The following is a 52,066-nucleotide window of genomic DNA, read 5'->3' on the forward strand; positions in this document are numbered from 1 at the left end:
GGAGATTGCCCACTGAAGGATCTCAGGGCTCTCAGGTAAGTGTAGAAGCCAGTGTGGAGTCTGCTAGAATCCCAACTGTTGGCTCACTTCTGCTGAAAAAGTGGTGAGCTATTGGCATATATCATCAAGGAGATTTAGAAGGGAACGTATATACCTGGCATTCTAATTTCGATTTCTTTAACTTTAGGAGTGACTTCCTAAGCCTTCCATTTCAAGCAATAGAATGCAGTCTAGCACGGATTGCCCCCTCAGGTAACCTAGTCATGCCTCCTATTGACTTTACCTCCAAACAGAGTAACTTTCATACAGCCTGTAAGAAGAATTCTCACATTCCCAAGCTTTTTAGTTCTGGAGACTCAGGTGCATTTTCCTTATCAGCACTAGAAAGCAAGACAGAAACTTACTTGGCAGTCAGATCCAAACCCACCAGGTCAGAATATAAGTACATTCCTGGAATCCATCCTGGACAGGATGCATCCCTACTCTTACCAGCACTGACCTTCTCTTATCAGCTCTGAGGCTCAGCCCCTTCTTTCCCCTTATGATCTTCTTCCAGGTGAACAGTGGGAAGAGGAAGCTCTAGATGAGTTTGATAGACTCACTCACTGTGCTGACTGGAAGCCCCTGGTGGCCAAGATCTCCAGCTATGTCCAGACTGGAATCTCAACTTGGCCAAAAATCTATTTATATGATACCAGCAATGGGAAGGTAAGGGTGAAGTTCATACATTGCTTGCTGTATCATCTATATTTTCTTTCCCAGAAACTTTTGGTTTTTTTCCGAGACAGGTTTCTCTATGTAGCTTTGGTGCTTGTCCTGGATCTCTCTCTGTCTCCAACTCACAGAGATCCACCTGGCTCTGCCTCCCCAGTGCTGGGATTAAAGGCGTGCACCACCACCACCACCACCACCACCACCACCACCACCACCACCCGGCCCCAGAAACTTTTATCTGATATCACTTCTACTCTGAAAGATCTGCCGACCATCTCACCTAAGTTTGGTTGCAAATTTGCTCTCCCTTACAACAGAACATCATTGCTTTCTCATTATTCCTTTTCAGAAACTTGATATTGGGTTAGAATTAGTTCGTAAAGGATATGCAGTCCAACTTCCTGAAGACATGGAAGAAAACAGAACTGTCCCAGATATGTTGAAGGACATGGTGAGTCACTAGTCATTTCCAGGAAAATCTAGTGCCTGTAGGCACAATCAAATGTCTAGTCATAACACTTGTATCAATTTTATTTTTTAAGATTTTAATGTTTTTTTCATATGTATGTGTGTTTTAACTACATGTGTATCTTTATACCACATGCATATTGTGCCTGAGGAAGCCAGGAGAGGGTGTTGGTGCCCCTGGAACTGGAATTAAAGACAATTGTGAACTGCCATGTGGGAAGAGCAGCCAGTGGTCTTAACCTCTGTGCCATCTCTATAACCCCTAACAGTTATTTTTTTAATCATACGTATGTGTGTGTATCTAGTGTATGCCAGATGTGTGAGTGCCCAAGAAGGAAAAAGGCATTGGGTCTCCTGAAGATGAAGTAACAAGAGGTTGTGAGTCATGTAATATGGGTGCTGGGAATCCCACTTGGGTCCTCCAGAAAATTAATGTGTGCTCTAACCACTGAGTCATCTCTAGCCCCATTTCACCAACTTTAATGAAATAAACCTTAGGCCATCATGAGAACCTTTAGATTACTTCATTTTCCAGACTGATTAAAAATGTGATCAAAGACATTGTGTCTTTCTCAGTAGTCAAATTGAGCAACTGCCTTAACCAAACCTGTGATCAAAATGACAGGCTTCTCCCTTTGCACCAGTCAAGATACTTTCCTTTTCTCTTCCATGCCTAAGGACACAGAAACAGATGCTTCTCTTGCCAGCATACTCACTGAGACCAAAAAAAGCCCTGAAGAGATACCACATACCCTGTCCTGCCTCAGTTTATCAGGTACAAACAGCAATACTTTCATACAGCATCTGTGCAAGTTACCTTTTCTTAGTCTGTCCAGATTAGGGAGGTTAGTTAAAGTTTGGTTCTAGGACTGCGGAATGTGACTTGGTTGGTAGAGTACTTAACATGCACAAAGCCCTGGATTAGATCCCTCGGGCTTGATAAAACTGTGTGGAGACACATGTGCCTACAATTCCAGCATTGGTAAGTGGAAAAGGAGCATCACAAGGTCGGGGTCAATAGAGAGTTTGAGTCCAGCCTACACTGCATACAACCCTGTCTAAAAACAAAAACTACTTGACTCTTAGGACACCAACTGCCTGTTTTTCTACTGAGCTTCACTGGCAATGCCTGCTGGAATAAAGCAATCGCATGTTCTTGTTTCTGCTCACTAGAAGCTGCCTCTATGTCTGGTGATGATAACCTTGAAGACGACTTATTCTGAAGTCTGAGCTGCAGCTGCTGGACCAGCCATCTGCTTTGCTGTGAGTGGTGCTGTCATCTATCTGTAGCAACAGGAAAGTAAGGAGTCTGACAAGGGCCTTTATTCCCTCTTCCCTACTCTCTTACCTTTGTGTATTTCTCTACAGCATCTTTGGTGCAGCTTAACTTGCTCTGAGAGCCCATTTAAGCTTTTTATCTCTATGTCTTTGGCAGGATTTGGTGCCAGAAGAGAGGAGTCTGTGATGAGAGATCTATGAAGTCATTTATTTCACATGGTGTGGCTTGCTGTGGATCAAATCCATTTTCTGTTCCATTGAACATACCAGAAAGTGACTAATGAAGACAAATAGATTTCTCCACTGCCTTCTTCTGGTTCCTCCCCCATCTTTCCATGTTTGAATGCTGCTGTGTACTTCCCAGCCTCTTCACACCAGGTTCAGTCTCCTCTGCCAGTAATAGTTTGCATTACTGCTGGACTGCATTCTTTTTGTGGCTGGGGAACAGCCAGGGTTTGGGCATTGGAAGTGATGATTCTGCAGATTTCTGACTCACCTTATCAGGTGACTATAGTTATAGGAAGTATTTGGTGGACTCAGAAGATTGCAGTTGTCAGGAGACAAAGGGAAAAATTGGCATAAATATACGGGGAGGAGAGTACTACCTCTCACCCTCAATTGTTGAGGTTATTGAAGATAGTTTTTTTTTCAAACAGTCCTTCAAGCTATTTCTTTATAAAGTTTACTTAAAATACAAGTAGAAGAAATGGGAGGCAACTTAGGAAATGTTGTAAATTTCTAGCATGTGTCTATGTATGCACACACCTAGGGAGAGAAAAAGAATGTGTAGTTTTACTTAAATAATTTGGGGGATTGTTTGCTGAATAAAGTTCTCTAGAAAATTATCTAAAACCATATACTGTCACAACTTGGAAGTAGGTCTGTGGGTAAAGTCTCTTCTGAGTAGATCTTGGTGGTACTTGCCAGCTGTCACACACAGAGGCCTGTCTCGAAAGATGTGTCCTTCCCACGCAAACATTCCTAGTCTTCCCTCGGTCACTTCAGAAGTCAGCCACTCCCTCAGCACCATAACCAGTTTCAGCTGTGCACACAAAACCTACCTACACTGTAAGAGAAGGCCTGGACTGGGAGTCTAGAAACCTGGGTTCTAGGAGGAGGTCTTCACTGTAAACTTACTGAAAGACTTAGGTGCCCTGTTTCCTTCTAGCATCTCTTCATTGCTGATATTGTAAGACTCCACTGAGAATTGTGACAGTACTTAAAATTAAATATGAATGCACAGTGATATAACAAGGTGAGGTAAACTGGAAAACCTAAAATGAACACATGGGTCTTTTTAAACTCTAGGGTTAGTAGCTGTGCCTGGTAGCCCAGGCCTATAAACCCAGCTACTTGGAGACCAAGGCAGGAAAGTGAAAGTTAAAGGCATTGCCTGAGCAACTTAGTAAGATGCTGTCTCAAAAAGTGAGAGGAGGCAGGGTTGTAGCTCAGTGGTATTTGCCATGTCCTGAGTTCAAATTCTTGGACCCAATTAGCAGAAAGACATCAAGGAAGGAACAGTTTGAGCATATCTTAGAGTCTTGGAGGAACCTAGACAGACTATTAATGTTTTAGGTTCCAGCTGTGGTGAATCACTGACGTGTGCTGTCTGGCATTGGAGTTACTATACAACAGGCTCTGGAGCCATTCAGTCCTAGTTTCTCAGTACTTCTTTCCCTCAGGGATGGAGGTCATAGGACCTGCAGTTCATGATATAAAAGCTTATTAAAACCAATTGTGTGGGGCTGGAGAAATGCTCAGAGGTTAACACTGGCTGATCTCGCAGAAAACCCAAGTCCAGCTGCCAGCATCCACATGGTGGCTCACAACCATCTTGTAAGTCCAGTCCCAAGGGATCTAGTAATCTAACCTCTAGGGGCACCAGGCATGCACATAGTGTACATATATATGTACACACACACACACACACACACACACACACCATTCATACACATAAATCTAAAAATGAAAGAAAAACTAAACCCAATTATGGCACACACCTCTTCTCAGCACTTGGGAGGTAGAAGTGGCAAGATCAATGTGAAGCCCCTCTCTACTATATAGTATGTTTGAGGCCAGCCTGGCTACATGAGACCCTGTCTCAAAAAAAAAAATTCCTATTCCTTTAATGTACCCATTACCATTTTTCTGGTACACCCCAGTCCTTGCTGTCTGGAATGCTCTCTTCTGTTATCTGCTGTAACACTATCCCTTAGGATGCATATGCTTTCTCTGGTTTTCTCCACATCGAAAGAGAAGGAATTGGTACTCATTTCTAGTTAGAATTGAAATATATAAATGCATCTTAGCAAGGCTTAGTCCTTCTGAACTTTCTAGTTGACTGATCATTGATCTGTCCTGGTGCTCAGTAAATGGGAATGGAAAAATGGTTTAGGGATTAGGAGAAGGCAAAGGAGCCCTCCCATGTCTGACTCGGGTTACTCTGATCTTTTCAGTCATGTCCTTCAGTGAATTTGTCTCTATCAGGTTCATATTCCATTCCAACATTCCCTCCCCTCAAGAAATAGTGAACACTTTGATTGCACTATCTTTATTTCCTAGGATGGAAGTGTCTTAAGTCACATCCTGGGCCCCAGAGTCCCGTGTGTTGAGGTTTCTGGCCCCTCACAGAGATGGAACAAACATGTTCAGGGAGGCTTACTGGCCAGGCTGGCCAAGGTCCCTTTCAAGGGGATACACCATGAAGATGACATTGTCCCAGGGAGGGAGAGCAGGATGATCTGGTCTGACCACCTCAAAGCCCATGTAGCTAAAAGCTCGCAGCAGGGCACCTGTAGAGGAACAGAACAAATTATTAGAACATCCACTGAAGCTCAGCCCATGTAACTCCTCATAGATTTGTTTTCTTCAGGGAGTGACTCTGGAAAGCAGTGTAGTGCAGGCTTAGGGTGTGCTTTGGAGTGATAGAGACACAGGCCTACCCTGCCTTTAGTATTCCCTTTAACATTTGAGTTAACCTTTCAGATCTCCAGTTTACTCGGTTGTAAAATGAGAATGAGAACCTTCTTCACAAATTTTAAATGTGATTATTCAAGTGCTTATTGCAATGCCATTTTAAGCTCTAAAATAGTATCTACTATTGCTGGCAATTGACCAGCATCTGGTCTTTTTGGTTTTGATTTTGTTTTGAGATCTCACAATGTAACTAATCTGACCCTGAGTGCAGAATTCTCCTGTCCTAGGTTTCCAAATGCTAGAATCACAGGCTTGTACCATCATGCCCAGTTCATCTTGTCTTATATCCGACAAAGTATAAACTTCTTTGAAAGATGAGCAATAACATATTGCATCTGGTTAAATATGTTCCTGTCCCCCTGGCTTTTTATACATGTCCATTCCTGCTGTGCAGGCTTGATACATTTGCTTGACACCCTTTGTCAGTGCACCACATTCCTTAAGTGAATTCTGTGTGCTCCCAGCCTTGTGCCTAACACCGCCTGCAGGGGCTCCTTGTTAGTCTACTTGTCATGGACCAGACAGAATGCTGTGTGCCTTAATTTCCTTTGCAATAGAAGTGGGGACAGGGGCTGCTGAAATGCCAGGGAGGAGGGATTTATCCAAAGTCCTAAGAGCCTAAGCTCACCTCTGTCCTTCCGGTCTTTTTGGAAGTTCACAAACACAGAGTCCACATTGGTATTCTCTTCCATATACTCCAGTGTTGCTGTCAAACTAGAGGCCAGAGAGAACGTTAATACTCAGTTAACTTGGAATCTAGAAGTCAGAGCAGGAGAAATACTGATGAGTGTTTGCTCTCGACCTACCGAAACTGGAAAATTGAAAGTTGCTAAAGGAGTTTGGGTGGCTTTTCTCTGAAGCCAAGGATTCCACCTAAGTGAAGTGTATGTCACAGAAAGGGTCATGGAGGAAAGGACTGCTGAGCAACAAAGTATTCAACTATTTGGTTCCTCACTTTAGTGTTCCTGAGTCTGAGTCCAGGAAATGTCCCTCAACTAAAAGTATTCTCTGAACCCCAGGATCTTATCTGTATGCTGCTAGTGTGCTGTGTCTGGTCCAGCTCCTAAGTCACTGTGACATGATCAACAGTGGAACACCCCATCTCTTCCCTACACCCATCCAGCTCCTCACCCTTCTCGGTTGCCTTGATCCAAGGTCTGATGTGGGATATCCAGGAAGAGTCGGTGGTCACACAGAAGGCCGTGCCAGTGAGCAGAGGAATGGGGGGTGAGACGGAAGTGGAAGTCTAACTGAACTGGATCTTGGTGAAGCAGGGGGTCAGTTGATAGCACTGTCAGGTTCCCAGCCTGGAAAATACAATTGAAGTAATAATCTATGCTCTTAATCCCAGCACTTGGGAGGCAGAGCCAGGCGGATCTCCGTGAGTTCGAGGCCAGCCTGGGCTACCAAGTGAGTTCCAGGAAAGGCGCAAAACTACACAGAGAAACCCTGTCTCGAAAAACAAAATAATAATAATAATAATTAATAATAATAATAATAATAATCTATGCTCATTGAAGTCTTCAAATCACATCTAGGGCGAATTGGGATGCTTTTATAGAACCAAGGAGAGGCAGATGAGGGAAGCTGGAAAAAGTCAATCTTAAAAGATGAAACCATTCCTTAGTCCTAGGACTAGCTATCCGATACTGAGTTCTACTTGCTGTCACATACCTAGGATTACTTTCTAGTGCTGGGAAGCTCAGGGTGTCATCTTGCTCATGCTATATCCCCAGCCCCACTTTTACTTTTTTTGTGGGCCTGGGGAATAAAGTCTTGCTTACTTACTGAGGCTAGCTTTGTATTCACTCTGTATCCTAGGCAACCCTTTGAAGAAACTGGGATTACAGGCCTTTTACCGCCAGGCACATCTCTAAACTACTTTATGTCCCCAAGTCCCACTACAATCTGCTATACCTTTGTTCCTACTTCTTCCCCATCCTGCTGTTTGCTACCAGCTATATGGCCTTTAGATCTCTGGGCCAGATTCCTTCTAGAAAGCAAGTAGATTTTACACATGAGCTCAGGGCTCTACCTACCTCTAGTTTTTATGGTTATCAATGTTCCCCTCCTTGACAAAGTCATCACAGCCATCAGAGAGCTGTCCTGTCCCATCACCAGCTCAGTCTACTTACTGAATACAGTTCTTTAAGCTGGCCGTGGTCTTTTTCCTGCTCAGTGCTTCTGCCCACCTGGAGGCCTCCTGGGGACTCAGGAGCACTGGAGGCAGCACGGGACGCAGCACGGGAGGCAGCAGCGTTGGGGCCGCAGTGTCAGGTCCTCCTGTTCTTTATACGTGATGCTTGTTTGGGAAAGAGAGACCCACGTTAGTTACCTCAGAGCATGGGGTGAAGAAGTCAACTGTGATGGTAGCTTCCTGACTTCAGCTACACAGGACCAGTCTTCAACAGTTTCCTGTATCCTATGGACTAGCCTATTTTTCCAGGCCAAACAAATAGAAAAATTATACAAATCCATGCCAGGCTTCTACCCTGCCACTTAGGAAATTCTTTCCAATTGTTTTATTTTCCTTATATTTTATGTAACCACAGTTAAAGATGAAAACAAGTACCTTTTGTAACAACAAGGCAGCATCCTCTCCCGGAGGGTGATCCGGTATTTGTAACAGTAGAGGTAATAGGCGTATGGTGACCAGATGGGGTAGAGGTAGTTCCGTGTTTTTCCCCTCTTGATATAAGAAAGGGAGTAGAGAGAGGGGCGGGACCTGTTACAAGGCAGTTTCTCTGTTCAGTGCCTCCCTGCGGCAAAGTGAGCTTCAGAGGATGAGTGGCAGAATTTCAGGCAACCTTGTCATTGTGACCTGGCAGGCACTATGACATAGACAAGAGGTCAGTGCTTATGTCACTTCAGTTTTACCCCCTCCTGTCCCATCAACCAAGGCTCATATTTAACTAGTATACACTTTACAATTCCATTGATAGTTTCAAATGCTTTAAAACTTATGCCCTGGCCGGGTGGTGGTGGTGCACACCAGGCAGATCTCTGTGAGTTGGAGGCCAGCCTGGTCTACAGAGCAAGATCCAGGACAGGCACCAAAACTACACAGAGAACCCTGTCTCAGGAAAACAAACAAACAAAAAAAAAAAAAAAAACCCTTATGTCCTGGTTGACAAACAGCCCTGCCTGAGTTCTTACACCCACCACCCTGGCCTCCCTCTGGAACACTTTTAAATCCAGCAACCACAGAGTTGGTGTCTGACGCCACAGTAAGCTCCCAAGACCCTGCCCCAACACTTGGCCTGATTAGTAGCTGTTTTGCAGTTCTTTATTTTTACTATCTTCCCTCTCCATAGCACAGAAGCACTACAAACTACAGAACTTTCCCTGTTGTCTTTACAGGGTATAGTAATCCCAAATTAAACACCTCTAGGAAGTTGTAAGGCTATACCCTTAATCCCAGCAATCAAGAGGCAGGGATGGAGGATTGCTTAACAGCTAGAACCAGCCTGGTTTGATGTGGCAAGGCTCTGGCTGGACAGGGCTATACAGCAAAACCCTGTTACACACACACACACACACACACACACACACACACACACACCACAAACCCAGTGGGAATTAGTGGAGCTACGGAGTAGATATATTAAAATGTAGAAAGCTCACACCAACATAATTAGCAATAGGTTGCTGTGCCAGAACACAGAATCAGTGGTGCTATATCAGTTTTTCAACAGAAGCTAGAAATATGATAAATCACACACACACACACACACACACACACACACACACACACACACACACACACGAACATGGAAAGGAGAGGCTCTACCAAACTGGTTGTGCTGGTTAATTTTATGTCAACTGGATGCAAGCTAGAGTTGTTTGAGAAGAGGTAACCTCAACTGAGGTTTCCTGTGGACAAGCCCATGGGGCATTTTCTTAATTGATGGTTGATGTGGGAGGTCTCAGCTCACTATGTGCAGTGCACCCTGAGCTAGTCCTAGGTGCTATAAGAAAGCAGTCTAAGGCAGAGCAAGCCACAAGGAGCAAAGCAGTAGACAGCCTTCCTCCACGACCTTCTCTTCAGTTCCTGCCCTGACTTCCCTTGGTGACAAAGTGGGACCTGAAGGTTGTAAGATGAAATAAACCCTTTTCTTCCTAAGGCCATGGTGTTTTATCACAAAAATAGAAACACCAGTTAAAACAGTGATAACATTTAACATTAAGGGCGAAATTTGGTTCTAGAACCAACAGTTTGAGACCTCTTCAAATTTATTACCCATCACTGCAGACATTTATTGAAGGCCCACTATGAGCCAGGCACCACTATGGTGAACCACAGACCTTTGCTCTATGGAACTTTTCAAAGTGAGAGAAGAAAGTAGATAAGTATACAGAAAATAAGTACATCAGAAGAGAACTGGTATGCGGGGAAACAGGTTAAAAGAGGACCAAGCTGCGTGTGGTGGCAAACACCTTTAGTCTCAGTACTTGGGAAGCAGAGGCAGGCAGATCTTTTGAGTTTGAGGACAGCCTGGTCTATATAAGGAATTCCAGGCCAACCAGAGCTACCCTGTAAGACCCAATATCAAAATAAAAAAAAAAAATGTATTAGGAGTATGGGATATGCAGCAGGGTTTCAGCACAAGTGATTCAAGTAAGCCTCACTGAAAAGATGATCAATCAAAGATGTATAGAGTTAAGATTGTTAACCAGTCAAGCATGATGGGGCACATCTTTAATGCCAGCCCTTAGGAGGCAGAGGCAGACAGAGCTCTGAGTTCGAGGCCAGCCTGGTCTTTAGAGTGAGTCAGGACAGCCAGGCTACAGAAAACGTCTAAGCTATACTAGTAGTAAATATAAGCTCATCTGAGGCTACATGCAAGAGTGAGTAACCTGAAACCATGCAAAATAGAAAAACAATAATACATTAAATAAATAATAATAATAATAATAGACTTAAAAGAACATAACTAATGTCGTAGGAGATAACGAGTGATTCATTCCCTTTCAGAAGCACAACAGCCGAATGTCAAGAATAAAAAAAAAGACTAAGAACAATGTCTAGATAAGATATTTTCAGAAGCAAAGAGAAGCTAAGCATGTCTGCTGTTTTCAATGCAGGGTAGCTATTATAGGTGAATGGAGCAGTATATGCTACAGGGAATGAGAGTTAATGGGACCACATGATACAGGGCTACCTACACCATTCTGTGAAGTTTTTCTTTAGAGTAAAGGGGAAGTGGCTGAGCAGTGTTTTGCATGAAAAATTGACTAGATATGATATGCTTTAAAAATGATCCTTACCAGTGGTACACACCTATACTCCCAGCAGTTTGGAGGCTGGGGCAGGATAAGAATTTGAGGTTGAGGTTAATTTAGGTTATATGTCTCAAATGAAAAAAAGATTCTTTTTTAAGACAAGGTCTTATGCAGCCCAGAATAGTCTAGAGCTAACTACATAGGAGAAGATGACTTTGAACTTCTGATCCTCCTGCCTCTACCTCTAAAGTGCTGAGATTATAAGCATGTGCCAACATCTGGCTTTAGGAAAGAAAATCCTGTAAAACTGTGCAGTAGACATCTCTTGTTCAGTATTTCTACAGAAAAAGATAATGCATTCTCCACAGTGGGGCATTAGAGATAATGGTGAGGCATGCAAGCATGTGGATAGCTACACATCTTTCCCAAAAAAGCACTTAGCAACCTGGGACTCCCCATCTGCATCAAGCTATCCACACACCCCTCTTCAAACAAAGCAGTAACTCCAACAAATAGCTCCCTAGCAACCCTTAGTAATTCTTTTGTGGTCAAAAGCATGTCCTGAAACCAGAGTCAATGGCTAGTCCAACCTGGGCTGGTGTTGGGTGCACATGCAGGAATGAAAACTGTGTCTCTTGTTATAGAAAATACAGTATTTGCCATCTTATGCCTATGCATGATTGCTCATGTATATGGTTCAAACTAGATACCCCATGGAAAAGAACATGCACAATGAACAAAAGAGTACATAACCATTACCTGTCAATTAAAACAAGAAAGCTTCAGTCTGGGGAGGTGGCTCAGTGTGTAAGAACACTTGCTGCACAAGCATAAGGACCTGAGTTTGAATCCCCAACACCCAAGGAAGAAGCTGAAGGTGGTCACATGCCTGTAACTGCAGTACTGTTTGTTGGGAGTGGAAATAGGAAGGTAGTGGGGCTTCCAACTGCCAACCTAGTTCCAGGTTCACTGAAACACCCTGTTTCAAGGGGCTACAGCAAAGCAGGACAGCTGAAGTCCTTTGGCCTCTTCACACAGGTATATGTGCACAAACAAGCCCCCCCCTCCACTTTGTCTCTCTTTGTCTTTCCTCCACTCCTCTCTCTCCTTCCCACTCTCCCCCTCCCTTTTCATCTCTTCCTCTCTCCTCTCTCCCTCTCTCTCTGATACACACACACACACACACACACACACACACACACACACACACACCAAAAAGTTCCTTTCCCCTTAATAACCAACTGCTCTTCCTCTTGAACATAAAAGAAAGCCCTGAACAGTCGCCAGGCACTCTTGAGCTGCCTGCTTGCTCAGGACCCCAATTTCTTATAGCATATCTAACCTGTGCTTTTACTTTGCCTCTGAATAAGATCTCATGCTACTTTGTTCTTTGTGTGTGCTTTTTTTATTCTTTGAACAAAATGCCACAAATCTGGAAACACTGGGGCTCTAGAGCAACCCCTAATAACATACTTGGTGACCCCAACTAGAAGCTAAGAGAATAAATCCTTCTGTCTGATGGATGCACATTCCCTTGAACATTCTCCAGTCCCCTTCTACTCTGATGCCTGTGGCTGTGCATGGTAGCTGTAGAAAGCTTCCATCACTCCTCAGCCACGCCACTCGTCTGGCTGATGAGGAATAGGTGGGGTAGCTATGGCTAAATGACCTCTGGAAGCTGCTTCACCAGGACAGCAAAAAGGAGAAAGAAGTGGGTATGGCAGTTCCTTCCTAGCAGGGCTTTAAGCAGACTCACAGTTAACCCAGTAAATTCAGTATGATTTTGAGGCAGAATAGAGATGCAAAGAGGTAGAGTTCCCTGCTTCATACCAATATTGCTTTTGTTCCCTGGAGTGAACCCAAAATTTATTACCACTTGGACTTAATTATTTTTTTTTAAAGACTTGGTCTCACCATATAGCTCTGGCTGTCCTGGGACTCAGAGATCCTCCTGCCTCTGTCTTCTGAATGCTGGAATTAAAGGCATGCACCACCACACCTGGCCCACCACTTGGAATGTTTTAAATTATTTGTATGCCTGTGTGTGTGTGGAAGTCAAAGGACAGCTTTTCCAGGAGTCTGTTCTTTCTCCTTGTTTTTGAAATAGAATCTCTCTTGTTATTTCTGCTGCTACACTATGGACTTGAACTTCTGGTCAATTCTGTCTCTACCTCCCATCTCACCATAGGAATTCTGAGGCTGGAATTACAAACTCAGCAAACTGAAGTCATCTGGCTTTGGGGGGCTTTGTGTGCTGTGGGACTCTAACCCAGGTTATCAGGGTTGTACAACAAGCGCTTTACCTACTGAACTGTCGTCTTTCCAGCTCTGACACTTAGATTTAAAACCTTTCCTTTCTTCTTTCCTTTTGCTTTTTTCCCTCCCTCCTTTTAAAGCCTTTTCCTTTCCTTTCTTCTCACCCTTTCTTTGATCTCATTTCTTTCTGGGTTTCAGAGTATAGCATTCTTACAGGAACTGACCAAGGTAGTAGGGAGCTTTGATAATTGCTCTCATGGGGGAGGGGGAGTGAAGAGAGAGTTCTGCTGTTCCTGGGACTCAGTAACTGAAAACATAACTTCCAGGTGGACATCATTCCAAAAAAAAAAAAAAAAAAAAAAAAACACAACCATCAAAATGCAGAGTTGTGGAGTGTGGTCCCAACTGATACATCTATAACATAGCTTCACCTAAAGTTTAAGGATTGTTTTAGAACAGAAGTTCTCAACCTGGGGTTGGGGAACACAACTCCTTTGGGGGTCAAATGACCCTTTCACAGGGGTCACATATCAGTTATCCTGCATACCAGATATTTACATTATTATTCATAACAGTAGCAAAATTACAGTAGAAACAAAATAATTTTATGGTTGGGGGGTCACAACATGAGGAACTATATTAAAGGGTCACAGCATTGGGAAAGTTGAGAACCACTGTTGTAGAAGAAGATTGTAAGAGGCAAAGGGACAAAAGTTTTCTATGAGATAGTGTCTCCTACAAATGTTAGGAAAGCTACATCCATGAAGTCTCACCAACATGGCTGCCTAAACAAGACCTGAACAAGAGAACACTAATATACATGCTAATGAAAAGGGGAAGCTAACAAGGCCTCAACTCTAGACAACTACAGGCAACCAAGGAATGCTGAGAGCAGGAGAAAGTCTTCCCCAGGGAAGAGCATCAAGTGGTTATCCAGTACCAAATGGTTAGCTCTGAAAACATATATATACAAGTAACATTATACAGACTGAGCAGGTTGTATTTACATACTTAAGAATATAAACACATGTCGGGCGGCCATGGAGCACGACTTTAATCCCAGCACTCAGGAGGCAGAGCCAGGCTGATCTTTGTGAGTTCCAGGCCAGCCTGGTCTACAGCGCGAGATCCAGGACAGGCACCAAAACTATACAGAGAAACCTGGTCTCAAAAAACATATATATATATATATATATATATAATATATATATATATATATATATAGAGAGAGAGAGAGAGAGAGAGAGAGAGAGAGAGAGAATAAGATAACAAATAAGGGGAAGAAGCCTTGACTTAGAGCAAGGAAAGATACATGGGAGGGGTCAGAGGTAGGAAAGGGGAGGGAGAAATATCACCTCAAATAAAAAGTGTAAAAGTTTTAAAATAATAAAAATGTGTTCAAGAGGGCTGGAGAGATGGCTCAGAGGTTAAGAGCACCAACTGCTCTTCCAGAGGTCCTGAGTTCAATTCCCAGCACCCACATGGTGGCTCACAACCATCTGTAATGAGATCTGGCACCCTCTTCAGTATACATAATAAATAAATAAATATTTTTTTAAAAAAAGTGTTCAAGAACTGAAGAAACACAAAACCAACAACAAAATGGAGTTATCGACTGAAATAGGAAAACCTGCAGGTAGGGCAGCTTGGGAAGAATGGAGTATAAATTGGTTAACTTTAAAATGTCTGTTAGACATATAAGAAAATAATAAGATGTTGGGTATTTCAATGTGAAATTTGTGGGGAAGTCTAGAATAGAAATTCAAACACCACTGGCACATAAATAACAGCCATAAGATTAACCAAGAACATCAAGAGAATGGATACTAAGAAGAGTGCAGTCCATATACTGAGTGCAGGGTACAAAAGATGAAAAGAAGACTGTTTAAGACTATTGCCCTGGAAACCAAGGAGATGCATGGAGGAGGTCAGTCTACTTAAGAGCACATGCAATGATGCATAGTGTATCTTTTAACGCTCTTCTCTATAGACACTCTTTCAGCCCATTTTTATAATCCAGTACAAAGACTCCACAGAAGGAACTGTGTGTTTCTTGCAGTAGGGTTTTTTTCTCTATAGCTTATGTCTCCTGCAACTCTTTAAATATTAGTTTAAATACTATAATGTAACAATATCATGGAGAGTCAACAGAGCTTTTAGAGTATCCCACCCTTTGACTACTTTTAGATAGACTCAAAGGAAAATTGATAGTGGCATCCATAGTCTTTTAGTGTTCAGAAATTATAGCATGTCAAAATTAGAAATTATCTCAGCAATTAGGACTAAATCCACTTTTATTATCACTTTTATTATTATTATTATTATTATTATTATTATTATTATTATTAATTACTGATCTCGCTGGCCCAGAGCTTCTGGTGTAAATCAGGTTAGCCTGGAAACTGCCCTGTTGGAAGATTACAAGCATGAGCCACCACGCCCCCTCCGCCTCTTTTTAAAAGTAAAGCTAAAGAAAAGATTATCTTTTCCGTTGTCAGTCCGCTTAATGCTCCTTAAATTATCTGTGGAGAGGGGTGACGAAAATAAATAGCAGGTCTCCCCATTGTCCTATCTCCGGAGTGCAAGGTGCGGTGACGGCCGCTGTCCCACTCCGGGTCCCTGGGTCTCAGCAGAGCCTGCAGCCGCGCCAGTCAGGCGCGCCGCGGGCAGCCCAGAGGGCTCGGCTGCGCCTGCGCGGGACCTTCCTCCGTTTCTCCGCGCCGGGGTCATGGCCGCCTCCGTGGCTCCACGAAGCCGGGCTCTGCTGGGGGCTGGCGCTGCTTGGCTGCGGCAAGGAGGCGTCGGGGAGCTACTGCGGGCGCGAACTGAAGGGGGCCCCCCGGGGCGCGACTTCAGTCTCTCTCATTACCGGGTGAGGGCCGGCTGGGGCTGGGGGTCCTGGACCGTGACGGACAGGAGGGCCGTTCATGGCAGATTGAGCCCCGCGAGGGCCGCTCCGTGGGGTGGCGGGCTTTCCCTGGGATGCAGGGGACGGTGGCGGGGTGGCGGGTGTCCTGGACACGCGCTCACCCCAGTCCCCCTGGCCGCCAGAGCACGGTCATCGTGGAACGCTGGTGGAAGGTGCCGCTAGCCGGAGAGGGCCGGAAGCCGCGCCTGCACCGGCGACACCGCGTGTATAAGCTGGTGGAGGACACGAAACACCGACCCCAAGACCTCCTGGAGCTCATCCTCACGCAGTCCGTGGACGGTAAGGCCTGGCCCCGCATGCTGACCCCCCTGGGCTGCCGCTGTAGGACGTTAACGTCCTCCTGCCCCTCCTCATTTGTTTGCCTTGTGTTTACTACTTTGTGGCTCTGATGAAACAAGTCGTCACGAAGAGTACCGTGTGTGATTTAGATACTGGCCTCCAGCACGGAAAATTAAAACGTGTGTGCAGTACTGTTGACTGTGAAGAGAAAACCCAACAGTTTGCATCACGCATAATGAAATCCTTTGATTGAACAAGTCGGTCTACACCAGTTTTTAGACATGTGACAAGTGTAGTTCCTAATAAATATATGGTGTGTGTGTGTGTGTGTGTGTGTGTGTGTGTAGGTGTGTGTAGGTGTGTAGGTCAAAGGGCCACCTTATCACTTGATACAGGGCGTAGAGCCGAGCCCCAGGAATCTGCCCATTTCCTCCCCATGGTGCTAAAGTTATGGACCACATCCAAACTGTGCAGCAGGCACTTTAACGGTTGAGCCTAATAACCTACCCCCACAAACTGACATTTTTTTAAGGAAGAATAAAAACTGTGAGAAAATAAGGACTGTCTCTTTTTTATGCCCCCCTTCCCCTTGGTGGTGATGCTGGAGGTGGTCCCCAGGTTCTAAGTATGCCAAGGCAAGGCCTTTACCAGTGGACTGTACCCCAGGATGATCATCTTTTCTGAAGGGCTCCTACAGTTTTCATCTGTTCCTGTTCTCATTGGCAGAAATTGGAGTCCGGGGTGATCTGGTCTCCGTGAAAAAGTCTGTGGGTCGCAATAAACTCCTTCCTCAGGGGCTGGCTGTGTATGCATCTCCTGAAAATAAGAAGCTGTTTGAAGAGGAGAAATTGGTGAGCTCAAAGGGTTTGGAGGAATAAAACTTTTAAGATTCCTGCTGGGAATTTCGTTTGTTACTAAATTTGAAGATGAAGTAGGAACTAGAACAAGAACCCAGAAGCCCCGAATAGTTGGACTGTTACTGCCTAGTGTGGACTCCTTTCTTCTACTTAGTTTTATCTTTTCTAGCTGAGACAACAAGGAAAACTAGAGAAGATCCAGACGAAGGCAGGAGAGGCGGTGAGTAGGAAGTTTTTACTGATCCCTTATGGAGGTCACCAACCTCCTCCTGAGAGTCTCCCTGATGTCTTTCAAGTCTGCTTACTGTTACACACAAGGATGACAAGTAGTGTCGTGGCTGGTGCTCCCTGTAGCTGGTACGGAGTCCTCTGGAAATGCTGGGTTTCCCCGTGTGGCCCTGGCTGTCCTTGAACTCAGATCTGCCTGCCTCCACCTCCTGAGTCCTAGGATTAAAGGCACACATTTTTACTTTCTTTAGAAAATTGTGCCAAATTTGTTAATTTCTTGCATTTGAAGTACAAATTTTGAAGTACAACATTTGAAGACATCCTTGGCCTGGGATTCTTTGCCAGAAGTGCTCTAGCTTTTGAGGGACTCCCCAGTTTGGGAATCAGGACCTGTGGGAATATGTAAGATGAGGACTCTGCCTTTTGGGAGTATTTACAGACAAGTTGAAGAGAATGTAGACACATGAGAAGGTAAACAGTAAACTAAAGGCATTAAAGCAGGAGTTACGTGGTTTGGAGTTACTGGGGGGAGGGGGCTTTTTTTTAAATATAGTATTAAATTAGGCCTTTTCAAATTAGTAGATTTTGAACAAATTAGGAAGTATAAGTGAATTTTTTTTTTTTTTTAAGTTTTTTTAGACAGGGTTTCTCTGTATAGTTTTGGTGCCTGTCCTGGATCTCTCTCTGTAGCCCAGGCTGGCCTCGAACTCACAGATCCGCCTGCTCTGCCTCCTGAGTGCCTCCTGAGTTTGAGGCCAGCCTGGTCTACAGAGTGAGTTCCAGGACAGGCTCTAAAGCTACAGAGAAACCCTGTCTCGAAAAGTCAAAAAAAAAAAAAGTGTCTTCATCCTGAGATATACCAGGAACCTTCATAGATGACCCTCAGTTTATTATAGTTATGTATATGGGGGGCAGGGCACGTGTGCAGTCCAGGGGACAGCTTGCATGAGTCAGTTCTCTCCTTCCTCTGTGTGGGTCCTGGGGTCAGACTCAGGTCATCATGCTTGGCAGCAGGCACCTTTACCTACTGAGCCATTTTACCAGCCTAATCCTGAGTTTAATACAGACTATTTCTCTTTGCCCAGAAACAGCAAGGTATAGATGCAATTCCTTATGAAGTCTTGGAAAATATCTTTTTTCCATATCAGAGTTGAAAAAAAAATAATGTTCTCTTTTTCCCAGTAGTGTTTTGTTTTCACCTGTCTTAGCTCAGGGCAGAAATTGTTGCCTTTTCCTGAACTCCCAGGCCCTGTGACTCCAACTCCTGTTGACACAGCCCTTATTTCTAATTCTTTTTAGACAGTGAAGTTTCTGAGAAGCTGTCATCTAGAGGTGGGAATGAAGAACAACGTCAAGTGGGAACTAAACCCTGAAATTGTTGCCCGCCATTTCTTCAAGAATGTGAGCGTTCCCAAACATCAGTATCCCCTTATCATTCCCCTTATCTAGGAGACCCAGCATTGAACCCTTTACTATAAAATGGTTTTCCCAGCTGGCGTTGGCAATTACTTTTGGTGGGTTTGCAGGGAGAAAGGAGGAATATAGCTAGGACCTAAAGTAGTTGCAGATGTAAAGACTAATAGGAAAAAGCAATTTCATTTATCTTATCTGTAGCTAGGAAGAACCTGAAGATAGGTGACTTATTGGAGAATTGTTACTTCGGTGGATAAAGTAGTATTGGTCTTAAGACCTGTTCTGTTTGTAAACTTATCAGCTTTGCTGAGAAAGACTGAGTCTCTGTGCTGTCATCTGTGGACATCTGTGTCCTCCCCTGAGGTCAGCCAGAACCAGTTCCCCAGATATATTCATTCCTGCATAGGAAATTCTAGACCTGAGCTGTCTTTATGAGGTGGAGGCTGACATTGAAGGGTTTATCTCAGTGGTAACAGTAACCACAAAAATAATTTTATGGGGGGTGTCACCACAACATGAGGGACTGTATTAAAGGGTCACAGCATTGGGAAGCTTGAGGACCGCTGGTTAATCTGGCTGTTGGGTCTATTTTTCAGCTTGGTGTTGTGGTTGCCCCACATGCTCTGAAGTTACCTGAGGACCCCATCACGAGATGGGGCGAGTACTGGTGTGATGTGACTGTGAGTGTTTCAGGGATTTCTTCTTTTGATTGGGAGAAGACTCAATATGAAAAGCTGCATTGGGTGGTGCTGGTTCTGCCTGACTGATCTCTGACTGTTCCTGTTTTTAATGTGTGTACAGGTAAATGGACTCGACACTGTAAGGGTCCTATGTCCGTGGTGCTCTTTCAGAAGCCCAAGACCAAAAGATACAAGCGCTGGTTAGCTCAGCAAGCTGCCAAGACCACGGCCCCCACCAGCTCCCAGGCAGTCTGAATGTCCTCTGCTTCCAAGACAAAGCAGTCAGAAGAGCCTTGGGATAAAGCGGGCCAGCACTCGAAGCAAGTATGGACCGTAGAGAACATGTGAGCTCAACAGACTAAATAGCACACGTGTGTAAGGCTCACTGTGTTTGTCAAACAGTGTCCTCACAGCCAGCTGTATTAGAGCGTTCTGCGGCGGTAGATTTTATAAGCGGAATATCAGAGAACTGGAACAGTCTTCTTAGACCTTCCATTGGAGAGTGCATGGGAACAAGTGAAGGGCCAAGCCGTTGTTCTGACAATCGCTGTATTCTCATCCAGACTGTGTCTCGTGCAGAAATAAAGAGCTATTTAACTGGACTTCCATTGACTGTGAGCAGGATATCCAAGGAGGTGTCTTGAGCCATGGAGGAAAGTGTAGCAGTTCACTGTGTCCTACGGTTGCCATGAGCAGACTACTCTACTATAGCCAATTATGTCTGCTCTTAGAACTTTCTCTATCTCCTTGTGACTTAGGCAATGGATTCCACTAAGATCTGAATAAGGCCTAAGGATGATTGACAGAGAAAGTGAAGCTGGATTAGTGAAGCTTAAAAGGAGAAAGAACTTCTGAATTATTTCTTAACCAGTCCTGACATTCCATAAAGATACTTGACTTCCAGACCAAGGATAAGCCTGAGGTCATTCAAGAGTTGGTGTCTTAGGCTTGGCATGGCAGTGCACACCTTTAGTCTCAGCATTCTGGGAGACAGCCTTTGTTGAACTAGCTGGACCACAGCCTGTAAGCCTCTCTAATAAATCCCCTTTATGTATATATTCTTTTTATCAGTTCCATTCCTCTAGAGAATCCTGACTAATACAATGCTCTTCTGGAGACCTGAGTTTAGTTGCCAACACCCATGTGAAGCAGCTTACAACCACATATAACTCCACCTCCAGGGAGTTACATCCAATGCCACCTTCTCTCAGTGGACAACCATGCTTTGTGTCATACACACATAAAATTAATAAAAAATAAATCTTTCATTCATGGGTCTGGAGAGGTGGCTCGGTGGTTAAGAGCACTAGCTGCCCTTCCAGAGGACCTGGGTTCAGTTCCCAGCACCCACATGGCAGCTCACCACTGTCTAACTCCAACTCTGGGGGTTCCTACCCCTTCACACAGATACACATGCAGGCAAAACAGCAATGCACATAAAATAAAAATAATAAAACTCATTCATAGATAGTAAGAGTTACTCTGAACCCATCTGGCAAAGCTTGGAAGCATCTTCATCAAATTGATATGAAGTGTGTCAAAAAATCAAATCCAAACTCATTTAAAAAAATGTGGCAAGATCTACCACTGAACAAAAATTTCCTATTGTTTGACATCCAGTTAAATACCTCCTTAAGGGCTGGAAAGATGGCTCAGAGGTTAAGAGCACTGGCTATTCTTCCAGAGGTCCTGAGTTCAATTCCCAGCAACCACATGGTGGCTCACAACCATTCATAATGAGATCTGGTGCCCTCTTCTAGCATGCAGGCACACATGCAGACAGAACACTGTATACATAATAAATAAATAAATAAATCTTTTTTAAAAAATACCTCTTTAAAGAGAGAAGAAAATGTTAGCCCAGAACTGACAAGTGTGCATTTGGTACATTGTTAATATCCAAATAGGTAACTACTGTAACACTCTGGCAAGAACACAACCCAACTTTAAAAGGTCAAAGGGTGGAATGTAGACTTATACTTTTGAGAGACACAGGCAGTAGGAGAATTATGAATCCAAGGCCATCCTGGGCTACTCCAGGGCAGCTTGAGCTGTTTGGAGATGCCTACACACACTGACTCATACACAAAACCATCATCAGGACTGGAGAAATGGCTCAGTGGTTAAGAGCACTGGCCGCCCTTCCAGAGGACCTGGCTTCAATTCCCAGCACCCACATGGTGGCTCACAACCATCTGTAACTCCAGTTCCATGGAATCCTATGCCACCTTCTGGTCTCTGCTGCCACCAGGAGTTCCCATGGTACATAAGCATACATGCAGACAAAACACCCATACACTTTTTTTCCTGAGATGGTTTTTCTGTGTAGTCCTGGCTGACCTGGAACTCAGACGTTTCTGGGATTAATTAATTTCTCTATCTCTGTGTGAATGATGTAATGGATTCCACTAAGATCTGAATAAGGCTAAGGATGATTGACAAAGTAAAGCTGGATTAAAGAAGCTTAAAAAGAATTTCTGTATAATTTCTTAACCAGCTCCTGACATTCCATAAAGAAACCTGACTTCCAGACCAAGGATAAGCCTGAGATCATTAAAGAATAGAGATCATCTGCCTCTGCCTCTCAAGTGCTGAGATTAATGCCATGTGCCACCTCCGCTCAGCCCCATACACTTTTTGGGTTTTTGTTTTGTTTTGTTTTGTTTTTTCTGGTTTTTTGTTTGTTGGTTTGGTTTGGTTTTTTGAGACAGGGTTTCTCTGTGTAGCCCTGGCTGCCCTAGAACTGACTCTGTAGACCAGGCTGGCCTCGAACTCACAGAAATCTGTTTTGATATTTGTGTTGAAATGTGGAAATATTTTATTTAGCTTTAATAAATAAAGCTTGCCTGGAGATCAGAGAAAAAAAACAGCCACAACACAGAAGTTATGCAATGTTAGCACAGGCTTTTAATCCTATCATGTGGCAGGCAGGATCTCTGTGTGTTCAAGGTCACACTGGAAACAGGTGTGGTGGCGCACCTTAAATTCCAAAACTAGTTAACCTTGGAGGTCTGTACAGACAGGAAATGACAAAGCTGTGTAGAAAGAGGAAGTGATGTAGCTGGACAGAGCAAATCAGATGGCAGAACAGCAAGGCATATGTGCATGGGTAGACAGGAAGTAACTCGCATTTGGAAGCTGCAGAGTTGTCGAGGTAAGGTTGGCTGGTGGCTTTCCCTATTTTCCTGATCTCTCTAAGGCTTTCACCCCTATATTTGGCTCCATGTTTTTTATTTAATTCTTATTAATTTAGAAATTTGTCCACAGAGATCTGCCTATCTCTGCCTCCCCAGCTGGGATTAAAGGCATGTACCACCAGGCCCATACATGATTTTTTTTAAAGAGGACCTCTGAAGACTTTTTTTAAAATCATTTATTTGTATTTTGTGTACATTGGTGTTTTGCCTGCATGTATATTTGTGTGAGAGTGTTGAATCCCCTGGAACAGGAGTTATAGACAGTTGTGAACTACCATGTGGGTGCTGGGAATTGAACCCTGGTCCTCTAGAAGAGCAGCCAGTGCTCCTAACCACTGAGCCATCTCTCCAGCCCCAAAGTTTCTTTGTTTCTTTCTTTCTTTCTTCCTTCCTTCCTTCCTTCCTTCCTTCCTTCCTTTCTTTCTTTCTTTTTTTTGTTTTGTTTTTTTGAGACAGGGTTTCTCTGTGTAGTTTTGGTGCCTGTCCTGGATCTCACTCTGTAGCCCAGGCTGGCCTCGAACTCACAGAGATACACCTGGTTCTGCCTCCAGAGTGCTGGGATTAAAGGCGTGTGCCACCACAGCCCGGCTCCCATACACATTTTTAAAAAGCACTTATTTTCAGTTACTAGTCTCTGTATTAACCATTGCCCACAATAAAAAAAGTTTGGCCAAAGCTGAGAGCAGCCTTAGTTTAAGGACTTAATCATAAGTGTGAAATGATTGTTGAATGCTCAGCCCTGAATGGGGTATTTCTGTCACCTAAGACTAGGGAAGACCAAGGAATAGGACAGAATGATTGTAAGATTGGGGGTGGGGGAGGAATGCTAGAAACGCTACATTCTGGACATGACATAGCCATTGTTGTGAATAGCAATATTATTATTATCTGCACAAAACCTACACACAGAAAAAGAGAGTCAAGTTGGACACGATGGCACACACATTTAACTTCAGCACTCGAGGCAGATGCAGGGGATCTCCCTATGAGTTTGTGGCCAGCCTGATCTACATAGCCAGTTACAAATCAGCTAAACAATCTCAAAAACAAAAAAAAAAAAAACAAAACAAAACAAAAAAAAAAAAAAAAAGCCATGAGGGGCTAGAGAGATGGCTCACAGTTAAAAGTACTGCTCTTTCAAGGAATGACACCCTTTTCTGGCTTTTCAGGCCCTACACACACGGTAGACACATGCAAGCAAAACACCTAGACACGTAAAAATAACATTTTTTAAAAAATGGGGCTGGAGAGACGGCTTAGTGGTTAGAATACTTGTTCCTGCAGGGGACCCAGGTTCAGTTCCCAGCACCCACATGGCAGCTCACAACTGTCCATAAAGATCTGAATAAGGCCTAAGTTCCAGGGGAGCTGATGCCTTCTTCTATCTCTGGTCACACAAGGCATGCATATGGTGCCCATACATACATGTAAGCAAAATAGTCATATACATAAAATATTTTTTTAAACAGTTTCATGGTCATTTTCTTTAAAAAAGACATGAAAGTAGACATGATTCGTTGGAAAAAAAGAAGTGGTCAACAGTAGTGGGAAAGAGACGGGGTTAAAGATCACAATTTGTGGTATCCATGTATAAAATTGCCCAAAAGTTAAAATTTTTAAAAAAGCATGTTTTCAAGTGATCTCTCCACAGAATTTCTAAGCATGTGAAATAATACATAGTTAAAGCAGAAACAAGCAACCCGAAATGCCAGTGTGAGAGGAGCAGAGACCCAGCAAAGTAAACCACTCCCCTTTCTCCCCATTGGTGGAAAAGCTGAAGCTAATAAAACTGGCGGGAAGAGAAACATTTTCCAGTTTCTTTCCCACATGCTTGAGTTGAGGCTTCTCTTTCTTCCTGTTGAATTGAGACTTACACCATCAGCTCCCCTGAACCCAAGCCTTCAGACTCGCTGAATCATACACTGTCTTTCCAGGGGCTCAGCTGGCAGGTGGCAGGTGGTAGCACTTTGCAGCCTCTCCAATTTCAGGAACCAGTTCCTACACAGCTGGCCCCTGTATGTGCAGTTTCTAAACCAACAAATCCAAGTGTAGATCACACATTTGGAGTGGGGGAACACTAGAAATTTCCCATAAAAGAAAAAAATCGAATTTGCGTGCTCTACAATGAATCTGTACAAGTGAAGTGGTTTGTGGTGCACCCTGGTGCTGCCTCCACCTCTGACAGATCAGTCTCTTCAGCACTCCAGTTACTGTGTCTCCTCTATATACTATGTCAGGCTTACACAGGTTCATATATACTGAATGTACACTATATGGGCCATCTTCCTGTGATGTAAGACTTAATACACTGACAAGGGTCCTACTTGTAGGTGGAGTTTTCTCATCCTGGGAGCCGCTTCCAAATTACCACACAGAGCCTTATATTAGTTATAAATGATTGGCCAATAGCTCAGGCTTATTACTAGCTCTTAAATTTTAAGTTAACTCACATTCCCTATTTACCAACTCTGCCACAAAGCAGTACCTTTATTAGTATGGCACATTCATCTTCTACTCCCTCTGCATCTAACTGATGACTCCTGACTCTGCCCTTCCTCATCCCATCATTCTCAGTTTGGCTTTCCCGCCTAACTTTATTCTGTTCAGCTATTGGCCAGTCAGCTTGTTTATTAAACCAATCATAGCTACATATATTCACGCAGTGTACAAAACAATTATTCCACAGCACTCACTTGGTGTTATTTTCTATAGGAAGGCTCTGGGAAGCTTGGGGAAAGCCAGGGCTTGCATTACATGACATAGGAACGATGGGATTTCTGTGGCAGTATATGGTGGAAAAGGTGTGGAAGCAGCCACAAGAAGTGGGCCAGTTGTGGTGGACGCCTGTAAGCCTAGCACTCAGGAGACTAGAGCACGAGGGTTGGAAGTTTAAGGATAGCCTGGGCTACATATTGAGACCCTGTCTCAAAAAAAAAAAAAAGAAAAAGAAAAACAGGACTGGACATGGTGTTGCACACCTTTGATCCCAGCACTCAGAAGGCAGGCAGATCACAGGTAGATCTCTAAGTTTGAGGCCAGCCTGGTCTACAGAGCGAGTTCCAGGACAACCAGTGCTACACAGAGAAACCCTGACTTAAAAAAAAAATGGTAAATAAATATAAATAAATGTGGGCAGATGTACTAGTTAGCTTTAATCGTCAATTTAATACAGTTTAGAGTCATCTGAGAAGGGAGTCTCAGTTGAGGTACTGTCTAGATCAGATTGGCCTGTGGGGGATGTCTTGATTGTTAATGGCTGCAGAAGGGCCCAGCCCACTATGGGCAGCACCGTTCTCTGGGCAGGTGGTTCTGGGTTGTAGGGGAAAACTGTCTAAACACAAACCTGTAGATTCCCAGAGATTGCTGGCCAGCCAGTCTAGCTGACATGGTGAACCCTAGATTCAGTCAGAAACCCTGATCAAAAAATAAGGTGGAAGGGTTTGGAGAGATGGCTCAGTGGTTAAGAGCACTGCCTGCTCTTCCAGAGGATCTGGGTCCGATTCCCAGCACCTACATGGGAGCTCACAACTCTATGTAACTCCAGTTCCAGGGGATCTGACACCTTCACACAGCCAGAGATGCAGGTAAAACACCAATGCACAAAATGCAAATAATTAAATTTTTTAAAAAATCTTAAAAATAAGGTGGAGAGGAATGAGGAAAAACACACACATGCACACGCACACACGCACATGTGCACACACATACTTCTAAAGGAAAACTATAGAATGCAGGTCAAAGGTCTCAAAACCTAAATGGAAAGACATTTATCATACCAGTAAAGATATCTTTCGGGGGCTGGAGAGATGGCTAGCAGTCGAGAGCGCTGGCTGCTCTTCCAGAGGACCCAGGTCCAGTCCCCAGCACCCACAGGGCAGCTCACAACTGTCTGCAACTCCAGCTCCAGTGGACATGGTGCCTTCACACTGACATACGTGTGGGCAAAACACCAATGCACACAAACATAAAATCTTACGAAAAAGATGTCTCTGGGGATCTCTAGTGGAAAGTAATCACTTGGTGATGCTTCTGACTTCACATAACATACTCTCTGGCATGCTGGTCTAGTTCCTTTCTGTTGCTGACCAAAGACAATGTAGGGAGGAAATGACTTATGTGGCTCCCAGTTCCAGGTAAAGGTCCATCACTGAGGGATGTCAGGGAGTAACTCAAGCTGAAGCCACAGAGGAAGGCTGCTGGCTCACTAGTTACCAGATGTTATAACCCTGCTTTTCTCAATCCTGTATCCTCAGCATCCCAACCCAAATATCCTCTCCCATCCCCAGCCTGTACATGGTACATGCTGGCTAAGCTCTCTAGTATCTCTAAAGTGAGGGGTTCAATCAATCTCTCTCCACTCCCCTTCCCATCCCATCCCTCCCTTCCCTTCCCTTCCCTCCCTTCCCTTCCCTCCCCTTCCTTCCCTTCCCTTTCCTTTTCTCTCTCTCTCTCTCTCTCTCTCTCTTTCTCTCTCTCTCTCTCTCTCTTTCTCTGAGACCAAGTCTCTTTGAAAAGCCCTGGCTATTCTGGAACCCACTATGTAGACCAGGCTGGCCTCAAACTCAGAGAGCTGCCTTCCTCTGCCTCCTGAGTGCTGGGATTAAAGGCATGTGGCACAATACCCAGCCAGGTCAGGTCCTCTTTTCTCTTAGGGGACTCATAGCTGGGTTTTGTTTATTTGGGGTTTGGTTTTTATTTTTATTTTATCTATCTATCTATCTATCTATCTATCTATCTATCTATTTATTTTGGTTTTTCAAGGCAGGATTACTCTGTGTAGTTTTGGTGCCTGTCCTGGATCTCACTCTGTAGACCAGGCTGGCCTGGAACTCACAGAGATGCGCCTGGCTCTGCCTCCTGAGTGCTGAGATCAAAGGTGTGTGCCATGGCCACTCAGCAGTTTTTAAATTTTTATACATTTATTTATTTATTCTCTATGTGTGAGAGAGCATTCGAAGTGCCACATTTGCAAATGTCAAGAACAGCTTTGAGGAATCAGTTCTGACCATGTGGATCCCAGGTATCCAACTCAGGAGATCGACTCATCAGTCAGTGCCTTTACCCACTGGGCCTTTGCACAGGCCCTGAGCTTGCCTTTGAGACAAGGCCTCTTGCACCCCATGCTAGCCTTCGACTCACTATGTAGCCAAGGATGACCCTCCTGATTCCACATCCTGAGTGCTGAGGTTACACCCCCACCCAGCGTGGTTAGCTGGGTTTTGATGAGATTTAATCCTAATTATTGCTTGGAGGTCACCGGTGGAGGTGAGATAAAGGCTTTAAAAGGTGCCTGTGAGGGGTTGGAGAGACACTCAGTAAAGCACAGTAAAGGCAGTACAAGGACCTGATGCCCAGCACCAGTTTGGATGCCCAGCACCCAGGAACAAAGTCAGGCATGTAAGGTGGAAAAACAATTATGGAAGACAACTGATGTTACTCTCTGGCCTCTGTGTACACATGCACACATGCGCACATGTATCCACATACGTGTATGTACCCACACAGAAAAGGGGAGAAGGGGAGGAGGGAGAAAGGACTTTCTTGCCAGGAAGCAGTGGTACCATTTACAAGAAGTAGGCACTTTTGCAGACCCAAAGGATGAGAGAGAATTTGATGGAAAGCACCATCAAGTCCTGGGCTTTATGCTCAAGTGTTTTGTGCCCTATAGATGCAAGAGATCTGCATGCCTTCGTAAGGCTGGGGTTAGAGTTCCACATAGAGTCCTGTCTTGCAGACTTGGCTTCATAACTTGAGGACTTCAGACACTTAGCTTTTAATTGGTGATCAATCACCCTTAGCTTTTATTGTCTTTCTCTAGTGTATTGATTACCTCCAGCCACATCCTTTATGAAACCTGATACATTTCTCAGACCTGGTCTATTTCTCTCCAGTAGCATCCCCTTTCCCAGGCACCCATCCTCACTCAGCACAGTGAAAGCTGTAACAGTCAAAATAAAGTGGTCATTGACACTCACCAGTTCGGCTTCCTATTGCTCTAGGATCCTGTCTGTGGTGACAGGTGATTCTGCTTTTAAAATCCCATTTTAAATCTGTTCCCCCAGCTCTCTCTTTTTTTTAAGATGAGTTTATTTTATGTCTATGGGAGTTTTGCCTGCATGCATGTCTGTGTACCACATGTATGCCTACCTAGTTCAGGAGAGGACATCAGCTCCCCTGGAACTGGAGTTACAGATGACTGTGAGTCCCCATGTGGGTGCTGGGCAGTCCTGGAAAAGGCTCAGCCAGGATCAATCAGTGGCACTTGGAGTTGGCGTCTGGGCAGGTACTGGGGGTAGGTTCTAAAAGGACACCTCAGCCTCTACTCCAGAACCTTTAAACAGGAGAGGAGTTCCTCTGAAAGACATCTTCTCACCCTAACTAGCTCAGAGTCACCAGCCGAAGGAGAAGTGCACACACCGGTAGACACCAAAGCCTCTCCTGATACATCGGGTGAAACACTGTTGAATATGCGAGGTCAAGAGTGCGAGATGAGTGTTGTGTTTTATTTTGAAACTGTCTTTATCTGTCTTCACTCACTAGACTGCGAGTTCCTTGAGGGAAGGATGTACCCAAGACTTTGCATCGTGAATACATGATGAGTCCTGGTACTCAGTAAATGAATGAGCAGAGCTGAATAATAAAGGAAGAGGGAGATCAACCCTGCAAGGTCTCCCTTCAGCTTTATTTAAGAAGCAAGCACTGAGAGATTCCATTGGTTAAAAGCACCTGCTGCTCTTGCAGAGAAACCAGATTCGATTCCCAGTACCCTCATGACAGCTCACGACTGTCTGTAACTCCTAATTCTAGGAGATTCGGTGCCCTCTTCTGGCCTCTGCAGGTATCAGGCACACACATGGTGAACATACACACATACATACGAAACACTTGTGCACATAAAATCAGAATAAATCTTTTTTTCTTTTTCTTTCCTTCTTTCTTTCTTTCTTTTTTCTTTCTTTCTTTCTTTTTTTTTTTAGGGCAAGGAGGAGGAAAGGGAATCATCTAGGTCCTCAGTGAGGCCGCACTGCCAGCAAGGGAAGCCTTGGCTTCTGCTATTTCCCAAAAAACTTTCTACTTCCGAAATCTGAAAATGGGGAACTGGAGAGATGGCTCGGGGATTTAAAAACACTTGTTGCTCTCACAGAGGACCTGGGTTCAGTTCCCAGCAACCACATGATGACTCACAGCCATCTGTAACTCTGTTCCAGGAGAACAGACACAAAAATAGAATCTTTTTTTTTTCCAGACAGGGTTTCTCTGTGTAGCTGTGGCTGTCCTAGAACTCGCTCTGTAAACCAGGCTGGCCTTGAACTCACAGAGATCTGCCTGCCTCTGCCTCCTGAGTGCTGGGATTAAAGGTATTTGCCACCACTGGCTAAAAATAAAATAATTTCTTTTAAAAACAAAAAAAATCTGAAGCTGGGCATGATGGCATACGCCTTTAATCCCAGCACTCAGGAGGCAGAGGCAGGCAGATTGCTGAGTTCAAGGCCAGCCTGATCTACATAGGGAGTTCCAGGACATCTAGGGCTACACAGTGAAATCCTGTCTCGAAAAAAGATTTTAGAAAGAAAGAACTATGAAAATGAGTGTTTATTTCCCACTCATAGCCCTGGTTCCTCCTCTGCTAGATCTCCGACTTTGTGCTAGAATGGAATTCTCCTGGTTTCATAGCAATGTCCACAAGAGGGCAGTAGAAACCAGAGCATCAGACAGTGCCCTGGTTTCTAGCTACGGCCACCCTCCTTCCACTCTGAGAAAGCAGCAAGACCACTTACTTAGGCTGTGAGTTCCTTGAGGGAAGGGTGTACCCAAGGCTTTGCATCGCGGATATATGATGAGTCCTGGGACTCAGTGAATGAATGATCAGAGATGAATAATAAAGGAAGGAGAAAATCAACCCGAGTAATTGATTCTTACTGCAAGTCTGAGTGAGAGCTACTGCTGATTTGAGGGGATGAGGCCCCTGGCACAGGAGTCTCTTTAGGTCACGAGGTGACAAAGCTGGGTGCCTGGAGCCCCTTCATCAGCTCTCACCTTGTTCCTGGGTAGCAGATCTCATCTGAACAGCAATTCCAGAAGCTCCTAACTGTATAAGCCTACAAGTAAAACAGAGCAGAGGAGATGAACATGGCAAGTCTCTAGAAGATTCATGTCTCCCGTTCCAAGAGCCTGCTCTAAATGCTGGTGGTCTTTACAGTGACCCCTTATCCTGGTTAGTTTTACATCAGCTTGGCACCAGAGTCATCTGGGAAGAGGACCTCGGCTGAGAAAATGCCCCATCAGATGGCCTGCAGGCAAGGCTGAGATGCATTTTCTTGGTTGACGATGGATGTGAGAGGCCCAGCTCACAGTGGATGGTGCCATGCTCGGGCTGGTGGTCCTGGGTTGTAGAAGAAAACAGGATGAGCAGGCCATGAGCAGCAGCCAAATAGTGTCCCTCCACAGCCTCTGCCTTGAGTTCCTGCCCTGACTGCCCTTGGCGACAGACTGTGATTAGGACATGTGAGCCAGATAGCCTCTTTCCTCCCCAGGTTGCCTTTGGTCAGAATGTTTTATCATAGGAGCAGAAAGCCAACTAAAACCCTTTCAATCCTGCCTCACTCCAGAGTGCGTGGATTGCAGGTGTGCGTCCCAACCTCCTTGACTTAGCTGCCTTTGAACAGTTATTGGCTTGAGGGTCAGGAGAGGGACAGATGTCTCCAGAAAGCCACCTCCATTCTAATCATGAGCCATGTCTCCTCCTCCTAACCCTGGAATTCATCTGTTTGTGCCACTGTATAGACCAAGACTCACCCTGTAGCTAGGTCTTCCAACTGCCTGCCTATCTATCCATCCGTAAAATGCGCTGGTGCAATACCATGTGTCAGACACAGTGGAGGGGCTGGCCATGGAGGGCTGAGCAGGCTCAGCAGGGCTGCCATCACTGGAACTCACAGGTTCACGTCACAGACATGAATAATATGAATAACAGCAGTGAGACGTTCTGTGAAGGAAACAGCAGGCAGTATGATGGGAAGTACTGAGGGAGAGATCTTTGTTTTTGAACTTGTATGTATGTGCACCCCATGCGTTGTGGCCCCCATAGGTCCATCGGGAGTGGCACTAATAGGAGGTGCGGCCTCCTAATCGTTGGAGTGGGCGTGGCCTCCTTGGAGGAAGTGTGTCACTGAGTGTGGGCTTGGGATTTCAGACGCTCAAGCCAGGCCTTGTGCTGTTCTCTCTTCCTGCTGCCTTCAGATCCGGAGGTGGTGGAACTCAGAGCTACCTCTCCAGTACTGTCTGCCTGCCCACCGCCATGCTTCCCACCCTAATGATCACAGACTAAACCTCTAAAACTGTAAGACAGCCCAATAAAATGTTTTTCTTTATAAGAGTTATCATGGTCATGGTGTCTCTTCACAGCCTATGAAACTCTGAAACACCATGTGTGCAGTGCCTGAAGAGGCCAAAAGAGGGCACCAGAGTCCCTGGGACTGGACTTACAGAAGGTTGTGAGCCACCGTGTGGTGCCAGGAACCAGAACTTGGGTCCTCTGCGAGAACAGCCAGACCACTGAGCCCTCTCTCTGGCCCCCTTGTTTGGATTGAAACTGGTCTCATACAGCCCAGGCCAGCCTCACACTCAGTATGTATCTGAAGAGGACCTTGAACCTTCAACCCTTAATCCTCATACCTTCACCTCCCAAGTGATAAGTATATTTTTTAATTATTTAAAAATATCTGAGGGAGACTACTTTAGTTGGATTTCAAGAAAAGGACCCTCCAAATCTGACAAGCAATAATCTAGGGCACTCTTGATGCCTAAATACTCAAATGCTATTCTTCCTAACATTTGTAGCATTCTGAACATGGAGATATCTGTAAAACCCAGCCAGGGCAGACGGAAATGGTGAGCTCACATTGCTTTCCAGAAAAGAAAAATAAATATTGACGGTCCCTTCACGGTTCCACTTCTGCCTCTGCAGTCCCTGGAAACCCCAGAGAAGCTGGTCCTGAACCAGACAGCTGTGTGAGAAAAGCCAGCCCTGTGTGCAGAAGCTGCTCTCGGTGAGCTTTTATCCACCTCTCACCACAGAGCATCCTGGACCAGCAGACATGTGGGGAAGAGAAGTGAGCAGGGTTCCAAACTCCCACAGTGGGTGCATCGGTATGTTTGAGGAACAGAACAAGATGAGGACAGCTGCTATAGAGTAAGGAGAACAGGGAAGGTTGGAGTCTCTAAGGCACACAGGGAGGGAGGTCCTTGGAAGTTTTGTGGCCCCAGGGCAGCCATCTGGGTTTTAAGTTCATGGGACATTAATAAGGCCTTAGGCAAGGGCCGAAAAGATGGCTCAGTGATTAAAAGCACTTGTTGCTCTTCCAGAGGACCGGGGTTCGGTCCTCAACACCCCATCAGGGGGCTCACAGCCACTCACAGTAACTCCGGCTCCAGGGGACTTGACACCTCTGGCCTCTTCAGAGCTCAGTGGTAGAGTGCTGGCTAGCCTGCTCAAAGCCATGGGTTTGATCCTCCGAACCAAAGACAAAGTTCACATTCCTCTCCCAGATCCTCCAGTTCTTACCAGGAGACTGAGTCAGAGAGCACACAGGGGCTCCCACAGCCGCTCTCCATCTCTCTTTGCCCCCATCTGGTCTCTGCTAAGTTCCTGGAGGGTCACATGACCCTGAGTCTGGCCCTCTGGACAGGGGGTCAAAAGGTGTGGCTCTGTCCACTCTTTCCAGAAATGTAGAAATGCCCCAGGAGTGCAGGCGCCTTCCCGCAAGCACACGTGACCGCCTGAGGCTGGTGGAGTGAAGGACCCAGCTGGGTACCTGTCACCATCCTGGAAACTCTGAATCCTGCTGCCACCAGAATTACTACGGAAATGACCCCCTGGCGTTGAAGCCGTTGGGAACTTAGCACGTTCTCAGGGACACACTGTGGCCCCAGGACAAAGTGCCTACAAGGGTCCAGGAGAGACAGTGGTGGCTCATGTCTCCCCACAGGTCTTTTCTAGTCCTAGTTCCCTTATTTTCTGTTTCACACCATGTAAATGCATCTCTCCCCAGGAGCTTATCATGATTTAAAATTCTTCACTAGCTCTCCATCTCAAAGATAAAAACCTCGCCTTTGCCTAGGAAAGACGTTTGCTTTTTGTGTTCTGTCTTCTCTCTGCCATGTCCTCCCACAGCTCCCTTCTGTACCAAGATGTCATCGAGGCCTGGGATCTTCTGATTTTTCCTCCCTGTTGCTTCAAAACACTGGCCTTTACCCTGACACCTGTTATTTCATATGTTCTTATGATGCCTGCCTGACTCCATTACTTTCAGGCCGAAATCAGAAAGAAAAGCAAGTATTACATCTGCTGTACCAGCCCCACTCAAGAAAGCAAGAGCTTTCCTAGAACCTCTGAACATCCTGTTACATATAGCCCAAAGGCACATGGGCTAATCCTAGCTGCAAGGGAGGCTTGAAAATTAGGCAATGTCATTGTTATGGCAATATCTATTGGCCTAGATCCCATATGATCAAATACTTGAGACTTTGCTAACTACTGCTCTCAACAAATCTGCAGCTGTCAGGTTTATAATCTGAGCTGAATGTAGTGGTGTATACCTGTAATCCTAACACTCAGGAGATAGAGACAGGAAGAGCTGGAGTTTGAGGTCAGCCTTGCCAGCATAGCAAATTTGAGGCCAGCCTGTGCTACATGAGACCCTGTCTCAAAAAAAAAAAAAAAAAAAAAACCAAAAAAACTCCCACAGGCCATGTATGGTGGCACACACCTCTAATCCCAGCACTCAGGAGGTGAATGAAGGAAGTCTGATTTCTAAGTTCGAGGCCAGCTGGTCTACAGAGTAAGTTCCAGGACAGCCAGGGATACCCAGAGAAACCCTGTCTCGCACAAACCAAAAAAAAAAAAAAAAAGGTGGTAGCTAGAAACTTGAGCAGGTGATAACCAGGGCTCTGTCTCCACCCCTCCTGTTCAGCAGAATGGGAGTAATGGGTATTTTCCACTGCTCCCCAAATCTGCCTGGAAAACTCTCTCACCCATCCCATGCCTGTTTCCATGAGACCTCCCTCAGTCCCCCAGTCAAACCTGCTCTTTCTCCTCCCTCTTAGAGTACACACCTACTTTTTTTTTTTAATTTATTTTATATACAGCATGTATGACTGCTGACCAGAAGAGGGCGCCAGATCTCATTACAGGTGGTTGTGAGCCACCATGTGGTTGCTGGGAATTGAACTCAGGACCTCTGGAAAAGCAGTCGGTGCTCTTAACCTCTGAGCCATCTCTCCAGCCCCTACACACCTACTTCTGTCATAGGTATGTATACTTGCCTTTATAGTTGTTGATATACTGAACCATGATGGCTCATTCAACTATGTGCACATCCACTCTCTCCACCTGTTCTTTTCTCAGTCACTGCTGAGAGCCAGGCCTGCTTCCCACCCTGTTGGAGTTTTCAAGCTGAAAAATAAGATGTTCGGCCAGACAGTAATAGTGCACACCTTTAATCCCCAGCACTTGGGAGGCAGAGGCTGGTGGATCTCTGAATTTGAGGCCAGCCTGGTCTACAGATCAAGTTCCAGGACGACCAGGACTACAGAAAGAAACCCGTCTCAAAAAAAAAAAACAAACCAAAAAGAGCTATTCAGGTAAAGCTGTGGGGGAAAGAATATCATCTCCCCAGGCTACCAGCGACCTTACAGCAGGAGAGCCTCTTATCCCAGGGACCCAGCACAGCATCTGGCACAGAATTAACCACCAAGTGCGAACTGTGCTTTTCTTGGGAAGGCTTTAAATGTATCTTAAGCGTACACATTCGAAGAGGTGTGCGGGGAAAGGGCGCTGGAGGGCAACAGGAACCAGGACAAAATACAGCGGCATACTGTGGTGGCTCTTCTCGGTTGTCAGCTTGGCTATACCTGGGAATCAACCCCAGTGAGGGATTTTCCTTGATTGGACTACTTGAGGTGGGAAGACCCTCCCTAAATCCGGGCACACCTTCTGCTGGTGCCCACGCAAAGGGCGCGAGGAAGGAAGTTTTGCTTCGTGCCTGCTTGTTCTCTCTCTCCCTGTTGAGTTCATCTACCCTGCTGCTGGGGCATTCCTCTGCTAGTGTTAGGGCCTCCTTCCTCAGGACTGCAAGCAGACAGCCAGACCGCACCACCAGGCCCACACCCTGGAAGTCACTGCAGTAAGTCTCCTGTTGATGTGTAAAGATGAAGTCACCCTGTCAGTTCTGTTCCTTTAGAGACCCCTGACTAACACACACATGTACACAGACATCACAGTGAAACCTATTTATCTGCCAACTGAAAAAGTCACCTCAAACAGGGTGGTTAAGACACCGGCTGCTCTTCCAGAGGATATGGGTTCAATTCCCGGTATTCATACGGCAGCTCACGGTGTTTGTAACTCCAGTTCCAGGGCATCTGACCCCTTCTTCTGGCTTACTTGAGTGCCAGGCACACATGTGATACACAGACATACATGCAGGCAAAACACCCATACACATAAAAATAAAACTTTAAAAAATGTATTAAGTAAAAAAAGAAAGGAAACATATATTCCTCATTTCTATCAGGGAGCCCCCCAAGAATGAACCATCATATACTCCATCAGCATTATAGAGCACCTTGAAAATCACCATGCTCCCCATCTTTCATATTCTTCTCACTGGAATGGGCCCAGGAGCATCTAATATGTATGTTTTCTGATCTTGCTTTGTTTTTAAGATTTGCTATTATTATTTTAATTATGTGTTATGGGGGGGGTATGGGCACATGAACAGAAGTGCCCACAGAGGTTGGAGGTGTCAGATCCCCCTGGAGCTGGGGTTATAAGCAATTGTAAGCCGCCTCATATGGTTGCTGGGAATCGAACTCAGGTCCTCAGGAAGAGCAGTATGTGCTCTTAACCACTGAACCATCTCTCCAGCTTTGTTTGTTTGTTTGAGACAGGACCACATGCTACAGTCCAAGTTGGCCTGGAATTCATAGTAATTACCATGCCTCAGCTTTCTGAATGCTGGGGTTGTAGCTGTGAGCCACCACACCAGACTTTATTCCTGTGTGTTGGTGTGTGTGCACACCAACACACATGGAGGCCAGGGGACAGCCTCAGTGTTGTTCTTGAGGCACTGTCCATTTTTATTGATTTCACTTGGCTTTGGTTTTGAAACAGGGTCTTCCTTTGGCCTGGAACTCACCTACTAGGCCAGGCTGGCCCACCGGCAAGCCCCAGGAGTCCACCAGTCTCTGCTTCCCCACATCTAGTAGGCCAGGCTGGCCCACTGGCAAGCCCCAGGAGTCCACCAGTCTCTGCTTCCCCAGTTCTGGGATCACAAGTACACATCACCACACCTGGGTTTTTTTAAATGTGGGTTCCGGGGCTTGAACTCAGGTCCTCCAGCTTACAAAGCGAGCATTGCACTATGTCCCCAGCCCCTTTTCTGTACTTCCTCAGCAAGGACAGCTCACTGTCCATGCAAGAGATGTTGAAGATTAATACTGAAAGCACAGAACAAAACGCCTCCAAAGCCAGGTGCAGCGAGCGGCAAATGCCCACAACCCCAGCACCTTCAAAGCCATGGCTGAGGCAGGAGGATCATGGCGAGTTCAAGGTCAGCCTGGGCTACAGAGTGAGACTCTATCTTAAAACAAAAACAAATCAACTTCTGAGGGTTACAGTTCATAACTTACATGGTTTCTGAGTCTTCCTGTTCTGATGCCCTTTTTACCACTGCAAGTGAGGACAGCTAGGAGCAAGGGGATACAAATAACACTCAGCCTGTTTCTGTTGCCATGGTGATGTTGACACATGAACCACAAGAGAGAGCTCCTTTATACAGTGTAGCCAGCGGACTGCAGAGGCCCAAGACTGAGGCCACAAACCTGAAAAATGTCACACACACACACACACACACACACACACACACACACACACGTACACACATACACACACATGTACACACATACACACAGTACACACACACGTACACACACACACACACACACACACACACACACACACACAGAGGCTCCTAAATGTGCAAAGGACACTTCATCTTGCTGCCTCTTAGCCAGACGTCAAATAGATGACCAGCTTGCTCCTGAATCCTCAAGAACCAAGTCCTCCACCTTCCCCGGGTGCCTGTCAGGTGTATATTTCACAATATCCAGGCCCCTCTTAACTTTTCACTGTCCATCTCTCTTGATATCCTTCCGGCCCAATTTCTCTCGCTATTGCTTTTATGGAAAGCAAAGAAAAATCACCCCCTTACACTTAGGACGGTCATGGGAGGAAGGTGTTGAAGCATGTATGGACTCACTTGTTTTAACCCGTCACACTAACTGTGGCTTTCTCAGGATCCCCACCCTGTTCACAGTCTGATAAGTCCCTGCCAACTCCAGACCACCCCAAGGAGAAAAAGGCCCCGTCAGGCAGAGCAGGCTCCCATGCACGGTGCCCTCCTCTGTCCAAATGAAAAGAAGAGAGGACAGGCAGGTCTGGATTTAATGAGGATCTCTGAAAGCTCTGTGAGAGGAAGAAGCCCACACAGCTTGGAAATCCATACTGACGGTAACAGGGCTCTCAGGCCTCCAGCTGACCCTGCAAAACACAAGTGGATTCACTAGATTAGGAGTGGCCTTTCCCACCTCACATTAAGAAAAAGCAAATTACAAAAAACAAAAAACAAAAAACAAACAAACAAAAAAAACCTATCCAGCCTTCAAACTGGTTTCAGGAATCCTCCTGCCTGTGAGGGGTTGGGGAATAAAACATGAGATGGCCTGAAGGTATTGGGCAGTTGAAAGACGAAGGAGGGAAGCTGCTCCCAATCTGAGCACTCCTCACCTCAGAGGCTGACTCATCCCCCCCCATCCCCCACCCCATCCCCTCCATCCTCCCACACCCATCTTCTCAATCGGCCTTACTAGATCCTGCCACTGACAACCAGACACTCTAGGCCTCAGCTCCCAGCCTCTAATCCTAAACTGACAGGAGAATGGCACACGGGTACTACATTGCTCTGTTGTTTCCCGGCTTACGTTCTTTCACAGAACCCCGTGTTGCTTTTCACAAGAGTGAGGCTAACACCCACCCGAGGCTGGATTCCTTCTGGCTTCTCCGAGCAGCTGAGCGGTGTGGCTTTGCTAATTAGATTCCTTTCTTGTCTTTAATTAGCTGCATGTGAATCTTGTTGGGAAGTCTTGGATCCGTGAAATAGTCTGGGAAGAAAATCAGAACGAAATCATCTCTCCTGAAGGGAAAAGCCTGAGCCACAACAGCTTACTCTACTAAAAAGTCGATGCTTTGTCCTAGCAACCCCCACCGGTGGTCCCCACTTGACAGAACAATCTCAGGGCTCACAGCGAGTGCCTGACAGCTGCCCTCATGAATGCCAGGAACCCATCCCAGGCAAGGCCCACGCGGGATGCCCAGTTTGGACTCTTGGCTCACTTGGGGCTCAGGGAGCCACCGAGGGCTCAGGGATTCTGAGTGCTCTGCTGCGGGTCCGTCTTAGGACCCCAATAAACATCAGGTATTATTCTGATCTCCACTCAGCTTGCCAGCTCCTGTCTCTGAAATGCAGACCTTTCCTGAGAACACCCTCTCCCGAGGAGAGCCAGGCTCACAGCATGCCGACAGAGAGGGTTTTTACACCAGGAGGAAAGTAAGCCACAGTCCAGTCGGCATCTGCTGTAAGAACGCTGTGGGCTCCCAGGGTTAACCGCACCCAAGACACACCCCCCCCTCCGCCAGCTCCCCTCCCTCCACTGAAGACCCGAAGCCACCTCGGCAGCCCAGTCCATTAAAAACCACCTGGGAGCCTTCAAAACCTTGGCTGCTGGCCCCGCCCCAGACTAATGAAATAAAAATCTCTAGAGGTGGGGCCTGAGCATCAGTATTTTTTAAAACGCTCCCCGGTGGTTCTCAAGTGCAGCCCGGGTCAGACACCACTTTGAGATCCCCCAGCGGACTAGGGCTGCCCGGGCTCTCCTTTGGGAATCTCAAAATCCTTTTTTTTTTTTTTTTTTTTTTTCTTTTTCTTTTTTTGTTTTTTTGAGACAGGCTTTCTCTGTGAAACACTCCTGGCTATCCTGGAACTCACTCTGTAGACCAGGCTGACCCCAAACTCACAGAGATCCGCTTGCCTCTACCTCCCGATCAAAAATTCTTAATCCTCACCAAGGGAAGTCCTGCCTCAGTTGCCACTCTGGCCTCATTTTGAGGAAAAGTCAGAGGAATGAAAAAAGTCTTCACAAAACAGCTCCTGTGGGGGACATCAAGTGAAGAAGAACCCAGGCCCACACGGTCCTCGGCTTGCCCGGCTCTACATCCCCAATGCCGCTTCTTGCGCAGGCACCTGAGACACCCTGGCACCACTGTACTCACGCGCAGCAAATTCCAGGATGTTCTCTGGTCTTTTCAGAAACATTTCTCTGGAAAACATTAAAAGATATAAGGAAGGAGATAACCAGGGGCTCCAGGTCCTCAAGGGGCTCATGCCAAATGGGCAGAAATGTGACCCTGGATGGTCTGAGGAAGTTGACCCATGGATTTCCCAAGGTCGGGGGACAATAAACAAAGTCAAAAGGAAATATTATTTAAAAACTTCAGAGGGCTGTTATCTCCACTACACAGCAGACAGACAAGAAGATGACGCCACCAGGATGCCAGAAATGTCTGACGCCTCAGAAAGTTCTAGGCTTCATAAACATTCACTAATACTATTTTGCTTTATAACATCCCTGTGAAATGGCAATTACATCTCATTTTATATAAAGAAAATAAACCTAAAAAAGGTTAATCATGTTCCCAAGTTCACACAGACAATAAATAAAGAGGAGAGGGCCCAGCACTTGCCCAAGGCCGGTGCTCTCTACAGTGTTTGCTTGGCCTCCAGCTGTGGTGGCCTGCTGACCACCTCCAGTTCCAGGTGCTCTTTTAACCAAAGTCTCCCCTGCTGAGAAAGCCCAAGCTTCCACAATTTTGTTTCCCTCCTCCTTCAGTTCAATTAGACAATTATTGAGTATAAATTACATGTAAGTAATACAGTATATAAGAATGATTTTAAAATAGGGGGGGGGGAGATAGGGGCTAGGGAGATGGACCAAACCTCTGAAACTGTAAGAACACTTGCTGCCCAAGCATAAGGACCTGAATCCAGATCCCCAGCATCCTTATCAAAAGCTGGGCCTTGACCCTAGCATTGAGGGGACTGGAGGCTGGGATCACTGGGACTCGCGGACTCGCCACGTGTGAGCAAAAAAATATAGCCCTACCTCAAAGAACTTACAGACAAAAGGAAACAGGTAAGTTTCCCAAAAGGCCAAGGAACCTCAAGTAGCTGCTAAAAGAAGACTATTAAATAGTGCTTTAGGAGGGAAGAACAGTGTGCTGGTTTGAATAAAAATGTCTCTCATAGGCCCACAGGGAGTGGCACTATTAGGAGATGTAGCCTTGTTGGAGTAGGTGTTGTCTCATTGGAAGAAATGTGTCACTGAGGTCTCAGAGGCTCAAGCCAGGCCTAGTGAGTCTCAGTCTCTTCCTGTTGCCTGCGGATCCAGATGTAGAACTCTCAGCTCCTTCTCTAGCACCATATCTGCCTGCATGCTGCCATGCTTCCCACCAAGATAATGGACTAAACCTCTGAAACTATAAGCCAGCCCCAATTAAATGTTTTCCTTTATAAGAGTTGCCATGTTCATGGTGTCTCTTCATAGCAATAGAAACCCTAAGATAAATGGTTACTGAAAGTGGGATCCCAAAACCCTTTACAGAGTAATTGGATTGGAAGGGATCCTTGTGGTACAAATGAGATTTAGTTAGGAAGAATGAAGGATGAGAGACAAGAACATTCCTAGTCCATGGAAACAGCAAGAACCAAGGCCCAGAGATGGAAACAGTCCTGTGTCCTATGTGTGACTGCCTCGAGGTTAGCAGCTGGGTTGGATCTACTGTTGTATCCCGAGTCCAGAGCTCGCTGGGGTGTCTGCCTGGGCTTAGGGAATAACTAGAGAGCTTGGTCTGGTCAGCATACAGACGTGTGTAGTGAGGGAGAAATGAAAGACTCGTAATGGGAGGTGAGGGGGCATGTGCTTAGCACGAGGCATTGGGTAGCCTGGCACTATGAAAAAGAAAGGGCCGGGCGGCAGTGGCGAATGCCTTTAATCCCAGCACTCGGGAGGCAGAGGCAGGCGGATCTCTGTGAGTTTGAGGCCAGCCTGGTCTACAGAGCAAGATCCAGTACAGGCACCAAAACTACACAGAGAAACCCTGTCCAAAGAAAGAAAAGAAAGAAAGACAGAGAGAGAGAGAGAGAGAGAGAGAGAGAGAGAGAGAGAGAGAGAAAGAAAGGAAAAAGAAAAGAAAAGAAAGAAAGAAAGAAAGAAAGAAAGAAAGAAAGAAACAGAGAAACAGAGAAACAGAGAAACAGAGAAAAAGGGAATGGCATGTCAATATGTGCTGGGGTCACACAATAACGGAATGGAGATAGGACTGAGTAGGAGGGGCAGGTGTGGAGAGGCAGGGACTCAAGAATGCCATGTACGTAGACACAAAAGGGCAATGGATTTGTGCTGTTAGAAGCCCTTTGCATAACTCACACCACCACCTGGGAGACTGAGGCCAGCCTGGCCTGTATTGTGAGACTGTGTGAAATGATGATAATAATAAGTAACGGGGTCGCTTGGGCTCTGAGGTGCTGGTAAAGCTCAGTCTCTCCATCCAGCGGGTCACATGTACAGGAAGGTTGATTCAATTTAAGATGTGTCACTTATCTGTATATCTCAACAGGTTGTTTAAAAACAAACAAAAAAGGCAGTGTTGGAAGCCACTGAAGATTTTTCCAGACAAGGAATAACAGACCAGCATTGTGTGATATTTTGATTATGTTCTGACAAATAAAGCTTGCCTGGAGTCAGAGGGCAGAGCTAGCTACTAGCTGACCATAGAGGTTTGGAGGACTGTAGAGAGAGGAGACAGGAAGTGGTAAGGTGGGACTGAGAGAGGATCTCATCCCTTTTGGTCAGAAGAACTGGGAGAGGTAGGAAGTGACTATGGCTGTTCCCCTGCTTCTCTGAACTTTCAGGTTTTACCCCAATATCTGACTCTTGATTTTTTTATTGATAAAGATTAATTAGAGTAATGCTTCATCTGGCACCCAAGTCCTTAAAAAAGGAATAGAGTAATAAGAAAATATAATAAGCCATGTAAAGATGGGAAATACAGGGCTGGAGAGATGGCTCAGCAGTTAAGAGCACTGGCTGCTCTTCCAGAGGACCGGAGTTCAATTCCCAGCACCCACATGGCAGCTCACAATTGTCTGTAACTGATGTCCTCATATAGACATACCTGCAGGCAAAACACCGATATACATAAAATAAAAATAAATAGCTTTTTTTTAAAAAAAAAAAAAGATGGAAGATACACAGAGAGTCTAGATACTGTATGTTATTGTGTCTTTCCATTTTTGACTACTAATGAACAAATGATAATTGCTAAGAGACATTTGATTATGAAAGCTACTAGATTAACCAAACTATATATATTTAAAAAAATATCTTGACTTCAAAATTTAAGTCAAAAGATAGGTTACTTTGGGAAAGAGGAAATGAGAGGCTCTGGATTCATTCTGGGTTAAGAAAAATCAGGATTGATCCAGGAAGACTCCCCTGAAAAATCTCTGATGGAAACAGATGGACCAGATGATCCAACATTCCAAAATGCTTCTGTTGCAGTTTTCTCTGAGTTCTGCATCCAGAACATCTTCAAGGCTACTGGTTGAGATGATCCAGTCTCACAGAATACTCCAATCAGGACTTAACCATAATCCTAAATTTTCTCAGGGTCCCCCAAATGATATAGAAATATATTATATAGATATAACAGGATAAAAGGTAGATTATTAAATCTACTCTGAAAAAAATATAGAAATGATAGGATAAAAGGGTAGATTCTACTCTGAAAAGAAAAAGGGGAGGATATAGATATGATAAGGTAAAAAGGTAGATTATTGAATCTACTTTTAAAAAGCAACTACTAGTTTTAAATACCTTACATTTGATTGGGTTTTTGTATATTGTATACAAATTATATATATTGATACAAATTTGAGATTGATTTTGTTAGAAAACACTGTACATATCTTTCTAATCTTGTTTAAGGTGTTGTACCTATACAGCTTGTTTAACAATGTAATGCAAATTGCTAGTCCTTGAAAGCTATTACCAACTAATTAGGATATAAAGAAATGTAAGTTAGTATTTAGTCACCTATTACAATTGAACTTGTAGTCATATTAGTTATGTTTTCAAGGTCAAACAGATATATTTTAGATAGACAGGTCATCTTCAAACACTTCTGAGATCTACAGAATATGGCATTTAAGATGTTTTAATAATATAGATTCTTTTTTTATTACTATGAGACACGTCTGCTCCTGGCAGCACCAATCTACTTCAGAGAAGATGATGGGTATTAAAGAAAACTCCAGCTGGGTGGTAGTGGTGCACATGTTTAATCCCAGCACTTGGGAGGCAGAGCCAGGTGGATCTCTGTGAGTTCAAGGCCAGCCTGGTCTACAGAGCGAGTTCCAGGACAGGCACCAAAACTACACAGAGAAACCCTGTCTCGAAAAACTAAAACAACAACAAAAAAAACCCTCTATATTGACTTTAATTTCTTTGTGGCAAAAGTTAGCCACTGGGCAAGAAAGTGCCCTTGCCTTGACTGCTGACAGTATGCTGTCCAAAAAGGACAAGCAGGACACAAAAGAAAGGACTGCCAAACCTTGCCAAGACAAGGTAAGAAGGCCCTTCAGAAAATCCTGCAGAAAATCCTTCGCAAAAAGTCTGTCAGGTATGCTAAGCCTGTAGGCTGAAGATGATGCCCCAACATTGCAGAGGAACCTTGGGTGACTGTCCAGACAGCCAGCTGTTTCTGTCATTTCTCACATTTTTGGAAGTCGCTTGTTTGCACTTCCTGCTTATTTAGGTAATATCATTTCCTTCTCGGGTCTCTGAGGGAGTTGAAGACTAAATAATTGTATAGTTTTCCTTGTTAATAAATTCAGAAAAGAAACTCACTACAGAGGTGTGAAGTGTATAAGATTGAAAAACATCAGAAGATAGTTTTGGGTTGGTAATACAAGTTAGGATAGAAAGTGAATTAGGTACAACATTTTGAACTCACCAAAATGGAGTATTTTCTCTGATCTGTCAAATGTTAGTGGAATGGATATTGTTAATGTAATTCTTGACTGTATATATTGTATATACTTACTGTGCTTATTGTATATAGTTTTTTTATATTAGTTACAACCTTCTTTTATTATTTTAGACAAAAATGGGGAAATGTGGTGATATATTGTGTACCCTAATAAAATTTACCTGAAGATGAGGGAACAGAACAAGCCACTAGATTAAACATAGAGGCCAGGCAGTGGTGGCACACACCTTTAATCCCAGTACTGGGAAGTACACATGCCTTTAATCCCAGGAAGTGATGGCTGGGTGGAGAAAGGTATTTAAGGCCCGAGGAGACAGAAACTAAAGACTTTTCAGCAGAAGCATCCCTTTCAGCTAGAGGCTTTTTCAGCTGAAGCCTTTTTGGCTGAGGAAGCTCATTTGACTAGAGGCCTATTGGCTGAGGCTTTTCAGGCTAAGGAGTTGGCGAGGTAAGACATGGCAGTGACTTTTTCCTTTGTCTCTCTGATCTTTCAGCATTTACCCCAAATATCTGGTTCTGGGTTTTTTATTAAAAGACCTTTAGAAATTCATCCAACACCGAAAGATTACTAGCACCCCCAATCAACAGGAAGTGCTCTAGAGAACTATGCTCACATTCCCAAAAATAAATTATGAATGTTTGTCATCATTTAGGGGCGTTGGTTACAAGTTGTTATGGATTATGGATAATGGTCAGGAAAAAGGCTAAACAAAGGAGATTAGTCCTTCAGAAATCTCTGCTTCACAGGAAAGTCTGTCAGATATGCTAGGCCTGTAGCCCAGAGTTGGATGCCTCAACATTACAGAGGAACTTTGAGTGACTGTTCAGGCAGTGAGATGTCCTTGTCATTAGGTAACATTTCACCCTTCTGAAGTCTTTGATGGAGCTGAAGAATAAATAGTTATAATTATAGTTTTCCTTAGTTATGATAGAAAGTAAATTAGATACAAAACTTTAGACTCACCAAGATTAGATAATTATTTACTCTAATTTTGCCAAATGCAAATAGAGTGGATATTGTTACTGTAATTCTTACTTAATAGCTGTTTTGTTGTATATAGTTTTACTATATGAAGATTAAAAACCTTAATTTTTTTTTTGTTTTTTTTTTTGTTTTTTTTTTTGTTTTTCGAGACAGGGTTTCTCTGTGTAGCTTTGTGCCTTTCCTGGGACTCACTTGGTAGTCCAGGCTGGCCTCGAACTCACAGAGATCCGCCTGCCTCTGCCTCCCGAGTGCTGGGATTAAAGGTGTGCGCCACCAATGCCCGGCAGTAAAAACCTTAATTTTTAATGAGACAAAAAAGGGGAAATGCTGTAGAAACAATCCTTTTCTACACTATGACTATGTATTACTCTCATTGGTTAGTAAAAAGCTGGCAGGCCAGTAGCAGGGCAAGAAGTTAGGCAGGAACACCAAACTGAGAATGATGGGAAGAAGGAGGGAAGAGTCAGGAGAGAGGCTAGCAGTTGCCCAGGAAGCAAGACATGCTAGAGGACAGGTAAAGCCATGAACCACATGGCAATACATAGATATGGGTTAATTTAAGTTATAAGAGCTAGTTAGTAACAAGCCTGAGCTATTGGCCAAGCATTTATAATTAATATAGGCCTCTGTGGGAAGTGGCTGCTGGGTATTTGGGAACAGGTGGTCAGGACAGGAATCGTCCTTTTACAGACCAGAGCTGTAGTTTGGGAAGACTCCTCTGCCTATGCAGGTGTGGACACTGTATCTCCAGTCCTAAGTCTGAAGTTTCTGGGTACCTAACCTAACTTTGGTCTCAGGTCCAGACTGAAGGTATTAAGTGTTCTGTGCACTGTATTTCTGAGGTGTGGGGACTAACTGGCCACAAATCACGGAATCCAGAGAGCCCAAGCAGAGGATAATCTTCCCAATGGAAGCAGTTCACAGCTCAGTAGGGCTTGGATATCAGGAGCAGAGACCCCAGGGGCAGAACTGGACAGGCACGCTGCCTTCCCTTCATCTAGCTCTTCCTCCTCCCTCCTCTTCATACAGGCTGGGTAAAGCTTCCAGAACAAAGCTCACTCTGGTACTGCTCAAGGAAATTAAGAGCAGGCAAACAGAAAGTAGCTCTCATACTTCAGATACTACCCCAGAGAGAAGTCTGACCGGAGCCAGGTGGAGTCTGCCCAGGTGACCTGCAGAGCATCGAAGGGTTGGCTGGACTGTTCGGCCTCGGGAAGAGGAAAGGAAGATGAGGGCCTTCGGGGCTGCAGGTCTCCATGTAGACTAGGCTGGCCTCAGACTCATGGAGACCCACTTGACTCTGCCTCCCAAGTGCTATAATTAAAGGTGTGTGCCATACGTATCCAGAATGGCCAAGTGGGTTCTGAGATTTTGCTATGCCGATGGAATGCGCGGAAGAAACACGCCCTAGGATACACCAGGAAATGGGAGTTTTGTTTGTTTCTCTATTAATTTTTGGCTTTTTGAGAGAGGGTTTCACTCTGCCTTGAATCCCTAAATCCTCCTGCCTCCACCTCCCAAATGGTGAGACCAATGAGATTACCATCAAATTTGGAAAACAGTATTCTTTTGCCTCAATATTTTTTTCTTTTTTCTTTCTCTCTGTTTTAGAAATAGGGTCTCTCCAATGCAGTCCAGGCTGGTCTTGAACTTGTGATCCTTCTGCCTCAGTCCCCAAAAGCCCCTATGCCTTGGCTCCCTGCCATTTTTCTACTGTGTTCTCAGGTAGGCAAGGGCCAAGTGTCCCCACAATTGGAAAACTCTCTTCCTCTGAGTGGGAACGGTGTTCTACACTGATGACTACCCGCTGTTTCCCAATTCCGCATTCCCTCTCCCAGTGTCATGAGGTAAATATTCATATTTATCTTTGCAGTTGAAGTGAACGAACATTAGTATTTTAAAGAATGTAGAGATAACTGAAGAAAATTCACAAGTGTCAGAGTTACAAAAGGTTGACTCTTAGGAATTTTCTAACTTTTACAGGGTCCAAACCAAGTTGGGCTGGTGCATCTGTGTAGTTCCAACACCTGGGAAGGTGCAGGCAGGAGGACCATCACAAGTTCAAGGCTAGTCTATGCTACATAATGAGTTTGAGTTCGAGACCACTCCTGGCTACATGAGACTCTGTCTTAAAAAAGGTGGTGGGGGGGCAGTTTTGCTGTTGTTTTTGTTTTTGTTTGAGTCTGAGTCTCACTGTGTCAAACTGAATCCTCAAACTGAAGATTCTCCCTGAGTGCGGCTATTAGAGTGTCTAAAGAAAGAAGAGAGTACACATTAACCTGCTCATCTATTCCGGGCGAGATCTGGTGAAATTCTTACCAGCTCCCAAAGGCCAGCCCGTCACACCACCTACCTGAAGAAGCCGCTGATGAGCAGCGACACCTCTTTGTGGGTCCTCAAGTACTTTTCATTTGCGATCCGAGTCTGGATCTGAGGAGCAACAACCAAGAGTCAAAGACCTGGGGAGACAGATCCCGGCTTCAACCCTGGAAGGGGGTGTGGAGGGGGGAGGGGGTGAGGCAGGTCTTTTCCCGGAGTGTCTCAAAGCCGAAGCGCAGTTGTCAGATTTTCCTTTGAAGCAGCCGCATTTCTTTTTTCTAATGGCAGAGTTTCATAGTGCCTGGGCTGTCCTGGAATTTGGTGAAGCTGACCTTGAACTCCTGATCCTCTTGTCTCTAGCTCGCAGTGCTGGTTTGTGCGGTGGGGGAGGTGGTGGTAGAGAGGATTGGAATCCAGCAGTCGGGCATGCTAGGCCGGCATGCCAGCTCCACCAACTGAACGACACCCCCTGTCATTTCTCTGGCCAGACCCCTTCTTGGTTCCTCTTGCACTTTCAAATACGTCGCGTCGCGGGTTGGGCTCAGTGACCCTCCACCTAGCTGTCTGGCACTCATCCCGGGGAACAGGCCCTCCCCTCTCCCGGGGTCCTCCGACCTGTCCAAGGGGCCTTTTTCCTGAGGAGCTTCACTTTGATCGAAACAGGTGTTAGGGGATATCGCCTCACGCACCTTGAAGTCTCGCAACTGCTCCAGTTGCTCTGGGCTCAGGGCTCCCGGATCTGGCCCCACTATCCCTCCGGGTAACCGCTCCATCTCGATGCAGTCGGTTGTCTAGGCGACGGGTCGCGGAGACATGAAGCCCCGCCTCACTGTCAGCCCCGCCCTGGCCCCGCCCCCTCTATAAATCCAATCCTTTCCTGGCAGGAAAGGCAGAAATCCTACTGACTGAAGCAAGGTGGAGGCCTCTCTTCAGCTGAATGAACTTGGATTTGGGGGTCTCCAGGGGATCAGTTTTCCTAGACTTAAAGACTGGCTTCTGAGCTGAATTGTGTATGAAATGAGACTTTCTTCTTGACCCCACCCAACCTCAAACAGTGTGCATTTACTTAGCTAGAACAAATCACAGAAGAGGTTCCCAGCATAGGATCTTTCAGATCCAGCTCCCAGCTTGGGTAGACTCTGTGCTTGTGTAGAAAAAAAATCTAGGCTTCTTTCCTTCCCATTGGCCCAGAAGCCAAGCATCTCGTCTGTTCTGTAGATAGACACTAGATATTGGAGGCCTGGGTTCTTAAAATATAAAAGTACCCCCAGAGCATGGTGGGAGCCAATCTCTGCAAAGACAAGAACATTCTCAAACTCAGAATGCTGGACCTGGCTAGCAGTCTGGCAGAACTTCCCTTTTTGGAATGACTTTCTCAGGTAGATCAATTTTCTCTTCACCCTGGGCTCCTCATAAATTGTAAATTATTTCTCTCTCAACTGAATACTGAAAGAGAAAGTGAATGAACTGGCTGTGAGAGTTGTTCTTCTAGTATCTGATTAAGAAGGGTAAGTGAAATATAAAACCACAGTTCTCAAAATAGCTACTACCTGGAAAGGGCAGCAGCCTGTGTCAACACACACACACACACACACACACACACACACACACCACATGTGCACATCTGCTTTCCCTGCTCACAGAGATGGTGCCCAGTAGGGACCTTCTGAGAGGCAGGAGACAGAATCCCCAAAGAGTCTGGGACTTGTGAACAAATGCCCCCAGAGCAAAGACAGCGTGGGAAACAAGCTAACTGTTAGGCCACAGAGGGAGCTCTCTGCGAGCTGCAGGTCCCTACATTTCCGAGATACAACAGCAGATGCCGGTGCGTCAGTTAGTGGCTATAAGCCTCTTCCCAGGAGCCCATCTGGGTTAGCAATCGTTTGGGTTTGTTTATCTGTTTTTTAGGAGAGAGAGTTAATGGTGAGAGAGAGATAAGCTGCCATCTGTCAGAAGTGGTGTTTTCCCAGCAAGAGCAGAGGTTACCGAAGGGTGAGAGCTTCTGTCGGCTAAGGCCGACTTCCTCCTACCCCAGCAGAGGGAGAGGCTACAACAAAATGCAGACTTGTAGGTCGTGTGGCTGCCACAGCCTCTCAGTTCTTCAACATCTGAGATGTGGCTGTGTCAGATGGGCCAGAAATTTGAAATACACTCTGGATCTTGAAGACTTCATGGAAGAAAATAATGTAAACTATCTCGATAACTTTATGTGCACTGCATGTTGAAATAGTATTTTGAATAAAATAGATTAAATACAATGTCTTTGTGTATGTGTCTGTGTTGTGCACATGTGTGTGAAAACAGAGGTCACTGTCCATTGTTAGTCACTGAGCTCAGAGCCAGGCCAACTCGGAGGCCCAGAGATGCAGGAATCCACGTTCCCTGGCTGCCCAGTGAGGGGACTGCGACTCAACACTGCACCAATGTTTTATGTGGGCGCTAAGGACTCGGACCCAGGTCCCCATGCTTGTGTAGCGAACACCCCACCTCTGAGCCATCTCCCCAGCCCCATAAATGATTAACAACCAGGGTCTCAATGTAGCCCTGGCTGGCCTGGAACTCACTGTGTAGACCAGGCTAGTCATAAACTCAGAGATTTGCCTGTGCTGCTTCCCAAGTCCTGGGATTAAAGGTATGTTCCACCACACCTGACTCATAAAATGATTTTTTAAAGTAATTTCACAAGCTGGACACAATGGTTCATACCTATAATCTCAAGTACTTGGGAAGTTCACCCTAGGCTACCCAGTGAGGTTCAGGCCAGCTTGGGATACAGAAGACCCTGTCTCAAATAAATAAATAATTTTTTTTTTATTTTATTCTTAAAAAGTCAGGAAATAAACTAGACGTGGGCCCCCCCCCCCGGGCGGTGTGGCGCACGCTTTAAATCCAGACACCAGGAAAAAAAAAAAAAAAAAAAAAAAAAAAAAAAAAAAAAAAAAAAAAAAAAAAAAAAAAAAAAAAAAAAAAAAAAAAAAAAAAAAAAAAAAAAAAAAAAAAAAAAAAAAAAAAAAAAAAAAAAAAAAAAAAAAAAAAAAAAAAAAAAAAAAAAGAACGCGTTGATCCCAGCACATGGGAGAGAGAGAGGATCTCTGTGAGTTTCGAGGCCAGCCTGGGCTACCAAGTGAGTTCCAGAAAGGCGCAAAGATAAAGAAAAATAAAGAGAAACCCTGTCTCGAAAAACCAAAAAAAAAAAAAAAAAAAAAAAAAACTAAGACAACTCATGTACTCTGTGTGATCGCTATCACAACTTATCCAGATTTTTTTTTTTTTTTTTTTTTTTTTTTTTTTTTTTTTTTTTTTTTTTTTTTGTCAGCAGAAAGCACACAGAAAAAAAAAAAAAAAAAAAAAAAAAAAAAAAAAAAAAAAAAAAAAAAAAAAAAATGTGGCACACACCTTTAATCCCAGCACTCGGGAGGCAGAGCCAGGCGGATCTCTCTGAGTGCGAGGCCAGCCTGGTCTACAGAGCAAGATCCAGGACAAGCACCAAAACTACACAGAGAAACCCTGTCTCAAAAAACCAAACCAAACAAAACAAAAACAAAAACAAAAAAATAGAAAGAGCAAGCCTGTGGATGGCGGACAGAGAAATTCTTTTGGGAGAACTAAGGCCCGAAGCCTCATTTCCTCAAAGAGAAGCTCCTAGGGGTGGACTCCTGAGTCATGCTTGGGGCCCCCTTAGTCTTTACCTCATAGAGCTCCCATCCCCTAAGACTGAAAGAACTTCAGAGATGTGCTCACAGCCCCTGGGCTCGGGGAGTCTCCCCCAGTACCTTCTCCCTCTCTCAGACTGACAGTACCAGTCTGGACCAGAAGCTGAGGAAAGGGTTGAGCACCTCCGCTGTTCGCAGCCATCTCCTGGCTACTGCCTGGGAGGAGGAGCCGGAGGGGTTCATTGAAATTCGTTCTTGTGGATGTTTAATATTTCAATTAATATGATTAGGCCCAAGCCTGAATGAGCAGCAGGGCGGCGGATCTGCTGAGGAGACACGGAGTAATGAGATCAGTGGGCCCATCCATGGGATCCCCCAGGTTCACA

The 52,066-nt window shown here is 45.0% G+C and overlaps 4 protein-coding genes across 4 annotated transcripts in view; 2 read left to right on the forward strand and 2 right to left on the reverse strand.

Moving 5' to 3' along the window:
* The window catches only part of Tdrkh (tudor and KH domain containing), a 19,107-nt gene extending 15,802 nt beyond the window's left edge, over positions 1-3,305 (forward strand). Inside the window, exons 8-14 of the mRNA XM_028857426.1 lie at positions 1-35; positions 188-252; positions 557-708; positions 1,064-1,165; positions 1,861-1,957; positions 2,356-2,445; positions 2,618-3,305. The exon at positions 1-35 is cut by the window's left edge and continues 138 nt beyond it. Of these exons, the coding sequence (XP_028713259.1) occupies positions 1-35; positions 188-252; positions 557-708; positions 1,064-1,165; positions 1,861-1,957; positions 2,356-2,405 (501 nt within the window). The 3' untranslated portion in view covers positions 2,406-2,445; positions 2,618-3,305. The remainder of the gene's footprint in view (positions 36-187; positions 253-556; positions 709-1,063; positions 1,166-1,860; positions 1,958-2,355; positions 2,446-2,617) is intronic.
* Positions 3,306-4,995: 1,690 nt separating this feature from the next.
* Oaz3 (ornithine decarboxylase antizyme 3) lies at positions 4,996-15,645 on the reverse strand. The gene is given in 7 exon segments (XM_028857400.1): positions 4,996-5,252; positions 6,065-6,150; positions 6,568-6,743; positions 7,572-7,649; positions 7,651-7,738; positions 8,009-8,184; positions 15,526-15,645. Coding segments are annotated over 7 exon segments (858 nt in total). The 3' UTR covers positions 4,996-5,118.
* Positions 15,608-20,357, forward strand: Mrpl9 (mitochondrial ribosomal protein L9). Its single transcript, XM_028857432.2, has 7 exons — positions 15,608-15,787; positions 15,967-16,123; positions 16,850-16,974; positions 17,150-17,200; positions 18,508-18,609; positions 19,218-19,301; positions 19,423-20,357. The coding sequence occupies exons 1-7, from the start codon at positions 15,644-15,646 to the stop codon at positions 19,504-19,506; spliced, it is 747 nt and encodes a 248-aa protein (XP_028713265.1). The 5' UTR covers positions 15,608-15,643; the 3' UTR covers positions 19,507-20,357.
* A 17,628-nt stretch (positions 20,358-37,985) lies between these two features.
* Positions 37,986-48,837, reverse strand: Riiad1 (regulatory subunit of type II PKA R-subunit domain containing 1). Its single transcript, XM_028857436.2, has 5 exons — positions 48,717-48,837; positions 48,062-48,138; positions 39,888-39,934; positions 38,593-38,719; positions 37,986-38,099 (listed from the first exon to the last, which is right to left on the reverse strand). Exons 1-4 carry the CDS (start codon positions 48,798-48,800, stop codon positions 38,649-38,651), a joined length of 279 nt encoding a protein of 92 aa, XP_028713269.1. The 5' UTR covers positions 48,801-48,837; the 3' UTR covers positions 37,986-38,099; positions 38,593-38,648.
* Between the last annotated feature and the right edge of the window lie 3,229 nt (positions 48,838-52,066).

Source organism: Peromyscus leucopus, chromosome 6 (assembly GCF_004664715.2).
Source record: "Peromyscus leucopus breed LL Stock chromosome 6, UCI_PerLeu_2.1, whole genome shotgun sequence".
Classification (NCBI taxonomy): Eukaryota; Metazoa; Chordata; class Mammalia; order Rodentia; family Cricetidae; genus Peromyscus; species Peromyscus leucopus.

Excerpts from the sequence above, each read along its gene's own strand:
- Mrpl9 (XM_028857432.2), top strand. The coding sequence starts at position 15,644 with ATGGCCGCCTCCGTGGCTCCACGAAGCCGGGCTCTGCTGGGGGCTGGC. Across the intron at positions 17,201-18,507 it reads AGACGAAGGCAGGAGAGGCG|ACAGTGAAGTTTCTGAGAAG; the intron begins GTGAGTAGGAAG and ends AATTCTTTTTAG. Across the intron at positions 19,302-19,422 it reads AGTACTGGTGTGATGTGACT|GTAAATGGACTCGACACTGT; the intron begins GTGAGTGTTTCA and ends ATGTGTGTACAG.
- Riiad1 (XM_028857436.2), bottom strand. The coding sequence starts at position 48,800 with ATGGAGCGGTTACCCGGAGGGATAGTGGGGCCAGATCCGGGAGCCCTG. Across the intron at positions 48,139-48,716 it reads AGCAGTTGCGAGACTTCAAG|ATCCAGACTCGGATCGCAAA; the intron begins GTGCGTGAGGCG and ends GTTGCTCCTCAG. Across the intron at positions 38,720-39,887 it reads CATCCTGGAATTTGCTGCGC|ACTATTTCACGGATCCAAGA; the intron begins GTGAGTACAGTG and ends TTTTCTTCCCAG.